Below are 72,089 nucleotides of genomic sequence, written 5' to 3'. Positions count from 1 at the left end.
AACTGTACCTGAACAAGGACAACACAAATTGGCATGGCAACATAAATGGGGAGAATATCACAATGTGGTACTTCTGGGTGAAGAGCTACAAGAAATTAACAACTATTAAGAGAAGAAACATCAGTCTTCTCCAGGAACAAAACTCCTGATAGGTTTTTCAATCCAAAAGAGTCAGATTTAAACATAGACATATAGGAGCAGCACTAACTAATGTAAGAGGTATAAAAAAGAATAAGAGAACATGAGTTTAAGAAGGAATTGGGGGGCCGGGCGGTGGTGGCACACGCCTTTAATCCCAGCACTCAGGAGGCAGAGCCAGGCGGATCTCTGTGAGTTCGAGGCCAGCCTGGGCTACCAAGTGAGTTCCAGGAAAGGCGCAAAGCTACACAGAGAAACCCTGTCTCGAAAAACCAAAAAAAAAAAAAAAAAAAAAAAAAAGACGGAATTGGGGGATATAGGAGAAGTGGGAGAGAAGAAAGGGGGAACAAAATGATGCAAATGGAGTGTTCAAAAATGAAATTGCAAAAAAAAAAAAGAAAATAAACAAGCAAAGAGGTATATGTTTCAGGTCAAAGTGTGACCAAGAAGTATGTCAGTGTGATACTGTTCTATCCATTATTGTCTCCTAAAATTATTATTGAACATTTCCATTTCTTTTGCCATTTAAACAAGAGAAAGCATAGATTTTCTTTTTCTACTTCACTCTCCCTGAGACTTCTGCCCATTCTGTCAGCCTGTTTCATGTGTCTGCATCTGTACCTGTTTGAAGGCTGTCTTGTCAATCTGATTCTGTCTGTGTGTTCTCAATGTGTTTGTATTTTGTGCATTACAAAGTATGTGTCTGAGTATCCCTAACAAGGAGCATTTACTTATCTCTGCTCTTGACTATGGATGTCGTTTGACTAGCTAATTGAATTTCTGTGATGTTTCAATAGGAATGGCCTCATATATTTGAATGTTTCGTCATTAGGGAGTGATGTCACTTGACAGGTATTAGGAGGTATGGCCTTGTTGAAGTAGGTATGGCCTTGTTGAATAAGTGTGTCACTGAGTGTGGGCTTTAGGGTTTACACTATTTATATAATGTAAATGGGCTATAGAACTAAAAAGAGAATTCTCAACAGAGGAAACCCAAATGGCTGAAAGACATTTAAGGGATTGCTCAACATCCCTAATCATCAGGGAAATGCAAATCAAAACAACTCTGAGATACCACTTTATGCCTGTCAGAGTGGCTAAGATCAAAAACACTGAAGACACTTTATGCTGGAGAGGTTGTGGAACTAGGGGAACTCTCCTCCACTGCTGGTGGGAATGCAAGCTTTTACAACCACTTTGGAAATCAATATGGTGCTTTCTTAAAAAATTGGGAATCAATCTCCCCCAAGATCCAGCTATACCACTTTTGGGCATATACCCAGGAAATGCTCAATCATACCACAAGAGCACTTGCTCAGCTATGTTCATATCAGCATTGTTTGTAATAGCCAAAACCTGGAAACAACCTAGATGCCCTTCAACTGAAGAATGGATAAATAAATTGTGGCACATATACACAATGGAATACTACTCAGCAGAGAAAAACAATGACATCATACGGTTTGCAGACAAATGGATCGATCTAGAAAAAATCATCCTGAGTGAGGTGACCCAGACTCAGAAAGACAAATATGGTATGTACTCACTCATAGGAAGATGCTAGATGTGGAACAAGGATGACTGGACTGCTACTCACATCACCAGTGAGACTACCTGGAAAATGAGACCCCAAAAAAGACACGGAGAAATGCAGGGTTAACATAGTAAAAATGGCAATCTTACCAAAAGCAATTTACAGATTCAATGCAATCCCCATCAAAATACCAACACAATTCTTCACAGACCTGGAAAGAATAATACTCAACTTCATATGGAAAAAACAAAAAACCCAGGATAGCTAAAAGAAACCTGTGTAATAAAACAACTTCTGGAGGCATCACAATCCCTGACTTCAAGCTCTACTATAGAGCTACAGTAATAAAAACAGCTTGGTATTGGCATAAAAACCGACATGTGGACCAATGGAATCGAATTGAAGACCCTGACATTAACCCATCCACCTATGGATCAGGCCCCCTGAATGGGTGAAACAGTCATTTGGCTTGATCTATTTGGGAGGCAGCTGTGTGTTGTTGCTGGGTCCTGGGCTAGTTGCATGAGTTGGCTGTTTGAATCCTGGGACCTATGCAGGGATGCTTGGCTCGGTCTGGGAGGGGGGGACTGGACCTGGCTGGACTGAGTTTACCAGATCTATCCCGGTCCTCGGGGGAGACCTTGATCTGGAGGAGGTGGGAATGGGGGGTGGAGTGGGGGGAGGGGGAGGGGGGCGAGAGTGGGAGAACAGGGGAATCTGTGGCTATTATGTTGAACTAAATGATGTTGTAAAATAAATTTACTTAAAAAAAATAAAAAAAGAAAAAAAAAGAAAATACAGAATTCATAGTCTCAGACCAGCAAATAAAAAGAGGGTAAACACATACACACACACACACACACACATCACCACCACCACCACCACAATAACAACTACAAAAATAATAACAGGAATCAAAAAACTGCTCTGTGGTATCTTTCAAAATCAATGTCCTCAATTCCTCAATAAAAAGAAACAGTTTAACAGAATGAATTTGAAAAAAAGAAAAGAATCATCCTTCTGCTTCATCTAAGAAACACACTTTAACATCAGGTATAGATATCACATCAAGGTAAAAGGATAGAAAAGATATTCCAAGCAAATGAACCTAAGGTGCAAACTGGCATAGAGAGTTTAATATTTGACAAAATAGAATGCACATCAAAGCAAATCAGAAGAGATAGGGAAGGACACTGCATATTCATCAAAGGAAAAATACATCATAATTCTTAATATCTATGCACCAAGCAAAAGGGCACAAAAAATATACACTTTAAGGACATGTTGACCCTCACACACTGATAATGAGAGAATTCAATACACTATTTTCACCAATAGACACGTTATCCAGACCAAAACTCCAGAGAAATGCTGGAGCTGAGGGACATCATACACCAAATGGACCTAACAAATGTTTAGAGAACATTTACCCCAAACACAAAAGAGCATACTTTTTTCTTAGCACCACATAGAACTCTCTCCAAAATTGACTCACATACTAAGGACACAAAACAAATATTTACAGAAACAAGAAAATTGAAATCCTATCTGACAACTGCAGATTAAAGTTGGATATCATCAACATCAGAAACAGGAGAAAGGTCACAAACTCATGGAAACTGAAAAACTCACCCCTCAATGAAAAAAAATGAGCCAAGACAGATATTATGAAGGAAATGAAAGATGTTCTATAATTGACCAAAATGTAAGCATGCATACCAAAATTTAGGGAACACAGCTAAGGTGGTTCTAAATGGCAAAGTTCATTTTACTAGGTGTCTATATTTAAAAAATTGAAAATATGTTAGTGACTTAACATCAAACCTGCAAGCTCTAGAACCAGAAGGAGAAATAACACCTAAAAGGAGTAGATGGCAAGAATAATCAAACTCAGATCTGAAATCAATAAAATAGAAACACATAAAATAACAACAACCATGAAAACAATGAGTTAGTTCTTTCAGAAAATAAGATTAACAAAACCTTTAGCAAATTAAATAAAAGGTGGATAGAGAATAACCAAATAAATAAAATTAGAAATGAAAAATAGAATATAATAATTAACACCGAGGAAACTCAGACAATCATAAGGACATACTTTAAAAAGTTTTACTGCAAAAGAATGGAAAATCAAAACATAGGACTTATCAAAGTAAAATCAAGATCAGGGAAGCAATATAACCAGACCTAAAACCCCCTAGGTAAATGGAAGTAATAATTAGAAAACTTCCAAACAAAAAACCCGGGGCCAGCTGGTCTTAGCACAGATTTTCACTTACCATATTTTCAAAGGAGGGTTAATGCCAACACTGCTCAAATTTGAAACATTATCTAATAAATTTTTAAATGTAAAGGCCACATTTATCCTGGTATCCAAACCCTATAAAAATCCAACCATGAAAAAAAATGGAAAACAATTTACTTTATAAACATAGATGCAAAATCACTTGCAAACCAAATCCATGAACACAACAAAAAGATCAAGTAGATTTCATCCCTGAAGTGCAAAATTGCTTCAACAAACATATAAGTCAATAAATGTAATCCACCATATAAACAAACTGAAAGACAAACATCACATGACCATCTCATTAAATGTAGAAAAGGACTATGACAAAACCTGAAACCCCTTCATGATAAACATCCTGTAGAGATTAGGGATATAAGGAACATACTTCAACATCATAAAGGGAGTGTACAGCAAACCCATAGCCAATGTCAACTTCGTGGAAAGTCAAAGCAATTCCACTAAAATCAAGAACAAGACAAGGTTGTCTACTCTCTCCATATGTAAACAGTATAGTGCTTGAAGTCTTAGCTACAACAATAAGCTAACTGTGGATAGATCAAGGGGATACAGCTTGTTAAGGAAGATGTGAAAGTACGTTTCCATTTTCAAATGATAGGTTAGTATACAGAAGAAACCCTAAACATCTCACCTGGAAACTTCTACAGCTCATAAACATTTTCAGCCAAGTAGCTGGATACAAAATTAACTCACAAAATTCAGTACCCCTCATATATTTATAAATCCCAATGGACTAATAAAAATTCAGGTAAACAACACCTTTCAAAATAGGCTCAAATAATATAAAATATCACATGGTAACTATAATCAAGCAAATAAAAGACCTGTCTAATAAAATCACTAAGGAATTGAAGAAAATTTTGAAGAAGATAGGCAGTGGTAGCACACGGCTTTAATCTTAGCATTCTGGAGGCAGAGATCCATCCGGATCTCTGTAAGTTCAAGGCCACATTAGAAACAGAGCCAGGTGTGGTGGCACACACCTTTAATCCCAGCACTTGAGATCTCATGTCTTTGTTTGGGAAAGACGTCTTTAATTCCAGAAAGTGATGGCAGGAAGCAGAAAGGTATATAAGGCACGAGGACCAGTAACTAGAGGCTTTTTAGGCATTTTAAGCTTTTAGGCTTTTAGCAGCAGTTCAGCTGAGATTGATTCGGGTGAGGACTCAAAGGATTTCAGTCTGAGAAAACAGGATTAGCTGAGAAGCAGGCAAGGTGAGGTTAGCTGTGGCTTGTTCTGCTTCTCTGACCTTTCAGAATTCACCCCAATTCCTGGCCCCGAGTTTTTTGTTAATAAGACCATTTAAGATTCGTGCTACAGGATGGGGTTGCTGAAACAGAAGAATAGATTGGGGAGAGCTGGGGGACAGGCAGAAGAGAGTGTATACAGCTAAAATATAGTGTCACTTGAGGTACAATATAGAACCCTAATACAGGAGAAGCTTCTTAAAATGTAAACCTATGTTTAGGCAATTTAAATGACAGAGCCTAATAATGGAGTGGAGCAGAGCCTCAGTGGTCCATCTCTTGTCACCAAATGAAGTTTCTAGTACCAGGATTGCAACTGAGTTGTTGGCCAAAGAGGTCCTATGGGAATCTGCAAACAATCCAGGATGTTGCCAAGACTCTAAGTTAATCTTCACAAACTGACAGCAATGTCCTACTACTGAAGACAACAACTATACAATGTATTGAATATGGAGAAGTTAAGCAGGTGCCTACATAGAGGCATCTGCCTTACATTCTAGCTTCTTTACTACAAGAAGTTACTCTGCAAGCTACCAAAAGAGAAACATAAACACCAACCCAGCCACAACCAGTTTTAAGTTGAGGCCCACTCTATGAGATTGAACCTATAAATGATACTGCTTTGGTGGCACATATCCTGAGACTAGTTAGCCCAACAACATAGGATAAAACCAATTATTGCTGTTCTAAAATAAAATGAATAGCAATAAAATGAATCCTAATGATATTCTGCCATACTCAAAGATTTCTCAGCCATCTGAGAAGCTTCCTCCTGAAGGGGATGGTATCAAATACAGAAATCCACAGGAAGACATTATGAAGAAATTGAGACACGCTTTCCAACATTCAGCTCTCAAAGTGATGTTTTCCTCAAATCTTTACCTCCAGCAGTCACAGAACTGGGAGGAGGCTGAACAGAAAGCATGTAAAAGCTGAAGTGGATGGAGGATGCCAAGAAAACAAGACCCTCTAAGTCAACAGGATTGAGGCACATATGGACTCAGAGACTGAGGCAGCACAAACAGGGCTTATATGGGTCTTCACAAGATGGGTATCTATAGAAAAAAGTAGTAGTCTAGTAGTCACATGCCCCAATCCCTAAGCCAGAAGCTATCTCTAATTCATAACCACTTGCAAATAAAAATTGTTTCCTCCAAGGCAGTTTCATTGGGAAAATGAACTACATCTTTTTAAAAATTTTAATTGATTTACTTATTTTGCATTCTAATCACAGTGTCCCTTCCCTCCTCACTTCCCCCTCCCTCCCCCTCCCACTACTGCCCACTCCTCCAATCCACCCTTCCTCCAGTATTCACTCAGAAAGGGGCAGGCTTTCCATTAGCATCAGCAAAGCATGGCATGTTAAGCTGCCCTAAAACCAAGCACCACCACTGTGTTCAGCCTGGACAAGGCAATCCAGCATGAGAAATAGGTTCCTAAGAGTCAGCCAAAGCACCAGGGACAGCCTTGCTCTCATTGCCAAGATTCCCACATATTGACCAAGCTGCACAACTATCACATATATGCAGAGGGCCCAGGTCAGTATTATGTAACTTCACTGGTTGTTGGTTCAGACTCTGATTTCCCATGATCCAGGCTAGCCATTTCTGTGGGTTTTCCTCAGATGTCCCTGAACCCCTGTTTCCTACAATCCCTTCTCGCTCTCCTAAACAGCAATTGATCTGGGCACAATGTTTGGCCATGGGTCTTGAAACTGGCCTCCATCAGTCACTGGATGAAGGCTCTCCTCTGACAACTGGGGTAGTCACCAGTCTGATCACAGGGGATGGCCAGTTCAGGCTATACGTTCACTGCTGCCAGGAGTCTTACCTGGGGCCATCCTTGTAGACTACTGGAAGTTTCCCTTGCATCAGGATCCTACTAGACTCCATAAAGCTCCTCTTTCCAGTCATCTTACTCAGCATTCTCTCCTTCTTTCCACTCTGAACCCAATCCCTCAAGTTCCCATGCCCATCTGGCCCAAGTCCAAGCAGGAGATTTCTTCTATTTCCCCTTCCCAGGGAGATCCATGCATCCTCCCTTGGGCACGCCTTGTTACCTAGTTTCTCTGAAGCTTGGAATTATAGCATGGTTATCTTATACTTTACAGCTAACATCCACTTATGAGTGAGTACATACCATGTTTATCTTTCTGGGTCTAGGTTTCCTCACTCAGGATTTTTTTTTATCTAGTTCCATCCAATTGCCTTCAAATTTCCTGATGTCATTGTTTTTATTAGATGAGTAATACTCCATTGAGTTAATATACCACATTTTCATTATCCATTCTTCAGTTGAGGGGCATCTAGGTTGTTTTTAGGTTGTAGATATTACAAATAAAGCTGCTATGAACATAGTTGAGTAGGTGTCCTTGTGGTATGATTCATCATTCTTTGGGTATATGCCCAACAGAGGTATTGCTGGGTCTTAAAGTAAATTCATACCCAGTATTCTAAGAAGCCACCATATTGATGTCCAAAACAGCTGTGCAACTTTGTATTCCCACCAACAATGGAGGAGAGTTCCCCTTGCTCCACATTCTTTGCAAACCTTGAAAGAACTTAACTTCATATGGAAAAACAAAACAAAAAAACCTGAGAATAGCTAAACAATCCTGTACAATAAAAGAACTGTCAGAGATATTACCACCCCTGATCTCAACATCTACTACAGAACTATAGTAATAAAAACCATATGGTAGCCGGGCAGTGGTAGCACACGCCTTTGAATCCCAGCACTCAGGAGGCAGAGACAGGCAGATCTCTGTGAGTTCGAGGGCAGACTGGTGGCCAAAGCAAGTTCTAGAAAAGGCGCAAGGCTACACAGAAAAACCCTGTCTCGAAAAACAACAACAACAAAAACAACAAACAAACAAACAAACCAAAAAAAAAAAAACCCACATGGTATTGGCATAAAAACAGACACATTGCTCAATGGAATCTAATTGAAGACCTAGACATAAATCCACTCAATGTTCTCTTGAATTTTTACAAAGACAAAACTATACAATGTAGAAAAGAAAGCATCTTCCACAAATGGCGCTGGCATAACTGGATGTCAGCATCTAGAAGAATGCAAATAGAACCATATTTATCACTCTGAAGCAAACTCAAGTCCAAGTGGATCGAAGACCTCAACATAAATTCAGGTATGCTGAACTTGATAGAAAAGAAATTGGGGAATAACCTTGAACATGTTGGCACAGGAGACAACTTCCTAAATATAACACCATTAACACAGACACTGAAATCGACAATTAATAAATGGGACCTCATGAAACTGAATCATCAATAAGACAAAACCACATCCTATACAATAGGGAAAGATCTTAGCCAACACTGTATCCAACAGAAGGCTGATCTCTAACACATATAAAGAACTCAAGAATCTAAACTTGAAAAAAACAAATAATCCAGTTACAAAATTGTTTACTCACCTAAACAGAGAATTCTAAACAAAAGAATCTTCAATGACAGAGAAATACTTAAAGAAATCCTTAGCCATCAGGGCAATGCAAATCAAAACAACTCTGAGATGCCATCTTACACCTGTCAGAATGGCTAAGCTCAAACACAAACTACTTCTTTGGGTAGGCTACATTCCCATCAGTCACTGGACAACAGAAAATGAACTAGAGGCATCCTTGGAGGTTCCTTCTCTCACAATATCATGTCAGGAAATCTTGATTTCTTAAAAAAAATCTTTCTTTTTTTTTAATTTTATATATATATGCATATATATATGCATATTCTCTCCTTTTTTACCATACTAGTCCTTTGTGTGTATATTATGGTTTCCACTTCAGTGTTTTTATGGCATTCCTGAGTATAAATAAATGAGTCTCCATTTCTTCTTCTTCTCTTGGGATGTTTTCTTTCTGTTTCTTTGTTTTGTGTTATGTGTTATTTTTTTGTTTTCTATTATTACATTTTCTATTATTTCATTTTACTATTACACTGTAGAGGCCCATTTGTTTTATAATGAGACAGAAAGTGGTAGGTCTGGATGGGAGGGAATGTAGGCAGGAGTTGAGAGAGTAAAGGAAATGAAAACTATAATCAGGACACATATGTAAGAAAAAAGTCTATTTTCAAAAAAGTAAAGTAATGGAAAAAACAAACACAACAATGTATTATGAATGATGGAGTGTGAATCACTGCTTTATAATGACTAAAGCATGAACTGAATCAGACAGTGTTATTTTTGTTGCACTGTGTAAAATCCAGAGTTAGCATTCAGAACTTCTCACCATACCACTCAACAGACATTAATTAGCAAAAAAAAAAAAAAGGTGTTTACAATTGATAGGTCTGGTAGTCACACATCACTAATGAAGTACACAAACATTATATAGCTTCTAATATGATGTGAGTGAAGTTCTTGTTGTAATATGTGCAGAACTACTGTTATGAATATTGAATATAAATCTACTGATGAATGAAAGCAAAACAGTTTTGGATTGTGTATCACTTTAGGAGAAAAATCCAGATTTTTCAAAAGCATCAATATGGTTCCCAATGCCATGAAACCCAAGTTCATCTCCCAAAATCTCACTCTAAAGCAAACAGAAAGATCCTACTATCTCCAACTATGTATCTCAGGGGTTCTTGGACGCCTCTGAGAACAAATTCAAGATTATAAAGGAGACTATAAAATATATAAATTTATTGAAGCCAACCCCCAAATGCTCTCTCCAGGGAGACCAGAAAAGAGCGATCCCAAAGACCACCAGCAGCATAAATATGTAGTTCATCATTACTAGTCTTGTTTCATTACAGCTTGTTTTTATTTAACTTAGAAAAGATTTCTGCTGGGCAGCGGTGACACACACCTTTAATCCCACCACTTGGAAGGCAGAGCCAGGCAGATCTCTGTGAGTTCAAGGCCAGAATGGTCTACAGAGTGAGATCCAGGACAGACACCAAAACCAAACAGAGAAACGTTGTCTCAAAAATACCAAAAAAAAAAAAGGAGAAAAGAAAAGAAAAAAGATTCCTATCCATACCCATACACTCAACCCTATTTAAACTCCAAGGGGCATACACACAGAAAAGCCATAAAGGAGGAGGGAGCTAGTTGGGAAGAAAACAGGTATTAATAGGAAAGGAGATGAGACACTGTAACAGTGGAAGGGGAAGGACTAACATCATTGTGCACATGTATGAAACTCACAAAGAATAAAACAAAATAAAAGCTAAAAAGAAAAAATTGTCTACCATGTTTAAAAATTGAACTAATTGAATTCAAATTGACCACAAAACAAAAACCTTAGAAGAAATATAATTGCAGATACACAGATAAACTGACATAAAACAAAATATACCAATATAAATAAATATACCATCAGAAAATGAACAGCATAATATAAAATTTTATCCTATGGACTCAGCATGCTATGAAGGAAGACACAAGTACATGATGATGTGATCAATAGGGTCAAGACTACAAGGATATACTAATGAAGATAAAATGAAAAATCCTATATACAGTTCTGTGTAAGTTGAAATTTAAATGTTTGAAAAAGTCAGGTGCTATCAAAAACTTAAAACATATTACCAGGAATTCTTTTGATTTATTTAACATCTATGTAAATATGTTACATATATTTATTACATTACACATATATGTATGAAGTCAGTACATATTTGTTATTCCTTGCTCTTCAGAACTTCAAATCATTCTTGACCATTCACTGCCTTCCCTGTGGCCTGAAGGAGCTGACACTCATGAAAGGCAGAGCCACATAAAGACATGTGAAGAGAAGGGCAGACAGGAAGGCACCACAATGTCCTTCCCCATTCTGTGCAATTATCTGTGAAAGAGCTGTGCCCATTCACCTTGATCCTTCCAAAACTGTACATTCCATAGTATATATGTTTTCTAATTCTGAAGTACTCTTGATATCTTGCTCAATTTTTAAGTTGTGCCAATATTGCCTACATACCTATAAATATTCTCTGTTGTATTAAAATCTAGAAACATACACATAGATATAAATACATAAATGTAGCATTTTCATAGAAACTAGTAAGAATTGGAGGACGATGTTAAAAGTGTTAAGTGCAGTGAAAATTTGGGGCCTGTGGAGATCACAAAGGTTAGTGTAGTACTTTTCCTCATGGCTTAGTTTGTGTAAGCTTTAAAATGCTAGTAAAGGGAAGGAAAGAAAGGGCATTACACTGAGATCATTATTTAAGAAAGAGATGAAGCAGTGATGCACAGAAGGCAAGGTTAATAATATATTGATCAATGCTGATATCACATTCAGAAAGTACTAACCAAACAGAAATTAAAATTAGACAAATAACTGTAAGTGCATTGGAATACCCACTTAACTCAGCGGGTATTGCCTGTCTTTTCCAAAGCACAAAATGGATGGATAAGCAGAGCCTCACTATGTAAAAGGGATGAGATTTGCTTGAATGCTAGACTTCTTTTCCTGCTCCTCTATGCAAGACTGTGTTTTCTAAACAACTACTGGCTATTTTATATTTATCTTCTCACTGTAGACAAAGAAAGCTTTTCCTTCTCTCATCAAAGTACTAAACTATAAAGAAGGAAAGGTAATGAATTTTGTCAATCTTCCAAGAACTTTTAAGATATCTTGTCAACCAATGCAAAACTCTTTGTTATCTCCTGTTCAGATGTACCACGAACTAAAATATTGGCAGTTTAGAAAGAAAACTGTTTATCGATGTGCAAAGAGGTCTGTGAATCAGTAGCTGTGTTGCTGAATTAAAAGAATCACTAATGAAAGCATAATGACCAAACATGTTTTTGATGTGAGAAATTGCCTTTACTGTGTCTTGATATCCTAAGCATGTTTTTTTAAAATTAATAACTCTGGAAAAATTCTGTTTGCTAAGAATCAAACCAGTGAGCTATACCTAGATCATTGCAATTCTATTACCTGTGAGCACAGGTAAAAACATGTTTTCTTCTGCTTCTATTAAACCATTTCAACTAAAACATATATAATATATTTTGAAAAAAATCTTAATAATCTAATTAATGGCCAAATAAATCTATGACCTCACTCACAAAATCTTCACATCTAAAGATATCCTACTATAAACAACCACTAGTCCGCATTTACTGAACAAACTAAATGAAAGTCAGTGTGTACTTGATTTGGCTGAGCATCATGTGTTGCTATTTGTAGCAGGATATGCCTTTCCCTTGCTGCTTCCACACTTCAGTTCTGTAAAATTCATAAGAGCTGGAGCCAAGCTCATAGCCAACTGCAGGGTGACTGCTGAAAAGAAAAACATATTTATAAAAGTTAAAACGTAACTTCCATGAGATATCTATAATAATTTCCACTGGAATATTGATGCATATTTATATTCAAAGCTACAAAGGTCTAAAAATTAAAGCAATGTCAATGTACTCTTTTGCAAATTCAATTTTGGTAAGGCAATGGAATGAAATTGCTTTCTTTAGATCCCTATGGTAGAAATAGAAGCTTGTCTTTTGTAGGAATAAAATTTGCTTCAGACCTAGAGATTCAAGTCTACATTTTCGCAAGTTAAAGGAAACAGTCTGAGATTCCTCTGCAACTTGAAAATTATACAGTTCAAACTAATATCAAGCTAAGTGATATTCAGGAGAGAGTAGGAGCCACTTCTCCACAACACAATATGCTTCTGTGGTTCTTGAATTAATATCAGACCAATAGGACACCAGCGAAAAAGGTATCAGTTCAAAAAAGACAATTTTAAAGTGTGTGTGTGTGATAGATAATAATAAAAATAATAAAATAAAATGTTAATCACTTAATTTTTAAATTGTTAAAATATTTGAATCATTGTATATAATATCAAGCAAAATATCCTTTAAAGGTGTATATGCTGACTAGACTGTGGTGGTAATCTAATTATACTGAAATATGATTTTGATTGTATGTTAATAAATAAAGTTGTCCGGGGGTCAGAGCTATTAGAGCCATAGCAAGAGTGTGGCGGTGGTGGCACACGCCTTTAATCCCAGAAAGCCAGCCTTTAATCCCAGGGAGTGGTGGTAGAAAGCAAAAAGATATATAAGGCGTGAGGACCAGAAACTAGAAGCATTTGGCTGGTTAAGCTTTCAGGCTTTGGAGCAACACAGTTCAGCTGAGAGCTATTGGGATGAGGACACAGAAGCTTCCAGTCTGAGGAAACAAGACCAGCTGAGGAACTGGTGAGGTGAGATAGCTGTGGCTTGTTCTGTCTCTTTAAATAGACTAACAGACAGGAAAAGGAGCCCTCATTCGGGAAGCTGGGACACCGCAGGCGGAAGGGTGAGATTTTGGCTCTGAGCTCTGACCTCTCGGCTTTCTCTTTTGCATTATTTCTGTGTTTCTTATTTAATAAAACAGTTGGTTACATCCATACTAGACTCTGACCAAGATATGAGTGTGCAAAGATTTTTCCTTCAATATGCACTTTAAGAAAAATTTAACAGTACTCATTCACAGGAAAGCAAGAAAGCATTCGGCAACTGTATAAATTTACCAGTTCATTGTAAACTTCCAGAAAAAAAAAAAAAAACTGTGAGGAGTGTGGTATATCAGAGAAAGGGCCATGCAGGATCTTTCTAAGACTGCTGGCTGCTAATAGCCCTTATTTGTTTTAGACGATTTAATGGAGGACTCAGGTGCTAGGGATTTGTTTTGGCATGGATACTATCAAGAAACAAATAATAATTTGGTTTAATCAGTGATTGGCAATGATGGAGAGATGAAGCTACTCCATTAGGAAGGACGGGGGAAATTTTTCTTTCTTTGTCTTGGACAATGTTTGACCTAATCTTTTTGGTAAGAAAGCAGCGTTCTCTGGAAAATTATTAATGTGAAAACAGAAAGGGAACAAGACAGGCCCAGTGGGTGTCAGGAGGGGTGCAAATGTAAGTATTAGGATTGATAATAAGGTAAAACGCATGGAAATATCATAAGACACACAAGAGAAAAGAGAAAGTGGATGGAGAAGGCAATTGGCATGGTGAGAGATTGACCACAAAGACATCAGAATCACTTCTACTTTCCCATCTTTCTGCTCCAGCAGCTATGGACTATGGGTCCGTTGTACATGCTTGGAAGATATTGGAAATAGAGTATGAAGCAAGGAAGCTCATGTTTCAAGATGCGTGTCATTCTTTGAATTCAGGAAGAGAAAGCATCCAGGCTGTGGAGGATTCCTAGGGTGTTTACACTGGAACAATTCACTCCTCCAAGGAACACACTGATGTTGTGTCAGACCCTAAGTGGGAAGCAGCAGTAGTTAAAGTCAACTGAGAACAGATGTTTATAAGTTTGTCTACCTCACCAAAGTAAAGAGCAGAGCATCTAATTCTAAAGAGACCACACAGCAGACATGAATGGGAGGGAATATAGTGGCAGCCTGAAGACAAATGTACCCTAAAAGAAGGATTGAATTTTTAAAGGTATAAAAATGAGGCCATATATAAGAGTTGCAGTTTAGAACACTAGTCACAGTAGTTACAACGAAGAGAGGTTTTTAATAAGCACACTGCTTGAAGTTTGAAGCATGTTTTGGGATCCTGAAGCAGCAAGTGTGATATCTGGTGACATCTTCTATACACTACAAACACCTTATCCAAGATTTGTGGGCTTTTCAGACCAGCTCTTTAACTGGTAATATGCATTGATTTTTCTTCCACATTTTAATCAGTGCTTAATATGTCATTTATTTTTAGACTCGAATAATATCCTCTAGTCCTGATAGATCATTTCTTCTTTCTAACAAGCCCTCCTCATGTAGTCCAGGATGGACTTGAACTTATGGTTTAGCTAAGGGTAGAATTAATTTTTTTTCTGCCTGCTTTCACTTGCCATGTGCTGGGGTTGCATGTGTATGCCACAATCTCTAGGTTGCTGTTTCATATTTTTATGATTGTTTAATATTGAATTTTAAAATTCTTTATACACTTTAGATAGCCTTCTATTTTAAGCTATATTTATTTTGTATGTTTTGGCCAATCTGTATATTCTCTTCTCATTGTTTTGAGAGTACCTGGTATTATACTTTAAATTTTCCTTACAGAGATTTTATTCTCATGGATCTCATTGTACATTCAGTAGGAGTATTCAAACTTTAGTTTAGATGACTGTCTCATAGAAACTTATTTGTGGTATCTCAGTGACGTTTTTCAGTTACCTTTGGATGCTATAACAAATTGCCATAATCTGCATGACTTAACAACATACGGTTATTTCTCACACTTCTTAAGGCTGGAACTCAAGAAGATTTTCACCAATTGATGAAGTAACTATAGATATGTATTTTATAACATGGACCATTATAGAATACTTCCCATTTTCAGATGGAATTTTGTGCTCTTAGAACTACAACCATCATGAGGCCATAATCCTCCTGTTTATTACTTTTTTTTTTTTTTGAGACAGGGTTTCTCTGTGTAACTTTGGTGCCTATCCTGGATTTTGTGCTGTAGACAAGGCCTCAATCTCATAGAGATCCAATTGGCTGAGTGCTGGGATTAAAGGAGTGCTCCACCACCGCCCAGCTTGTTCATTAATTTTATCTTCTGGACCCAGCACTATATCTGTTACAATGAATGAGAAAGGATCAGGATCAATGAAATGAGCAACTGTAAGTATGGCCAAAGGTATCTGTCATTTGCCAGAATTCTACTTGCATTCTGAAGTCTGCACTCAATCCTCCCAAAAATTGGCAAATTTTAGTGCTTCCCCGAGTCTCCTCATTCTACAGATATCCTCCAATCAGCAAGGTTAGGGAACCACAGCACCAGTCTCTCATTCACAGATCTGTTGCCCTCATCGTTTCTGATCCTACTATCCTGTATCCTTTCTGTTTGATTCCAATGGCAGGTACCTTTGCTGCTCTCTTCCCACATAAGTGCTGCTCATGTTGGCACAAGGTCTCATATAGCCTTCATCTTTATCCCTCTGGACCCCAGTCACACCTCATTCCACACAGTTGTGGCATATTTCAAACTACCAATGTATGACTTCTGCAGTACTTTCACTTTTTGAAAGTGGCAAATACATATGCTTTTATAGAAATCTGATAATCACCATCACTCTATCTGATCCTCTATTAAACTAACAAGAATATTATGATTAATCTTTTCAGAAAGACTCATTTACTATTATCAAAAGTATATTTGGACTGAGGACTTTTAAAAATTGGTTGTTATTAATTTAAATCAATTTTGAATAATTTGTTCCCTCAGGTCCAGATGGTTATCTGACCAACTGAAGAGCCATGTACTGAGAAAGAATCATATCTTTTCTTTTATGAACTACTGGAAATGTTCTCTGTATTCCTCTGGGTGGCATAACAATCCTACACTACATGTAGAAACTGTAATAACTGCAGTAATTCTATTACCTCATTCAAAGCCACAATCACAGCTGCTGGAGGTCAACAAAGGCTGGCCCTATAAAGATAACTCGACACAATTTCCTTAGAAATAACATGCTTATTGTTTTTAGACTTGAAAATTACATCTTAGTAAATCATTGCATTTGATGTTTTAATTTCTATCTTATGTTAATGATTTATAATCAAAGAATACAAACACAAATATTTGAATCAAAAGGAAATCTTCAAGTTTTGTATCTTAAAGAAACTAATAGTAAGGATTAAAAGAGACATGAAAGGAAATGAGAAAAAAAATCATGACAAAGGTAGGCTTAAATGAATCTTGCCTGTATTTGAATATGAAATCATGAAAATTTGATTTCACAGTTGGAAAAATGGGTACTTGGGAAATCAGAGAAATGAATCAAATTTTATAACTTTATGGAATTGAATTACTTGTCACTGTGAACTAGTACATTAATTAGAAACCTGGTCTCAGAAAGCTAAGAAGCTTCATCTTAGGAAGAAAAATTGTTTAGCGGACAGTTTGACATCAAGATAATCTAATAACAAACATGTAACTGGACCCTAGAAAGAATTAAGAAGAAATATGATTATGCCTTACTATCCTGACGTCTCTCCACATGTCCACTCTTTACTTCTTCCTGTAGGTAGAATAATGTTATCTGTCTCTCTGTATTCCTTACTCTAAATTCTTGGGTATTCAACACAATTTGTGATCACTACCTTTAGAGAAGATCTTTTTTAGTGTAAGAATCATGGACTCTACTAGCATTGCAACACAAACTACCATTTTAAGGGGTTATTTTCTGAATCTCTCTCTCTCTCTCTCTCTCTCTCTCTCTCTCTCTCTCTCTCTCTCTCTCTCTCTTCTCTCCTCTCTTCTCTCTTCTCTCTCCCTGTTACTTGTGTGCATATGAATGTGGTTTTTCTGTGTGTATTCATTGTTCAACCTTGGGTGTGGTTCCACAGGAACTATCTACTTGGTTTTTTGAGACACGGTTTATAATTGTTTGATAGTTCACTGGCTAGACTTGACAAGGACCCACATGTTTATTCCTCCTCAACACTAGGAATATAAATATGTGCCACCATAACTGTCTTTTATTATGTGAGTTTTGGGTGTTAAACTCTATTCTTCATGCTTACATGGTAAGTGCTTTATTAACTGAACTACCTCCCAAGCTGACTTGGTGCACACTATGCTTCAGTATCTGAATATTTGTTTCCTTATCCATTCTCATTAAACAATTTCCCATTCTTGCCACTATAGTCAAAGAAATAAGTCTTATAAAGAGTGTTTTGTCTGTGTGTTTAAGTGTGCAAATATAAGGTTGTAGTATACAGTACCTGAGTGGTATACAAGGCTGTTGAACAGAATAAATGTTTATTGGTAATGATCAGAAAAACACAAAGTTCCTTGTTCTTTATTATGTCAGATATTAATAGGTCACATTTTACATAATGTATTTTAAAAGCTTAATTTTTTTACATTACAGCATTCTCTTATTAAACAAGGAATATTTTATTATGTATATTGCATTTTGTCAGCAAGCTTCAAAGTATATACTTAGTAGATATTTCCTGTTTATGTAAAACTAGATTTCTTGTGTTATTCTCCCTCTTAGAATTGTGCCAAGAATTAATAGTGCATATGCCATATAAAAGACTTAGACTGAGACCTGTCCTTTCATTTTGAAGACTAGGGTCTACTTCAGATCTCTGATTTCTTTCTATCACCAAATTTTGCTGTTTCAACTGATCAAAACTGGAAATGATTCAATTTGCTGCTGATCTAAATCTTCAAAACTGTTTTGCAAGTCCCAACAATTCTTAATCATCAAATCATAAATACCAGAAAATAGCAGTTTAAAATAGAAATGCTGACAAGCCCTTAACTACCCTCATAGTGAATGATGTTGCCATAATGCACTAGATGAGATGTGCTCCTTAGAGCTGATCACCAGCAGTGAGTCCATAAACTCCTGAATTAAGCCTTCACTGATCACAGCTTACACTTTTAAATTAGATTTCCTGCTGCCTTCTCTCCTTAGAGAAATCTGAGCTGTGGCTGGCATACATAGCAAATAGAAACAGGGTAAGCTAAACTACCCATCTCAGTTCTGAAATATATTTCCATCATGCTGCTACTACAGAAGAATATGGTATGTTCAGCTTAGTAAGTATGTCTTTGGCACTTCTTATGAAATAGCTGAAGTCATTCCTAATATATAAAGGAAGAATGTCAGATGGCTGATGAACAGTATGCTCTTCAATAGAAACTAGATGATTTAGAAAGGAACTGTTTATTTTCAACTACTGTATTCAATATTTTAATGCATCCTGATTTCCACAGAATTTTATATATAAAATAATGAAGACAATTTTCAATATTGTATTTATATTAATTGTAATTTTCTTTTTTAAGATATGTAATTATTATTAATGTTTTTAATTTAGATTTACATTACCTTCTGCCTCCCTTTCCTTTCCCAGCTACTTACCCTCAAACCTCTCCCATGTATATGTATGTATGTATACATGTGTATTTATATATATGTATATATGTATATATATATATACATTTATGTAGATGTAACCAACTGTCTTATTAAACAAGAAACACAGAACCAATGTAAAAGAGAAAGCCAAGAGGTCAGAGCTCAGAGCTAAAATCTTATCCTTCCTCCTGCAGTGCTCCTACTTCTCAGAAAGAGACCTACTTCCTGTGTGTATGTCTTTACATAGTCTTTCTGTTCTGCCTTCTCATTGGTTGTAAACCCAAACACGTGACTGCCTCGTCACTGCCTGTATGTACAGCCCTCCAGATCTTAAATGTGTGTGTCTCCAATGCTGGCTGTATCCCTGAACACACAGAGATCTACCTAGCTCTTCTACCAAGTGCTGGGATTAAAGGCATGCACCACCACCTCCTCACTCTTGCTATGGCTCTAATAGCTCTGACCCCCGGGAAACTTTATTTATTAACATACAATTAAAATCACATTTCAGTACAAATAAAATACCACCATACATATATATACATACATACATACATACATACACATATACACACACTGGATCCACTTTTATTGGTGGTATGCTTATGGTTTCTAGACTGACAGTTGACAAATTGAATTAGACAAATAATAAGGGGGCCAACATCTTAGCATATACATATATATGTGTGTGTGTATATGTGTATTACATATGTATGTATGTATATATACATGTGTATATTTAATATATATTTATTTACATGTATAAATATATTTTTGTGCATATACATGTATACACACATATGTATATGTACATTTACACACACACACACACACATATATATATATATATATATATATATATATATATATATATGCTGGATCCATTTTCATTGATGATATATATGGTTTCCACATAGACAGTATGCAAACTGACATTGGACAAAGAATAAAGAGGCATATATCTGGGTGAGGCTAATTCTTTCTCCCAGAGGTCATTAGGTGTCTGTTGTTCTTTGCATTGTGTTTAGACATGCAATATTTTTCCTCTTCCATGTCAATAAATTCATTGGTTTGCCATTGTTCCTCTTCTTGTTTATGTATCCATTTCTAGGAGAGATAGTTTCATAGTAGCCTTCCTGGTATTCTTCATGTTCTTACAGTCTTCTAACCAATCTTCCATGATGTTCCCTGAGTTAAAGCTATAGGGGCTGTGTTGTAGATTTGTCTACCTGGGCTGGGGTCCCCAAAAAATCTGTTGATTTCAGTATCATGTCCAGTTTTGGTTTTCTGTGATAGTCCCTATGTGATGTGTGTGTGTGTGTGTGTGTGTGTGTGTGTGTGTGTGTGAGAGAGAGAGAGAGAGAGAGAGAGAGAGAGAGAGACATAGATGCTTTTTTGAAGAGGAGTGATAGCTACAGTTACCTGTGGGTACAAGGATAAGATTTAGAATGGAGTAAAGAATTATGTTAGTTCAGCAAAATGGTGTTAGTAGACTGTTTTCTAAAGTCATCGACCTCACAGTGACCTAGCTAGATTCCCATGATCAGAAAGGTAACAGTCCTGTTGAGTGAGACTTAAATCCAGCTAGACAGCTGTTGTTTGGTACCAACTTGTGTGTGACAGCAATTTTCTATAAGTGCATCAGAATCAATTCAGTCTTAGAAATGATACAATATTTTAAAAGAGAGAATCACTGGAAGAATGTGACTTCCTTTTCTTTTGGCACAATGTGTTTCTAGGCATGCTTTGTTAAATGAAGATTGTTAATTCACAATATTTTTCAGAGATTCAGAATACAAAAATCAGAGTGTATAAGCATTTTCAATGAACAATCTTTATAGACTCATCATAAGACTTATTGAGTTTTCCACCCCATCAGGATTCAGAGAACACTGCAGAAAAGGGGGCAGAAAGAATCTAAGAGCCAGAGGCTATGTAGGACACCAAGAAAACAAATGCTTCTAAATTAACATGATCTATGCAAACATGAACTCATAGAGACCAAGACAGCATGCACAAGGCCTCGACAGTTCTATACCAGATGGGGTCCTAGAGCTGAAAGGGCATAACTTAGAAGTTATCTCCAACTAATAACCACTTGAAAATGAAAAATTAGTTTACTCCAAGGGAGTCTCCTAGGCTAGGGATTTCCTAGGAATCCACAGGACAATTCCAGATTACACTACTAACAGTAGTGGAGAGGGTGCCTGAGCTGGCCTACCCGGGTAATCACATTGGTGAATACCCTAACTGTCATCATAGAGCATTCATCAGGTAACTGATGGAAGCAGATGGCAGAGATCCACAGCCAATCACCAGGCCAAACTTCAGAGGGAATCTACCAGCAAGGGGCATCAAGATCATGATGGAGAGCCGGGCGGTGGTGGTGCACGCCTTTAATCCCAGCACTCGGGAGCCAGAGGCAGGCAGATCTCTGTGAGTTCGAGGCCAGCTTGGGCTACCAAGTGAGTCCCAGGAAAGGCGCAAAGCTACACAGAGAAACCTGTCTCAAAAAACAAAACAAACAAACAAAACAAAACAAACAAACAAACAAAAAAAGATCATGATGGAGAAATCTACAGAGATAACTGAACCAAGCTAGTGGAAATTCACATAGTTTAGACCAATGACTGTGGAGCGTGCATAGGACTGGACTAGGTCCTCTGCATAAGTGAGACAGTTCTGTAGCTTGTTCTGTTTAAGGGGCCCCTGGCAGTGGGATCATGATCTATCCCTAGTGTATGAACTGGCTTTTTGGAGCCCATTGCCTATGGTGGGACACTTTGCACAGCCTTGATGCAGTGGGGAGGGGCTTGGACTTGCCTCAACTGAATATACTAGGCTTTGCTGACTTCCCATAGGAGGCCTTACCTTTTTGGAGAAGGAAATAGGGGTAGGTTTCAGAGGAAGCCCTGGGGAGAGCGGCAGAAGGGATGAGAGGGGGATCTGTGGTTGGTATGCAAAACGAATAAATAATTTCTTAATAAAGAAAAAATAAATAAATTATGAAACAAACAAACAAAAAAGAATTAAAGACAGCAACCATAAAATTCATTCTTGTGTTTTGTAAAGTCCATGCAAGATGAGTTTCAAGTTGAAATTCTGGCTGAAGTTACAACACGTGGATTTTCCTTCTTTTCTGTCTGTTTGTTTTGTAGACAGGGTCTTATTATTATGGAGCCCTGTCTGTCTTAGAACTCACTACGTGGACCAGACTGACCCCAAAATGACAGAGATCCAACTCTGTCTGCCTACCAAATTCTGGGATTAAAGGTATGTGCCACTATACCTGTCTAGGTAGCATTTTCTAATTAAAGGACACTCATTCCTCATCTACCTAACATCTAGAGTCCAATTCCTATTGAAATATTTCAGTTCAGAGTCAATTTGCAAGGTGAAATGATTAATACATCTTGAGAGACAGTACAGCCTAGTTCAGTGGCTCTCCAGATGCTTTCTTTCAGTCACTTCATTTACTACAGCAGCACACTCTTATTTTAGCTATAATTTTTAGATGTTCAAAACAAAGTGGTATAAAGACCTGTTTAAACAATTTTCATCAATAGGCTAGAGGATTAATCAAGACAATCCCTCATCTTTCAGTGTTTTGTTGTCCCATATGATTACTACTCAACAACCACTTTCAATCTGAGTTTTTAGTTTATTTAGAAATGGGCTTTAGAAAATGGCTTCATGTGTAATTGGCTGTTGTTCAATCTTAGCCTCACCTTATCTAAAAATCACTGGATAATGATTGGGTGAGTAGTTGAAGAAAGTTTCTCTTTGGGCAGCATTCCTAATAACATTGTTCACTTGAGTTAGGGGAATGGTTACACAGATGTCACTATTTGAATATGAAATTAAGTAAGTCAGCATTGCTATTCTTAGGAATTGGTTTCATTTGTACAACTGAATGAATCCTTTAGGACAGTTTTATTTGGAGCTTAGCTATGAATAAATAAAAATTAGGTTTATTAATCACCAACTCCTCCAAACTTCAAATCAATTTTGTGATAAAACACATTCAGTTCTTTTTTAAAACCTTTGTAATGGTATTGTTCTTTATTATACTTTCAGCTGAAGCACAGATATCTTGAAGCTTATCCAACAAGAAAACGATACATTTAACCGGAATCAATAGAGGAAAAACTTAAAATGAGAAAAAGAAGTCACCCATATTGTTTTATAATTATTCTATGGATTTTCCTTTCAATAAATTACTCTATGATCACATCAAGCAAAAATATAAATTATCCATAAAGGATTTTACAGATGATCAGTGATGGCATTAATGTATAACTCAGCTGAAATGTATTATGCTAAAACACGAGCCCAGTTCCCAAAGGGTAGAAATCTAATCAATAACTTGCTGAAAGAAAATTTATTAGAGTGGATCTGTGGTGATTTTATGGAGAAATAAAACAGGCAAATATTAAACAAGACAGCTAAAATTAATATTTGATTTCTGCTCCATGAAAGCATTAAACGGGTATTAGTAAAATTCTATACCAGTTCCTGAATGCTTGCTTTTGTTTTCCAAATGAAGCCAACCCAGAGTATGACCATCACATTGCTTAGAGGATTATCTGATATATAAAAATTATGTATATTATAAATAGGAAGATTCATCCCACAAAACAGGCATTAAACAGTTTCTGCTTTGCTCTACTCAAAGCACCATAAAATGACTCAATAGGAAAATGTGAGGACTAAATATAAAGGTTTGACCAGGCTCAGTTTATTCTCTGATTATCAGACAACAATTCTCATTTGAATTCACAGATCAGCATTTTTAGAATTAGGTCCTTATCAATGAATAAAGTGTAAATTCAATGAAAAAAACATGGGTCCTAGTTTAATTTCTATTTCTGTGATAAAACAACCTGTTGAAAATAAACTTGGGAAGGAAAGGGTTTAATCGAATGACTTGTCCTGACCATAGTCCATTATGAAGTAAGACCAGGAACTCACAAATGTCTGGGAATCAATCTACCTCAAGACCCAGCTATACCATTCTTGGGCATATACCCAAGGAATGCTCAATCATACCACAAAGACTCATGCTCAACTATGTTCATAGTAGCATCATTCCTAATATCCAGAAACTGGAAACAACCTGGATGTCCCTCAGCCAAAGAATGGATTAAGAAAATGTGGTACACAATGGAGTACTACTCAGCAGAAAAAAAAATGACATCTTGAAATTTGCAGGCAAATAGATGGAACTAGAAAATATCATCCTGAGTGAGATAACCCAGGCTCAGAAGGACAAACATGGTATATACTCACTCATAAGTGGATACTAGATGTAAAACAAAAGGATAACCAGACTATAACCTACAGCTCTAGATAAGCTAGCTAACAAGGAGGACCCAAAGAGGGATGAATGGATCACCCTAGAAAGGGGAAATAGATGAGATCTCCAAGAGTAAACTGGGGGTGAAGGAGGGCAATGGAGGGTAGGGGATGGGGGTGAGAACATAAGGGAATGCGATGGTCGAGCTGGAACAAAGATGAAGTGGGAAAGCAATAAAAGAGATACTATGATAGAGGGATACATCATGGAGATAGGAAGAAACCGGGTGCTGGGAAGTTCCCAGGAATCCATAATGATGACCCCAGACTTAGACTATTAGCAATAGTGGAGAGGGTGCCTGAACTGGCTTACCCCAGTAATCAGATCAGTGAATACATAGAACCTTTCTCCAGTAACTGATAGAAGCAGATGCAGATATCCACAGCAAAACACCAGCAGAGCTCCAGGAGTCCAGTTGAAGAGAGAGAAGAGGGATTCCAAGAAGAGAGCAAGGGGCATCAAGATCATGATGGGGAAACCTACAGAGACAACCAAACCAAACTAGTGGGAACTCATGAAATTTAGATCAACAGCTGTGGAGCCTGCAGGGGACTAGGCTAGGCCTTCTACATAGCAAGACAATTGTGCAGCATGATCTGCTTAAGGAGCCCCCTGGCAGTAGGATCAGAATCCATCTCTGGTGCATGAGCAAGTCTTTTGGAGCCCACTTCTATGATAGGACTCCTTGCAAAGCCTTGAGGCATGGTGAGGGGCTTGGACTTGCCTCTACTAAATGTACCTCCCTATGGGAGGTCTTACCTTCTTGTATGAGGGAATTGGGGGAGGGTGGCTGGGAAAGGGAAGCTGGAGGGGCAAGAGGAGGGGAGGGGGATCTTGGTATTTAAAATGAATAAAAATATTTTTCTTAATTAAAAAAAAGTAAGGAACTAGAGCAGAGGCCATGGAGGAATGCTGCTTTCTGGTTTCCTCTCCAAGGCTTACTCAGTCTGCTTTCTTATATACCCAGGACTACCTACCCAGGGTTGCTACCATGTACCTTGGGCTGGGCCCTTCTACATCAGTCATTAAGTAGATTCCCTCAATTGAGGTTCCCTCTCTCCTGAGAACCCTAGCTTATGTCAAATTGATGAAAAGCTAACCAGCACACCAAGTGAATGTGATTACCATCTGTCCTCTCACATTTTAAGCATCTGAGGGTAGGTGTAGAATTAGGAAACTTCATGTTGTCTATATTCTGACATGCCTTAAAATATTTGGTGTTCAGATCTATGGTATGTAACATAAATAAAATACACCATATCACAATTTATTTTTCCAGTTATGTATTTACTCAAAAGATTAAAAAAAACCTTCTTGGTAATGCTTCTGTATTAATTCTTACAGTAAGTATAGTTATTAATGTTCTCTAAGAGAGAACTCCATTTATAAAAGAAAAGTCAAATTACAGTTGTTAAATATTTAGTGTTTTCCAGCACACTCTAATTCACAGAAATTTATGATTTTATATTCTGATAACAAGCTGCTTCTATTGCCCAGAATACGACACTTTTATAAGCTCCATTTCCTTGACTTTAGAGAAAGGGATGTGTTTGCTTTTATAACATTCTGCTTAATATAGACACAGGAAGTGTTGGATTTCTGGTCTCACTTTTGTGTCTCACAGGTTTATGCTACACTTGCCTCACTGATGAGAAAAATAAAACAAATGAAATGCAGGCCCCATCACAGCTGGAGCTCGGGTACTCATTTTCAGTTAAGAACTGATAATTAGGTTGCATCCAGTCAAGCACATAACTAAAGGTATGATGCCTCTGCCACAGACAAAACTGTTCGGAAGCAATTTTGTTTCTAATTATGGTTCTGATAGAATATGGTTGTACCTAGTCTATGGGTGGAATGTATTCTTCTGGGAAATAAAGGAACTAAGATATTAAAGTCACTTATTCTTAAAATTAAGTTAGGGATAACTCCCATTTGAAAAAAAAAAGGTTTATACATATGAAAAGATTATTTTCAGAAAGATAAAAATCTAATCCTCCAGGATCCTGGATAAGAGAGGAGCACAGTATATAATAATAGGTATGTACTTGTGGACAGTGTAGAGGTATGCATTACAGTGGTGGAAAGAATTGTAGACTGTATTCAAAGACGCCTGAAATATAAGTAAAATCATGTTTCCCTTCCTATATAGAGTCATCCATTTTCAAAAAAAAATCTTTCTGCCAATGGTAGATTACTTCTCTTTAAGATGTTGGTCAGTGAAATCCCACAGAGCACCAATTTAAATAATACACTATTTCCATTTAATTTGATCATTCTTTAGAACTAGAGGGCAAGGCCCTACTGATAAACACAACAGAAATCTGAATCTTAGGACAGGGAGACACCAAGACACTAAGCAGTTACTTCCTTGGAAGCTTCATCCCTAATGGCTAGTTTTCATAGTGCTTGAAGGTCCTATTAAGGAAAAAATGATCAGCAGTATTACCCAGCTGAGAGTTATTTGAGTTACCACACAATTAGCCTATCCAGATATGCCCATCATTGCAATAAGGGAAGGAATGTTTTGGGGGTAGCCAACTGATTTCTGATTGAATGGTAGGACTGCTCCACAAAATGGACATAGTACTAGCCTCGTCCAAATGCACAGAGTCAAGAGACTAGGGACTTCCCAGCCCTCACTGGGGTATCTGTACAATGTTCCTTCCTTACAAGGCTCATAAATCAAGTAAGGAAAACTATATAAGCCAAAGGTGACTGCTGAGAAACGGATGTAACTGAGCATTGCAGGGGCATCGCACAAATGGCCTCTCAAAAAATGTGAGTGCACACAGATAACAATTACTACTTAATTAAAACAATGTATATTCTGTAGCCTCACACACAAGTCTACAACCTGAGACCTATGATTGATATGGACTTAGTAAACGCTTAAAAAGTTGTATGTTAAAATGTGGGTACACATACTTCTCTAGGGTTTGAAATAAATCACCTGGTGTTAGAGCCCAGGATAAAAGCATCCTTCATCTAATAATGCTAAAAGACTTTCCAAATTAGATAAAAATTTAAATATATAAATGCATATAGTGATTATGAATGAAAAAATTGAGGTACTTAGTCATGTTTATGTTTCGAACTGAAAATATTACAAACAGAAAACCAAGTACTGAGCAACAAGGCAGCCACCACATCCCCCCTTGTAGCCTCTATATCAACCTTGTCTTCATGTTTCAAACTAACCTTGACATTGTCATTGAACTACTACTGTTTCCATGCTGTGCCTAATTCTCTTCCACACTATTGCATCAAATAATGCACTATGTTTACTATTAAAATTTGCAAAAGGCCTTTCCCCAAAAATTGAAATTAGGAGACTGATTGTCAGCTTTCTATAAGAAAAGGTAGCTCAGTAAGAAACAAGACCATGTTCAATGTTAACTTAGTTGCTATAGAAATTAATAAAAATTAGGCTGTGGAAATAGCTTAGTGGGCACTGTGCTCATAGTATAAGCATGAGCGCTTAACTGTGGAGCTCCAGAATTCAGGTAAGAGTCAGACTTTGCAATGCAGTTCTGAAACCCAGGTGATAGGAGGCTGCAGACAAGTGGATCCTTCTGGCCAGCCAGGTTAGGTAAAGTGGTGCGCATCAGGTTCAGCAAGATAACCTGTCTCTGAAAATAAGGAAAAGTGATTTACAAAGATACCTCTGGCCTCCACACACGCCTTCAGAGAAGCACACCCCAGATACAGGTGCACACAAACACACACAAAAGCAATTTAGAAAAAGAAAATTTTGTCGAAAGTGTAAGGTAAAAATATAAAAATGCACTATGCATTCTATCCTTAAATAATTCTCCTGGAAGAGTGTGAAAAGGTTTAGCTGTTTCTTCTTTTCTCCTTTTCCAAGTTGACAGCAACATTCGTGGCTTATTACCATGTCTCCATTTTCGTTGTTGAGACTGTGAATGGGGAAAGGCCACTCAAGAGAATCACAACAATTTCACAGCTCTCAGTATGTGGTGTTCTACTACTTCATATGAAGAAAAGACAAGTTCCTTGTCAGTTCCAAATGACATGATCAACAGATCCATTTAGTTATTTATTACTTATTTTAAAATTCCCCATTCTTTTCTTCATAGTCAGAAAATATCCAAGTCTCTGTGTAGTATAGGAGTTAGTTAGTTCTTGTTGGCTTGAAATAAACTGCCCCTTATTTTTGCAAATACAATGCCACATTTTTGAAACTTTACAAACTTAATAAGGAAGATGATTTAAAACCTTAACATAATTAAAATTTTTAGACTATAGCCTTAGGTACAAATTAAAAATATAGTTTGTATAGTTCTCAATAATGATGAGACTAGAATGATACAATATGAAAAAGATCAATAGTAAATTATCTTTCTCATATACAGTATCCCAAGTAATTAAGAACTCCATAAACTTGGCTTATCTACACATGAATACATACACAAAGACACTAACTAGAGCTTGCTTTTTATTTAACCCAATGCCAGAAATATAAACACTGAAACCCCCAACAGTGACTTTCTTTTTTTTTTGTTTTGTTTTTGTTTTTGTTTTTTTTTTCGAGACAGGGTTTCTCTGTGTAGCTTTGCGCCTTTCCTGGAACTCACTTGGTAGCCCAGGCTGGCCTCGAACTCACAGAGATCCGCCTGGCTCTGCCTCCCGAGTGCTGGGATTAAAGGCGTGCACCACCAACGCCCGGCCTTGACTTTCTGGATTAAGTAGCTACTTGTTAGTAATGCAATAACAAATTGCAGTTGGTACTCAGTTTCATTACTGAAAAATCAATGCACAACAGATGGAACTTCAGTTCTTTCCCATCTACTTCCCAAGCAGATTTAAACATTCACAATATGCTATATAAAAGACAGCATCAGTGCTTTTCATGCAGTCATTAGAAGAACCTCTTACGGTGCTGAGCCTGATCACAGTAAAGTTCAGTTGGACTTCAGGAGTAAGTGTGATCAGTCTGTATTGTAGCAAACCTGAAAGTTTCTACACAGCAAAACCAAATAAAATGTTTCTATGAAAGGATAGCCTAAACAATGGGACATAATGTCAGCATCTTACACATCTTACAAGGAATTAATGTCCAGAGTGTGGAAATAAACTTACAAAGTACAATAATAAAATTAAATAATTCAAAACAGTTATCAAGCAAGAATTTCAGGTACAATATTTAGTCTATGTGTGTTTGGCAACTGTGTTAAAATTAAAATCTTCCTTTTTGATTAGACAGAAAAGGGGAAACGATGTGAGATAACTTTCTGTATGCTTTGAATGTGTGTTGCCCTCATTAGTTCATAAATAAAGCTGTCTTGGACAATAGCCAGGCAGAATAAGTTTAGGCAGTACAATCAAACTGGAGATGAAGAAGGGCAGAGTTAGGACAGATGCCAGCAGCTTCTGAAGGAGCAAGATGCTAGAGCACTGGTAAGCCATGGACTGTGTGGCAATGCAAAGATTAATAAAAATGAGTTAACATAAATGTAAGAGCTAGTTAGTAATAAGCCTGAGTTATCAACCAAACATTTATAATTAATATAAACCCCTGAATGATTATTTGGAAATAATGGCTACAGGACAGGGCAGGACAGAGAAAAGCCTCCATTTAAACCTTGATTTAATAGTATATACCTGGTCTTATTATAGTAGCATATTATGCTCTGTTTGGTTGATGTTTCTGTGAGGTCTGTTATTTTCTGAGCAGAGGTGGATTTGGGGAAGAGGGGAGACTTGCAGGAGAGGTAAATTACAGTTGGAGTATGATATATGAGAGAATATAAAAAAGAGTATGCTATTTAAATAACAGAAGTCTAGAAACCACTGAGGTTCTCAATATGTGTTCTCTTTAGTAATAATACATACATAATTCATAATTCATCTATAATATAATTTAATGCTCATTCATTTAAAAGTTATACATCAAAAATTAAAATCATAAAGTTGAATAATTTTTTTGTTTCCGGAATGCAAAAGCAAGGCTTAATTCTGGATATCCAAAAGCAATACAAGCCTAGGCAGGGACTTCGTCCAATACATCCAACGCAGTGGAGGCTGGAGGAAGTGCCCACCTGTCTGCAAGCTCAGTTTTTAAAGGGAAAAGTCACAAGGTTACATCATTTAGGGCTGCTAGTATGGATACAATTCTGATTGGCTCGCTTCTAGGGACTTCTAGAAAGTACTTCTAAGGGAGTGGTTGCCCGCCACCATTTCTCATTGGCTGCCCTCAGATGGGGGCATTTCTGTGGTTAGTTACCCTGGAAACCAGGGAGAGGACATTCCATAGTCTGGCAGGCATTACCTCGTGACTATCTTGTGATTCTGTACTTTTACACTTCCTGGTTTCTGGAATCTGAACTGACTGGTTCCAGTAACTAATGGCCTATTCCCAAAAGGAGAAATCTTAGACCTTAATTTTAGGGTGAAAGCATTTTGGTCTTATTTCTAAGATGGCTCATTTTGGTATCACATTTCCCCCTTCTCATGTGCCTAATGGAACCCAATCATGGGTTTTGGACAGTTAGCTTCTAAGTATCCCTCTCTAATAATGGCCATGTATAGTTAGCCATCTTGTCTCTATGCCAGGGAGTTTCATTTTGTCCCAGCATTTCAACCTTTTCTGAACAGGGTACATGGGTGACGTATTCTCTTCTGGAACTGCTTCAAGCTGGCATTGGGGCGCCGTTGTCAAGGGGCCCCAAAAGGCTGAAAAGCTAGTCAAAGACTGGGCAAGGGGGCATTTGTCAGAAGCATGTAGCTGCCTGACTCCATTGGGACAGGGAAGAACCATTATTAGCTGAGCTGGTCCATGTCAACTTTTAGCAAGTCTGGAGCTCACAGTCGTCTGGAGCAGTGGAGTCAGCGGCTGAAACTTGGAGGTGACTGCCAGCCAAGTGGAAATCTATTGAGACAAATTTAAACTAGGAACAGAAGTTTAAATTTATGAACTTATTTGGAATTCTTAGGTCCATACCCTTAGTAATGGGAAAAGCAGTAGTCCCAAGACCAGGAGAGAGGAATCTTTAGGAATACTTATCTGGGGTCCTTTTGACCTCTGTGAAGTGGGTCTAGGTTTTTATGACTCTTTTGATCCTTTGAGGCCTACTTACAAAATGACATAAAAGTTTTAGATACATTAGTATTACCAATCTGTACTGAAATCCATATTGTAGACAAAGCAGATAATGGGTATCTTGTAAAACAGCAGAAGTGGACTCATACCTTTGTGTCCCAAGAAGAACTACAGATTTGGGTTAAAAGCTTGTGCATTTTCCTTCTGTCCAGAAAGCCAGGTATAAGTTGGACAGAGATTTTTGACCTGATGAGAAGCACTTTTAGGCTTACATTTATACATATTTAGATGACATCTAAAACAAATCCAAAATATTGAGCTTGTGACTGAACAGTAAGTAGTCATTGCTCTACCAGCTCATCAGGGCTCCTAAATATTATGCTCTGAACCATAGAACAGGAGAGTAATCTGAAACATATCTCATTTTAGACTCATATCTGAACTTTTATGACTTACTTAAACTTTTATATCTTAGAACATTTTCCTAAAAGTGAGCTAAAGAGCTAGCTATAGCCTTGCAGAAGGATCTGGTTGATGCTGCCATGCTGACAAAGTTAGAGCTAGCCCAGCCATCAGTACTGTCAGAAATCTGAGAAGGATAAACTATATCTGAGTGCAGACCAAGAAGCTTCCCATCCTATAAATTACAGGGACCAAACCCTACCCAGGTCTCCATAGTGTTGGAGGCAGCAGTCAGAACAGCATCAATCTTCTTCCGCCATCAGGTCCATAAGGCAGAGTATTTTTTTTCTGTGGAATAGGGACATGGAAGACTGACCTTGATCAGGCAAAAGGGTGCAATCAATTCCAGTGTCCTACTGCTCGTCCACAGTCTGGGCTGGGTCCTGGTGGCAGGCGTTGCATTGGGGCATCTTGCCCTGTGGTCAGCGTTGTCATATTTCAGGCAGAGACGTTGTGGTGCCTCATACATAATCTTCTTTGGAGACCTTGGGTCACTGCTAGGATCTGGAAGCCTGTCTGATATAGTAAGCTTTTAGATCAACATTTAAATGCCATATTCTACAGATCTCTGAAGTATGAGGGCTGTCCAGGTATATCTGAATAGACAAACTTTGTTTCTAATTACTTGTTTCAAGCTCAACCCTAAAAACATATGCAAGAGACTGAGTAAATGAGTAAACTTACATCAGTACTTACTTACCCTGACTACAATTAAAAAACTTGATTATTTATGACTGACTATTTATGTTCTCTAACAGTCTACAAAAGTAGCCTAAAAACAATGCTTTTAAGTTGAAGCTCTTCTAGCATCAAATACAGGTTCAGTAAAGAAACCAAAACAAAATATCAATATAAGGAGAAACATTTTTTTAAGCCATTGGTTTTTAACTATAAAAACTGTTCTTAAAAGACTGAGATCTCTCAAATGTCTTCCACCACTGCAACTAGACTCTTTTTGGAACTCTAGTACTGCCATACATTTGCAAACCTCAGCTGTTTCCTGTGATTCCTTTATGTTGCAAAGTTTGGCTGCCAGAGCAAGGTATATTCCTGTGAATAAAAGCATTGATGTGCAGTTTTAATATTAATCAAATAAACATATGTTGCCATCTATTTAAATTCTCTAGAAACTTGCTGTTGAACACTTGGTAAAGACATAAGTATTAGGTGTTAACCCGAGTAGATCTTTATAACCTTAGTAAAAGATGGCTACCAGCCACATGGCTGCCCATGAGGTCACCAGCCAAGATGGAGGGAGCCACGTGGTTGCTGTTTAAAGCTCGTTTTTCTAAACAATAATTACTTGCACAGTTGGATCCAAGTTACACACATACATACATACATACATACATACAGTTAAAGCTTGCTTACATTTTCAAGTCACATACCTGTATACATGCACACATAAGCAGTTTGCAGAATCATTAGCCATTCTTAAGATGAAAACCAACCAGAATCAACTTTTAAATTCAGTATTTGCAGGTATAAGAAACCATAACAAACAGTTTACATCACATCCCCTCTGACCTTCTACAACCTTCCATGTACCTTCAGTCCGTTCCTTTGATCCCTCAGACATTTACTCCAGACAAATTCCGCTTTTTCTTTTCCTTTAAAACAGAAACTCTTACCAAAGTCTTACTTGTGATTTCCCTCAGTACTCTAGAATATATTGTAAAGTTACAATATTTTAAACAAGAACAGAAATACATGCACATACCATAACAAGAATAACTCAATTTGCATCAGCACTGTACCACAGACAAACTATTGGTGACATTCCATTCTTGGAGCCAGACCTTGACCAAGTTTTAGCCCCAGGGCAGGTCTTGGGAGCCCCACCCAACAGCAAGGAAAAGGAGGATGAGGAAAGCGGGGAAAGCATGCACCATGGAGACAAAAGATTGCTGTTAACTTCAGATTTTCAAGAATACTAGAATGACAGACTGAAAGTGACTCCATGCCCTGGCTGGGCCCACAGACCTGTAGGCTACTCCTCAACTGTGACCCTGGAGGGGCAGTTAGTTCTCCACCAGCCCCCACACTGAGCTCCTCAAGGCTCCTGCTGGCTCCTGCCGGCTCTGCTCCATGTCCACACAGGAGCCCAGCCAGAACCTGCCCACCATATCTGAGCCCCACAGTGTTCACAGCCTGCCCTAGCACAAAGCCATGCCTAGTTCTCATGCAGCCAAGCCTCTACTCCACAGCTTTTTGAGTGAGCTGGGGCCCCGAACCCGCTGCATCTAGGCCCGTGATGCTCACGGGCCGCCTAGCCCTCTCAGCAGCGCCCTGCGTCCCTCGAAGTAGCAGCTGTGCAGCCGCTGCCTGCCAGACTCATTGCAAGCTTTCTGCTGCCTGCTGCCTGTGCTCTGGTCAGAGAGAGCAAGGAAGCAATTTTAGGTTGGTCTGTGCCAGTTCAACCACCGAAGGGATCTCCATTCCTTCGGCTGGCAATCCGGCCCAGAAGTCCCAATGCATACACAAGCTCAGGCATAAAACACTCACACATGTGGCCACAGTTCTCACACATTTATACATTTATGAAGGTATAACAAATAACACTGACGAACAAGATAGGCAGACAAAAAGGAAGAACAAGGGCCCTACAGATGGTCCAGGCAGACGAGAGTCAGGAGAGGGAGCCTCGATAATGCCAAAGACCTACGGATAGGACAGGGACAATTCAACAGAGTCTCCTAATCCCCAGACTGACCCCTCACGGGTGTCCAAACAGACGGACCCCTCATGGGCATCCTAACAGACGGACCCCTCTCGGGCGTCCTATGACGGGGGGGGGGGGGGGTGGGGGGAGGACCTGTGAAGACCCCCGCGTCCTGATGAGGGGTTGGAACGTCTTCCAACTCCTCCAGGGTCACCTTACAGGCGCGTCCGCCAAGGTGAGCCTGTCAGATTCAACCGCCGGCTTCGATCCCGGACGAGCCCACAAATGCTGTGCCCAGATCGTGACCCCCAGAGAGACCACCAAAGACGAGCATGCCGGAATGCAAAAGCAAGGTTTAATTCTGGATATCCAAAAGCAATATAAGCCTAGGCAGGGACTTCGTCCAATACATCCAACGCAGTGGAGGCTGGAGGAAGTCAAGTTGAATAATTTAAAAGCCAAAAGAGAGGTACTTGTAATACACATCTTACCTGAGGCACAAAATTACTATAGTAATGATGTCATAACATTTCTCCTCTGGAAGTGGGAGCTCTAGTTCCTCTCTGCAGGTAAAGCAGTTCACCTTATAAGTGCATTCTCCAGTCAGTCTCAGAGGGAAATGAGCTAAGTCTGTAGTTCTCAGAGACTTATCAACTAAGAAGAATAACTAAATATAAAAAGAAGTAATGCTTAATAACTTGCTTTATACACCATTAGAAAGTTGTTTTCAGACATTAAGAAAAACAGATTAATAATAATTATAAAAATTAATAAGCAAGACAAAATTCAGCGGGGACTTGGGAGTACTCATTTTAGAAAGTCCTAAAATATAGAGTCATTTTTCATCATCTGCCCAAGTAGTTCAAATTACAGGCCAGTAGTAACAAGTGCAGCCAGTACCATTCTTTGAAGGAAGAGAAAGAAATGCCAGATGCATGGAAACTTGAAGCCAGTGCTCAGGGATAGCATGTACAGAAGTGACTAAATAAAACAAGTTTCTAATTTGTTTATCTATTATTAGTTGGATTTTGTTACAACCAAAAGCATAACTAATAGCCACAACTGCTTAGAAATGTAATACTCCTGAAATTTAGAACCTAATACATTTATAGTTTGATAACAGTTGTGGAAATGATCATTACTAAAATAAATAAAAAATTAGCCATATTTTCCACAACCACGAATACAAAGTGAAAATATATCTTCTATTAAAAAAAAAAACTCTGGCCGGGCGGTGGTGGCGCACGCCTTTAGTCCCAGCACTCGGGAGGCAGAGGCAGGCGGATCTCTGTGAGTTCGAGGCCAGCCTGGGCTACCAAGTGAGTCCCAGGAAAGGCGCAAAGCTACACAGAGAAACCCTGTCTCAAAAAACCAAAAAAAAAAAAAAAAAAAAAAACAAAAAACAAAAAAAAAAAACTCTTCCATTTCTGTAATGAGGACCAATTAGTAAAGGTTTTTTCTTTATACACAAGACTCTAATTGTTTTGATTTCAACAGATATAAATATATCCTTGGTTTTCCTTCATTGATGATTCAAACATATAAAATTCAGTCAAAGAAATCAGTTAAAACAAGGTTCTAAGTTTGGTAAGTGTTATTTTTTAGACCTATAACCATATTGTTGTTTGTGAGTGGGGGTGGGGAAGAGTTGAGGCATTAAGTGTAACAATTTAACAAATTAGACATTTTGAATTAGTCCTTGTGAATTAACTTCTAAGAGAGTTAGGAGGTTCTGTGATCAAAGAGGTTGAACAATTTCTGTTGTATGATATTTTGTTCGTGTTTGGACAAATGAAGCTTGCCTGGCGATCAGAGGGTGGAGCTAGCCACTAGTTAAGCACAGAAACTGAGCAGTGGCGTCTCCGGCCTTTAATCCCAGCACATAGGATGTGGTTACAAGAAGTGATAAGGCAGGGTGGAAGACAGGATCTCAGCCATTTTGGTCAGAGCATCCAGAGAGGCAAGAAGGCACTGGTGGCTGCTGCTCTGCTTCTCTGATCTTTCAGGTTGTTACCCCAATATATGACTCCTGGTTTTTATTGATAAGATTAATTAGATTCAAGCTTCAAATTTCCTGTCTTAGACTTCTCCTGCTTTAGTCGTTATAATCTGTATGATGAATCAGGGGTGGGAAATGCAAGCTCTTTCACCTAAACTTTCCTACGTGCAGAACATTAGCATTCCATGTTCATTTGGGTGCTCGGTCAACCTGGCGACTTTGTCTTGGTTTTCTCATAGACCAGACTGAATTTGTCTTCCATTCTTGCAAATTTGGAGTTGGCTCTGGGTAGAGTAGTCTTTAGCTCTTTTTCCTGGCCTTTCACTTTGGATTGTCTTCTAGTTAAACTCATTTCATAGGTTTTTTAAAAGTTTATTCAAAGGGGGCATAATGGTCACAATTAAAAGTAAAATATGTACAAACACTCATGAATTTGCCAGTTATTTTGAGAATACAGTAGTTTTATATGAGATAGCCTAAGATGATTTTAGTATAGTAAATTCGATATTGTTTTTCTTCATCTGTAAGTGACCATTTAGTACTGACTGACCATAAGCTGACTCATTCCTCTCTTTTATAAGTTGGTTTCACACTTACACAGCAACTTAAAGTGTGTTTCATTTTTAGGAAAATATTTCAGATTTTAAATTTACAAGTCTACCTCTCATGTAGCTAATTAAGGCTTAAAGTACTTATACCTTTATGGTTACTAAAATGGTGTGCGTTTCCCTGGTTAAGCACCAAAGAGAGAAGAGGAGAAGGGAAAATAAAACAGAGCTCTGCCTTCTAAAATCAGCTCTGTTTGTTAGTGGCATGGATCGCAGACTGTGTAGGATATAAGGACACAAGGACACAAGTTCATCTTTTTATAATGGTGAGCTTATGGGATACATCAACAGAAAAGTAACAGCAGAGCAGAGAACCCTGCATCTGGGAGCAGCCTTGCAATGAGGGATTGAGGCATTACAGATATACAGAGCAATCACAACCACAGGCAATTCTCTCACCTGGTGCTACAGGCAGAAGATGGCTTGATAATGTTAGAGGAAGTCATCAAATCTACCAAGGCAACTAAATTATCTGCTAAGTGCCTGGACATTGCCTAAAACAGTGATATGAGAAGGAAATGAATTTCAAATTCCCTTGCAGCAGTTTTAAATACACTTTTTTCCTACAGTTCCCTTGGGTTTTCAACCTCACAGTTTTAAGTAAACTGTTCTTCAGATCCTAAGGCTGGAATCTCACATTTCTGGATTCTATGCTCTGTTTCTTGCTTTGGTACATAAATTCATTTCCAAAAATGTTGCTCTTTTCCCAATTTATATATTAAAACAAATATTGTGAACTGAGTCATATTAAATTTAAATTTAGTGATTTAATAGTGTGATGACCTTGTTTATTTGTCTGGAAACAATGATTATGCTATTATATAAGTGTACCTTGCTATAGGTAGCTTTTGTGTTTATCGAAGAAGAAATAGGATCCTGATAAGTTGAGTTACAGAGCACCAACTCCAAAGCACAGTCTTGAAAAGTGTTCACAGTAGAAGATAGTTGATGATGTGAAAAAGATAAAGATTTTCTAAATGACAGTCAGCATGGTTAGCATGCAATATACTATTTTGTGTATATATGATCCTCTATCACTAAAACTGTATTTCTGAACCAGTTCATAGTTTCCTCAACCAATTAAGAAGAGTTAAAATTACATTTATTCAGTTGATTTCTAAGCCATGATATGAGTTCCCAATATTTTACTGAGCTAGTATTTTTAGCATTTAATGAAATATCGGGTGCTTGGTCACAACAGAACCCTGTCATCTTTCTCTTGAAAATATTTCATTAGTACCTTATTATATAATTGGCAAGATACTAATACCACTTACCATTCTGAACTTTAAATTCTTTATATCTCCCTGTGGATATATCTTTTCCTTATGAGTATTTGTAATGCTTTAGCTAAATTCAGCACTTCACCTTTCATAACACTCCTTTTTCCCTTTTTTATTTAGTTTATTTATTATTTTATTTCTAATTTTCCCCTAAATTGAAATACTTCTGAATATGTTACTATTAAACTATCATGCAGTTTTCTGGGGCTGGGTTCACTTCCCGGTACCTATATGGTAGCTCAAAAACATTTGTAAATCTAAGTCTAGGGACTCAGTTGGCCTCTTCTGGCCTCTACAGACACCAGGAATGCAGTATTGTAGCTTGCAAACACTTAATACATATAAAGTAAATAAATCTTTTACAAATCAAAACTGAGAAATCCCTTTTCTTGATGGTGCTTATGAAGGTATCTCTGGATCTCCCCGTGACTGTGCTCATTCTTAGGAAACTTCTTCCATGTGGAAAAGGAAGAGCTGCTCAGTTACACTGCAATACATAACTTGCTGGGATTCAAAGGCCATTGATGCCCAAGGAAGAAGCAGCTTCTCAAATGCTCACACATTCCCTTCCCAGCTGTCTCTTTCCCAATCATTCTCAATTTTTTTATTTTGTTTTTTCTTTTATTATTTTTTTCATACAATATACTTTGCTCATATTCTTTTCCCTCTCCAGTTCCTCCAAGATCATCCTTAACTCCCTAATTACTCAACTCCATGATCTCTCTCTCTCCTTCTCTTTCTCTCATATGTGTTTGTTTCAGAAAATCATAAAACAAAACACACACAGTAAACAATAAGACAAAAAAAAAACGTACACATACACACACACACAAAAAAAAACATAAAACACACCCAAAAAATCTGCAGTCTTCTTCTGTTGGCCAACTTCTGCTTGTTGTGGGCCTGTTCTGGGGTCTGGCTGATATACCATGGCATAACACATTGGCATAGGAAAGGACATTTTCACCATGACACTGATAGCACAGGCATGAAGACCAACAATAACTAAAATTACTATGGGTAACCTCACAGGAAAAGACAAAAGACTATTCCCCATTTTTCCTGTATGCATGTATATGTGTAGCAACAATTGGTGATAAAAACCAGACCATTAGTTATAAAGAAACAAAGAGGGAAATAAAAGAGGATTTGGAGGGAAGAAAGGGAAAGGAAGGGAAATTATATTAATTTAAAGAATTTAAAAATAAAATCTTATGAAATGAAAGACTGCAGAATGGGGGTAATCATAACCAATTTTATATCTAGATTATACAAAGAACCCAAAAGACTGCACATAAAGAAAAAAACTCAATTTAAAATGGGGTATAGAACTAAAACTCTCAAAAAAAGAAATACAAATAGCTGAGAAACATTTTTAAAATATTTAATATCATTAACGGTCAGGAAAATGCAAATCAAAACTACTTTGAGATTTCATCATATTGCAGTGTGAATGGTAAAGATTATTAAAACAAACAATAGCACATGACGTTGAAAATGAGATGTGAGAAAAGGGGAACTCTTATCTATTGCTGATGGGAGTGAGAACTGGTACAGCCACTATGGAACTCAGAAAGATAAAACCTGATCACCCAATAAGTTTTATTAACAGAAGGAATTCCTGGGCCTTCAGATTCCCCCTGGTGTTTAGAGGTGTCTCATTTAATTTTGCAATACATAAGACATATACTTACTTGATTTTGAAGACTTGATATACAAACTGCTTTCCAAGATTATTTGATACAGTTTCAATAAACATTTTGGCTTCAATTAGGAAAATATCTTATCTAGATATATTCAAAATTTTTAAATACCTATATTTGCATAACTATCATTTCTATGATATTTTAAATGTATTTCATCTTTGCTTATTCTATATCCACACTTAATTCAGTTGGGTTTGCCTCTCACACTTGTAGTGGTATTGTGTTTCCCAAAATATTGTGCACGCTAATAAACTTATCTGGGGTCAGATACAGAAGAGCCACAATATTAAACATGAGGATAGGCAGTGGTAGCACACGCCTTTAATCCTAGCATTCCAGAGGCAGAAATCCATGTGTTCAAGGATACATCCAAGCATGGTGACTCGTGCCTTTAATTCCAGAAAGTGAGCCTTTAATCCCAGGGAGTGATGGTAGAAAGCAGAAAGGTATATAAGGCGTGAGGACCAGAAACTAGAAGCCTTTGGCCTGGTTAAGCATTTGGCTGGTTAAGCATTTGGCTAGTTAAGTTTTCAGGCTTTCGAGAAGCACAGTTCAGCTGAGAGCCATTCGGATATGAGGACACAGAGGCTTCCAGTCTGAGGAAACAAGATCAGCTGAGAAGTTGGCCAGGTGAGGTTAGCTATGGCTTGTTCTGTCTCTCTGATCTTCCAGTTCACCCCAACACCTGGCTTCAGGTTTGATTTTATATATAAGAACCTTTTAAGATTAATGCTACACACATTGGCCATTATTCTAGCCATGACCTTTCTTGCTGTATTTCACAAGAAACTGATCATTCTCTTTTTAATGCTGGAACTCTCACAGCTACAGTGAAACACTGCAGATAAGAATATAACTCACATTACCCATGCTTATCTTCACTTTGATCTACCACATTTCCTGAACCCTTTCCCAATGCCTTCTCTCCTTCTATCTGATCTCTGCTACAGCCACTCCACCCAAGAAACAGCTATGTCAGAGGCCAAGCATTTGCAGTCCCTTTCTCAGGCACCAGCCCTGACAGAGATGTGGGTACTTGACTGGGAGAAAGGGCAGGCACAACATAACACCAAGGAGAAATGTCCTCCAGGCTAAACAAGACCAGAAGGGCTGGGAAGTGTGGGTGAGGGAACTAAGATAAAGGATTTTGGAAGAGACTGTTTGCTCAAGCTTTGCTTGAAATGCTGTATTTATTAGCTAGCTAAAAACATATCAAGATCACTGGAAAAGATAAAATCGTCTCTGTCTACCGTTCCCTTCCTTTCTAGATCTCCATGTTGTTCATCATGTGCTGGTCACTCACGGCCCAATCTTTAGGGGTGACATCTTCTTATGTAATGAACAGACAGTCAGGTCACCATTTTCGTTTCTCCAAAGGCACCAATTGTTAGCAAATCATCACTTTTATTCTTCATCCTTAAGAACAGTGACATGAGAGCTTGTGTTTAAATCTTACTAATGTGGTCTTCATCAAGGATATAATGTCTCTTTCAGAAGATGATTGTAGGGATTAAAATGACAGGTGTTTCTAAATGACTCAGAACATTGCTTAAGTAATAATAAGCACTACAGTGTTCTCAGATTTCAGTGCTCAAGTCTTTAATTCCCATGATACACAATTATTTCCACAGTTGATAAAACCAGCCCAAATTGAGTTTCCCATTCTTGCTTACAAAATATTCAAGCTCATGTGCATAGGTAATCTCTGTCAATTTTTATGCTATTCTATTTACATAGACATATAAAAATGCGTTTTGCTGAAAATTGCAGGGGATATTTAATTATTCCATAAATTTCATTATCCAAAGCCATGGTGTTCTTGACAGTAAGAGAATATTTCAAACTGAAAAATGCACAAATTTATGAGAAATGCATGCCTATGCTATAAAAGACTATAATAACTATTATAATAAAAATGTAAATGCTTACTTAGCTAATGATTCAGCAAGAGATGTGTGTTTAATCGTGGCCAATATATAACTCATATACCAGCCTTTCCCAATAAATCTTCAGTGTAATATAACAGTAAGAGATGTTTGTATAAATAGTTTATTTATCACAGTTTCTTCTTCTCTAAAATTTTAAAGATAGCTTGATCCTTTAAGATGAACAAAGTTCTCCCAAATACATTAAAATATTTTTCCTGTACTGGATTGTTCTGTTGTGGAACTATGGTTGAAATATGTTAATATACCAAATTGAAACATACATTTGAGTCAGTAAAGGGAGGTGGTAAAAGTCAGATATGTGTGCCTAGGAGGGATACACTAGAAAATATTTTAAATGTCATAAAACTCATGGTTCTTCATCAATCAAATGGCATAAATTGAAATGATAGTAAGAATTATAACCATTACCACATTTGTTTAGTTGTTGATCTATTGCAGACACTGAAAATTTTCATGAATTATTTCCTTCAATAATTTAGTTATTACAATAAAACTAAAATGATAAGAAAAGCATAACTGTTCATACTAAACAAGGAAGTACCTCTTCAAAGAGGAAGAGTACAGCTTGTAGTCTGGTTTTGAATAAATAAACAATGCAAAATGCTAATGACCGGTAGATATCAAGATGTTATGTCTTAATTAGGACTAATTTGGAATTGAATTGCAATTATATCCGAGGCAAAGAGGTTAAGAACAAGGCAAATATACAATGAAAAACAAGGCCATTCTATTAGATGAAGACAAAGGCAAGTATGTGTTAGACAAAACATTACTAAAATAAACTCCTGCTGGAAAGCAGGGTACAGGGCAAAAATATACTTATATATTGCAAGAACTTTAGAAAGGAGAATGGGAGTGCACTAATCTAGAGAGACATGAACAAACATCTACTCATACTGATTAGGAAAACAACAAGACTAATGTTCTGATACCAACAATTCTAACTTGGTGAATCAGCGAATTTTATTGGAATGGGTAAGGAGTTACTTAAGGGAAAAGAAATTACTCAAAGAAAATTATATCACCAAATCCCACCCCAGTGTGGGTGACTGTTCATAAAAGCTGGAACTCTGAAGCACATTTAACAGCCAGTGGGCAGCTCAACTGGGTGGAGGAGTGTCCTTTCCAGGTAGTTCAGCTACTTGGAGCCTCTTCTAGGAAGGTTTGCTGGCCTCTACTTCTTTCAGGAAGGTATCCTGGCCTTTGCTCCTTACAGGTTTCTACCAAGAAGCTCAACTTGTCTTAGACTTTCTTAGGCAGCTTCTCTTGTCTGAGAGTGATTCTCAGCAGTCCTTACTGCTTATTACTCTTGGGAAGAAAGAGGGCCATTGAATCTAATTCAGAGACTTCCTGAAGTTGATTTTGAGTTTAGCAATTCCTGAGCTTAATGAGCTTCCCTACAGGATGGGCTTTAAAAAAAAAAAACAAAAACAAAACAACAACAACAAAAAAAAACCTCCTTGTAGAACAGCTTGTTTCAACACCCACCTGTAAGTCATCCTGTGTCTAGAAGAACTTCATTTCATGATGGAAGGTTTTCCTGCTCACATTTCTAATCTCTTGTAACAGGACCATGTCTAAAAAAAGTAGTGACAAATGTTCTTTGGTTTGATGATAAATGAAGAAAATGAATATGGATTCAGTTGATTTAGAAAATTAAACAAGTGAAACTGTAAGAGACCATATCTCTTTTGAAAATAACTTTTCAAAGAATATAAATTAATTTTACTTGAACATCCTCACATGAGGAATGGTGTACCCAATGCACATCAAAATGATACTGTGTAGCATGTGAATTTCACTAGTCCATATATGATAGGAAGTCCTAATTTCCTACTTTTCTGGATAGTTGGTTGTCTACTATGCAACACTATATGACAAACCTACTATCTCAGAACAAGAAAATAAATGAATGAGAAAGATAATTAAATTCACAGCTATATTTAAGAGTTGTAGGAACATGATGAATGAAGAATTGATTGTGAAGAGCATGCTTAAAAGCCACAATTCTATCTACACAGTTGTAATTATTAAAAGCAAAGTGACTTAGCAATCTACTGCAAAGTATTTCTGAAATCTCAGGAGATTTATGGTGACTATATAAATGAATATATAGAAATATTTAAATTTCGAACAATGATTTAGATAGTAACCTTCATATTCACTAAATTATCATAATCTTTATTACCTCGTATTAATATTTGTGTAAAATAATTTGTGATTAAATCAGCTCTAATGCAATCTAAGTCATCTTTACTGTTTAGGTTCAGTACCAGCTGCTTTCATATCAATCAAGGCAATGTATATTCAAATATTGATATGAATTTGTGATTAATATTCATCACCATCCTGAATTTACAATGATAGAAATTAAATTGTTACACTATTTGAGGAGCGCTCATCACTGTGAAGTTACTTTTTGATACCTTAGAAATGCTTTGTGAAATAAACTACCCAAAGTACTGTAATCAAAAACATAGTCAAGGTGTATATTTCAGTACTTCTTCAAAAACATCTCCACCTGGGAGAGCATGGCTGGAAGATCAAGAGTTCAAGGTCCTCTTCAGCTTCATGGTGAATTCAGAGCCAAATTGAGCTACATGAGACCTGCTACAAAGTAAAATACAAACAAAACCAAACACATCTCTTAAAACCATGAATAGATATTTGTTCATATTACATGTGAGAAAAACATTTGTATAAAGTTTGCTAAGGACACTCTTGCAAAAATTAATCACTTCTCTGGGCTCAGGATTTGGTGTTGCTGTCAAGAATACTTACTGCTCTTGCAGAGGACCAGTGTCCAATTCCCAGTACTCACACTGAGCAGGTTATACCTACCTGTAACTTCAGCTACAGGGGTTGTCTAATGATTCAGGTATTCACATGTATATAACTCCCCACCCTCCCCAAAAAAACCCACACACATGCAGACACAGCAAATTAAAAATAATAAAATAAAAAATGCTTATCAAAGAGCAGTAGTTCTTAATATCTCCACAATGAGGCAGCACCCTCCAAGAAATTCAAATTCAAATTCTGAATAGCAAATAGTAACACTTTCATTACAATGTGCATGGGGTAGTGATATGGATTAAAAAAAAACCAAACAAACTAGAAATAACTGATTTATAGTATAATGGTTAAACTACCACAATGTCTACTAAATTGGACTCCATGAAATCCCAGATGGTTAGCAAGGTAGTTCAGCTGGAAAGGTCACGTGACACCAAGGCTGAAGTCAGTCCTCACCAATTATCCACACTGTGGGCACAAAGAACCAGTTACCACAAGTTGACCTCTGACCTAAGCACATACATACTAACACAGGAACACATTTTGACCTTTCTTTCCTCTGACACTGTTTCAATGTTTAAAATGCATGTCAGCATGAAACTTGGCATTGCTAAGGTATATAAGAGGCTTGAAACATGCCTCAGTGGTTAAGGATACTTTCAGATGACCCAAATTTGGATACCAGCACCCACAACTGGGAGGCTCACAACTGCCTGTAATATTATTAGTATTTATTATTAAGTTTTATAGCTGTTAGTGTCAAAGTCCTAATAAATCTACTGAAAAACTATTAAAAAACAAAGATTGAAAATATTTTAACCTACAATATCATTAAATTTATCATTTTTTAAATTTTCTTTTTTTGGGACAGGGTTTCTCCATACAGCCCTGGCTGTCCTGGGACTCACTATGTAAACCAGGCTGACCTTGAAATCTAGAGGCCCACCTGCCTCAGCCTCCCAAATGCTAGGATTAAAGTCGTGTGCCACCATGGCCAGCTAATACTTCTCAAACTTGTTTCTAGTCATAAATTAGCACTAATGTACATTTTATAACAGGAGTGACTATAGGACTCTCACTATTATAAAATTTTATTATTTGTTAGAGATAAGCAAATATACTAACATTTAAAATTAATATGTTTTGTTTATCTTGAATTCAAATTGTGGAGACCCATAAAGATTCCCTAGTGAGATCTGAGCTTGCTTTACCCAGCAGGGCTGCATTTAGAGGATTGCTTGACCATGTACATAGTTACTAGGTGATTGGAAGGGTCTACACTTGGCTCAGCAAGGGGGAGGTCTTTTGTTCCACCCCTTAGCATTCCTATGAAATGTCCTTTAGAAGAGGCAGGAGGGGCTGATGGATAATAATCAATGATCCAGGCCCTCCCGAAGCTATCCTGTGTTTCTGTTTCTCTTCCCTCTATCCTTCTATCTAATATCTCTTATTCCTCTCTCCTCAAGAGTACCCTGTCATAAAATGTGGGAGCCGATTTCCTAACTGGGCTCCCACATTAAATATAAGTAAAATTAAACATAAAACATGGCACATGTGTTTTTGAATGCCCAACATTTATTAATTAATATTGCCAAACTATGTTTTACTTAAGCATTATTATAAATTTGTGAAATGAAAATGACAGGAAAATATATACTGGATTAAATTGGGAGTTTTACTAAAGACATTTGGAATAAATTGGGAGTTTTACTAAGGACCTTTGGAATAAATTGGGAGTTTTACTAAAGATATTTATATTATCAAAGAATGTAATGAAGCCAACTGCAGTGGCACACGCCATTAAACCCAACACTCGGGAGGCAGAGGCAGTCAGATTATTGTGAGTTCGAGGCTAGCCTGGTATAAAAAGTGAGTTCCAGGACTATACAGTGAAATCCTGTGTCGACAAACAAACAAACAAAAAGGAAGTAATGACATGGCTGTTGCACGCGTCTCCATAAAATAGGCACAAGATCTCTGCTGGAAGTCTTGCCTGGTCATGGATGATGGCCAATTCAGGCTACATATCCTCTATCGCTAGGAATTTAGCTGGGGTCATCCTTGTAGATTCCTTGAAATTTCCCTTGCACCAGGTTTCTACCCGGCCAGAAAATGCCCTGTCTTTACAATTTTCTCTTTCATTGCTGGTTCTCCTCCATCCCCCAAACCTAACCCTTCATGTTCCCTTCCCCATCCACACTAGCCCCAGTCCACCCACGAAATCCTTTCTATTTCCCCTTCCCAAGGACATTTGAGTATCTCTCCTTGAGCCACTCTGGGTCTGTGGGTTGTAGCATGCTACATAGCCTTTGACCAACAGTCTGTCCTGCCTATGGGATATGCTGGGGTAAGAGATTGAGGGAGGAGCCAACGAATGACTAGTCCAGGCTGAGACCCACACCACAAAAGTAAACCCTCCCCTGACATTGCCTGGAGCACTAGGACCCAGAGACTGGATGGTCCAGAGACCTAGAATAGAACCGCACATGACTGGAGGAAAAGAGAAACGTCAGTGTAATGATAGCTAACAACATTCTCCTATACTCATAAATTGGTGCCTAGCCTAATTGTCATCTGAGAGGCTTCAGGCAGCCACTGATGAAACAGATGCAGAGACCCACAGCCAAATATTAGGCAGAGCTAGGGAATCCTGCCAAAGCGAAGAAGGAAGGATTGTATGAGTTAGAGGAGTCAAAGACATCACAAGATAATCCACAGAAACCTGGACTCAGGAGCTCACAAGATCTGAACGACAACCAGACCTAGGCCCTCTGCGTATGTAAGACAGTCCTATAGCTTGGTGTTCTTGCGGGACTTCTAACAGTGGGAGCAGGGGCTGTGTCTAAATCTTTTGCTGGCTTTTGGAACCCTATTCCTCATATTATGTTGCCTTTGCTAAGCCTTAATACAAGTAGGTGCTTAGTTTTACTGATATGCCATGTTTTTTATATCCATGGGAGGTCTGCCCTTTTCTAAACAGAAACGGGCAGGAATGGATTGGGGTGAGGGCAGAGGGAGGGTTAGGGGAGGGATCTGGAAGGGAGGAGGGAGGGTAAACTGCAGTCAGGATGTAAAATAAATTAAAAAAAAAATCTTTCTGGAAGGCCTGCTATTTTCTGAAGGGAATGGAGAAGCCGTGGAGCCCGGAGAGGGGGAGAGAGGGGTGGGCATGGACTTGGTGGAGGGAAGGGAGGGGATGCTGTGGTCAGGACACATACTGGATGAGAGAAGAATAAATTAAAGAAACAAACAAAGGGGTCATAGCTCTGCCCCAGGCTGCTTGCCTAGGCGGGCAGAAATCAACCACAAGCCTGCTTGGGGGCGCCAGACAGTAGGGCACCATGATGGTGAGTGAGAACAGGGTGGAAAAATGTGAGAGACAGAGACAGAGACAGACAGACAGACAGACAGACAGACAGACAGACAGACAGAGACAAAGAGACAGAGGCAGAGAGACAGAGACACAGAGAGAAAGAGGGACAGAGACAGAGGCAGAAAGATTAATGTGCTGGGGAGAAAGGCAGACCTCAAGAGGCGAAGGTGGTGAGGAATGGACCGCTTGCCCGAGGGCCGTGGTGTCCTCTAGGCCTGGGCTGCTGCCAAGGGCCATGTCGGCCTCAGTGGCCCTGCCACAGCTATAGTCTGTGTTAATGTCCACCCCAAAAGCAGTGAGGATAGCAGTGCACAGACTAGTCCCCACCCCACACAGGCTGTAGCACTAGGAAGAGCTGGCCCTGCCCCTCACCAGTTATAGCACTCAGGGGAGTGGGGCCTGCACCTCCCCTCCCCTGGGCAGCAGAGTAGAGCTAACCCTGTTAACTGGGCACAAGGGATCTGGCCTGTGGACGTGCACGAGAGATTTGGCCCCACCCCTCACCTGCCATATGGTGGAATGGGCAAGGGAGAGATGACCTCCCCTCTCCCCAAACCCCCCTCCCCTGTGCCCCTTGCTGCCAGAGGCCAGTGGGAGAGCTGGATCTGAGGTCACGAGATTGGGAGAATTGGCACTGCCCCTCAGCAGCAGCAGCAGCACTTGGGAGAGAAGCAGTCCTGCACCTCACCTGGGCAGCACACGAGAGCTGCCCCTGTGGGTGGGGACGCAGGTGAGCAGCTCCTGTGGGTGTGAGAACAGGAGAGCTGCCCCCACCACCTCCCTTATATGCCATAGCCTAGCAAGGGTGGGGGAAGTCTTCCCTCTCCACTACCCCTTGCCACCTGCTGTAGGCAGGAAGTCGGCTTGGCGAGGGGAGGCATGGGAAGAGAGGAGCTGGCCCTGCCTCTCACCGAGTGCAGGTGCTCTGGAAAGCAGGCTCTCACTTGGACAAAACAGTAGAGCTGGCCCTGGTGGGGTGAGTGTGGATGAGCCAGACCCAAGTGTGTGAGAGCAGGAGAAACTGCCCCCTCTCCTTGTTTCCTCCCTCAGTGTTTGAGCTAGCTGGGTTGGTGCTGGAGAGATCGCTAAGGTGCTGAGGATGAGAGAAAGCGGGTAAGCTGACCAGCCTAGCTACCTACCACCCAGGCCTGGAACCTGGGCTGAGTTAGCCCACCTCCACATCCACCTCATCTATGAACTGCTGGAGCATGTGATGAGCCTAACATGCAGATGCAAAGCTGCAGGATCTCCAGGACACAAGGCAGCAAAAGGATATCCAACAAGAGTTACTTATTAAATGAATGGATTGAACTTCTATTGCATGGATTGCCATTTACTCTGCTCAGTCTGAGATTGCAGTTTCTGCTGCATGTGAATCCAAGGGAGAACACTAGCACATGGTGAACAAAGAACAGTTGAACTCAACAGACAGCAAAGGCAGTTGAATTGAAAGACTGGAAGTATGCTCACTACCCTAGGCTCAGGACAGCTTCCCAGATAAAGTAGTTTAGTTTGTGTGTGCTCCAAAATCTTTTCATTTTGACGTGTCCTCCATCACAGATTTTTATTTAGATTTATCTCAGAATGTAGGGTAAAGATAAAGTGCCAGTAAAATTATTTACTGGCCATAATAATGTCTTTTATGATATTTAGAAAAACTATACATTTCCTTCATACAATGTATATAGAATGACTTTCAAGCTTTCTAGAAATCATACATAATAAAATGTCATGGTGAATACTTATAAATCTTTTGAAGAACTTTCTCTTTGAAAGATCTATCATTTTTCTTTTAGTACTACAATTTTAAAAACTAAATATAACCACATATCATCCTGAGGTATTAATTAAATTAAAAGTCTCAACATTCTGCAGTCAATAAGCACTTAATTAATCAAGTAAATGTCTGTGCTCAGCAGCACTGTGCTCACTATACACTTAGAAAAACAAATGTAATCATATGTCATGATGTCAGATGTTTTGAAAGTAATAATCCAGTGTTTTATTGTAGGAGTTATCAGGTAAAATTCTGATAAGAAAGAACAAGAACACACAAAATGCAAATTCTGATAAACATTTAATGAAGAGTCTAATTAGAAAGAATTTAGGGGCTTTAATTAAACATCAAAAGTAAATGAACCAAAAAGAAAAAAAATAATGCAGAATGACAAGGCAAAGAACTCTCAGTGTAGCAGGGAGGGAGACAATTTAATATTATAATTGATCTTTCCTGGAAATTCTAAAATAAAATAGTTTCAGTGAAACTTTGTGTCAAAAATTTCAGGATTAGAAAGGGAAAGATAAATTTCAATACAAGCCAGTCATGCTTTGTATGTTTGATACTCCAGAACTTGGGAGACTGAGGCACGAGGAAAAAAAAGTTCAACGTTATCCAGGTCTACACAAAAAGATCCACTCATAAAAAAACTTCAGCATAAAAATACTGTTAATGTGAATACATAAAATAAAACCCTATGGTGAAGTTTATACCTGCATCTGGTTTTCATCACTTTTCAATTTCTTGCTGTAGCCTGTCTTCGGCCAAACCTTTCAGTGCTTGGAGACAGTGACTCTTGGTTCTGACTTTTTCAGGCTCCGGCAATAGCAGGATAAAGAATATTGAGAAACTTGGTTTAGAATGGCAAACCAAAGTCATCGACCCCATATGCCAGTTCAGACAATGGATGTCCAAAGTACAAAGTAGAGGCTTCAGTCGGAATTTTTCTAGTAACACCTCGTACAGCCCCAGGGCAAATGTTTAATCTCCTAGTATCTAGTTACTATGCTCATAAAAGTAGGAACCATTAACTATTATTATTAATTATTAATTATCTTATGAATAGTATGAGAAAACATAGACACATAATATCTACATGTATATCACTCATCAGAATTTAATTAGTGCCACTGTTTAAACAATGATGTGGCATCACTAATGAAAATCCCAGGAATAGGTACCCAAAATACTAATCATCCCATTTATAACTTCTATAAGCCTATCTAACAAACTATCTTTGTTATTACTTCTACAGTACCTATTAGCTGCTTAGTTCTAATATAGTTAAATTCACTGACTAAAGTATGCTTTCATATACAAATTTAAACCTGTTCTTAGGAATGGTTAAACAACACCCATGTAAAACATTTATTCAAATTATTGATATATGGGTTGGGGATTTAGCTCAGTGGTAGAGCGCTTGTCTAGCAAGCACAAGGCCCTGGGTTTGGTCTTCAGCTCCAGAAAAAATAAAAAAATAAAAATAAAAAAGTATTGATATATGCATTCAAAATATTTTTTTTTAATTTATACCAAAGGAAAAAAATCACACCAATTAGAAATTCCATGTGGAAATCATCTAAGGAATAAAAAATTGTAAGTATTTTTTATTTAGGTATATGTATATATGTGTACGAGTGTATGCCATCTGATTATGAGTATCTCATGTAATCAGAAGAAAGTATCAGATCTCTTTATAGATGGAGTTACAATTAGCTATAAGCTTTGGAATGGGTCCTGGAAACCCAAATTGTATCCTCTGGAAAAACAAGTACTCCTAAGCTCTGAGCCATGCTTCCAGGCCCAAAGAACAAATTTTATTTCATATTTCATATATATATGAACACAGAAAGTGTGTTCTATTTAAGACTCTCTATGCATACATTACTACATCCATTTATTCATTTCCTAAATATATATTGAGTGTCCACTATAAAGAAAACTGTTGGTAGCTTCAATGAAAAAGTATCTATGATCATGAAAATAAATATGTACAAACAAAATGTAAAGGCGATTGTGAAAATATATTAACCACACAATAGTCTATTTGCACATATGACACACTTGCCTGTGGTGAGAAATTCTCCATAGAAGAGATAGGAGTAAAACTTCATGAAGAATGGATGACTTTTAAAGTGGTAAGTTCCTCTGAGGTTAGGAAACACAGTTTTTATATAAAATGTTCTTTGTCTAGAGATGCTACTCAGTAATTCAGAATTTTCATAGCATTTGCAAGGCCCACACTCAATCACCAACACTGTCAAGAAAGGAAGAAAGACAGAAAGACAAAAAGAAAGAAAGAAGAAAGAAAGAAAGAAAGAAAGAAAGAAAGAAAGAAAGAGAGAAAGAGAGAAAGAGAGAAAGAGAGAAAGAGAGAAAGAGAGAAAGAGAGAAAGAGAGAGAGAGAGAGAGAAAGAGAGAAAGAGAGAAAGAGAGGAAGAAAGAAAGAAAGAAAGAAAGAAAGAAAGAAGGAAGGAAGGAAGGAAGGAAGGAAGGAAGGAAGAAAGAAAGAAAGAAAGAAAGAAAGAAAGAAAGAAAGAAAGAAAGAAAGAAAGAAAGAAAGAAAGAAGAGAGAAAGAAATCCATTGCTTAATATTCATGTATTAAATTTAATAATATTTGATCTCAAGTTCATAGGGAAAATGATCAAATTGTGAAACAAGATAAAGCTTTGAAATAATATGTATGGGCTCTGTTAAAATTTTCTTCTATCATCAATATATATCCATTTCCTCATTTAAATGTAAAATATTATAATTTCTATTTAAATTTAAGAACAAAAACTTACATATGAATAACTAAGATATAAACTATTGAAATGAATCAAATACAGGGTTTAGAGACTAAGAACATGATGTAACTCCTACTGATACCATGTCAACAACTGCATGTCCAGTTATTTACCAAGTCTCACCCTGACTTGGGTATTATTAACTTGCCTTTCAAAATTAAATAAATGATAAACAAGGAGAGGTGTCTTGCTGCTGGTAAGGATCAAGGAGTTGGAGTGCAAACCCACTGGTTCAAGAAGTTCGGCTATTGCACACCATACTCTGCCTTCCCACAGCAAAATTGAATATATTTACATTTAAGTCAAAACTTTCAATGAATGTAATGGGCTTAGTGAAGGTCATTAGACCAAGAATATGCAGCTTAATATGTGAACATCAGGCTTCAAGATCAAAGCCTGCATCTAATTTTCTCACCGAGGATTCATTTTTCAATTTTATTCTTGTGCTTTGGACAACTATGTTTGTATCATGACTAAAGATAGAAACAGATTGGAAACATGCAAATAAATGTCTTGCACTGCGGCATTTACTTGAGTTTGTTTTCTTGCCCAGTTCTGTTTTTATCCTTGAGTTGCTTTGAGGTTCTCTTGACAGCCCCTGTTGATATCTCCTCTAAAGTGATGCAATGGACACATTCTTTCCCTCATTTCAACCTTTAGCATCACTGTGCGGAAACCTCAGGCCTGGATGTTTATGTCTACCCATTCATTTTCCTGGAAGTTTGTTGATTTTCTTCAACTGAAAATACTACCAAAGGTTGTGTGCTGTCAAATAAATTTTTTCCTGAAACATCAATCATGCCAAATTAATAATACGCAAATTAATTTCTATCTTTGCATCATGGATGTTTTTGACTGACAAAACATGGTAACTTGAATGGCTTCCAATCCCCTGCTTAAAATCACCTCTACTCATCTGTGACTCTGTTCCTTCACAATCATCTCTCTTTCCTTAAAAACAGATTTCTCTCAGTACCCAATGCCCTGATTTCATCCCCTGATCACCCACTTTCCTTTCTATTTAAGTGGTACTTGCTCAAGGACATGATGACACACAAATCTCAATAAGATTAAATTTCACTATTAATTCTTTGCACAGCATCTTGTCTTTGGCACTCATATAACACATCCCAGTCATAACGATTTAGTATTATATGCTTGATTTATTTCCCTGTAGCCTGTAAGATTAAGGAAGACGGGTGCTGCATCTGTGTTGTGCATGCAGAACACATAACATTTACTATCATATAAATTTTTATTAATTAGATGGGTGGATTTATGAATAATTATACCTAGTAAATTTGATAAATTATAAAACACTTCCAATTATAGAAGACTAAAAGTCACTTTAATGTTTCCATTGCCTGGTTTACTTCTTTTTATTCTGTTACTAAGAAATTGTTATTTCTAGCTTACAAACATAACTAAATAAGTACTGTAGTCTATTAAAAAAAATCTATCAAGCCCCTGTCCTATGGAACAAACATTTAATGAAGCCAGTCCCTCTATTCATTTGTGACCAGGTCTTCATCCTATGCCTTAGTCTAGCTAATGCAAATTCAGTTGTACTCATTCTAGACCTCACACTGATTCCAGCCTGTTTGGTTATCTCACTAACTACAACCATGCTTCCCAACCTCACAACCTTAAGGAATTACTCAAAACACACAGATAAAACTGTTACCTTCATGTTCCAGGGATTCTTTTCAATTAGACAGTTCTATAACTTCTATTTTCTTTTGTTATGGAGTATAAATTTCTTTCCTTTTTATAGTTACTTTTTTAATGAAAAAGGAGTGCTGTATAATAAGAACACAGTCCTTTAACAAATTCCTGGGTGATTTTCATTCACACAGTTTGAGTCATTTCTATTATATGTCTGGATATGACATCAACACAATGCACAACTGTCATGACAAGAAAAGTGGAGAATTGTATATATTTGCATTCCAATTAAAATAATTTTGAAAAGTTAGGAGATTATTTTTGTAAAAACATCAGTTTAGAACAATATTTTTATAATGCAGATAGATAAAGAATTATATACCACATAAAATTATATATTACAAATGCATACTTTCTGGAAGAATGCTTGCAATTAGACAATTTTCTTTAGTAGTTGTTTTCATTATAAACCACAGGATGCCAACTGAATAACAATTGCATCAACATTATGTGAGATATTCAATTTAAAATATTTAATTACATTTATATATAAGCCCAAACAACATATGATTATTATCTCCCTAATTACTTTTTAACATGATTCTCCTGCAGACATCAAGGTCTTCATGCTTCCATCTCATTAGCCTGATGGCCCTTGACTACACTACAAATTGAAGACCAGAGTTCTTGATTGTTGTAAACTTCTGATACAAACTTTTAAATGGCTTGAAAAACTGACAGCTATAATTTCATAAACTACAACAATCAAGATCACGTATTATGCCAAACATAAGATACAATCATACATAGTATAGTTTAATATAATCATTTTGCATACCATAATTGCAAGTGCAGGCTCTGTAGTTAAAGACAACTGACTCTACATCTGACTTCATTTTGGTAGGTACTTGCTCATAGGAAACTATCAGTTACTTTATCTGTACTCCTGGAAAATGGAAATAGCAACACAACCCCATGGTTTCTAGGAAAGATTAAGAATGGGGTTAAGTAAGACTGCTACTTAATGAAAGATGCCTGCTTGCTTGTTTGGATCCATTCACAGTGTTGTCCTGAAGTAGTCCAATTCACCCTGGGAATAATCAAAATATATGAACTTTCTACATTCCATCTCATTTTCTAGTTACTTTTTTAGGATAAAAATAATTCAGAAAAAAAAGGAAGGAAGGGAGGGAGGGAGGGAGGGAGGGAGGGAGGGAGGGAGGGAGGGAGGGAGGGAGGGAGGAAGGGAGGATAAAAAAATTAATTAATCTGACACATTTTTTGACTCTACTCTCCTTAAAAAAAATAAGGGAAAAGAAAGAAAGAAAATAGAATGAACTGTAACAAAGGGAAATATGAGATATTTTACCATATTCTCACAATTTATTTTAACAGCACAAAAGTTTTTTTAATCTAGAACGAAGTTAGTGGAGCATTTATATTTACTCTTGGTGTAAGACATTTTCATATGATCTGACATTCTAACGTTGATGTAGAAATGTAAAATTTGTAGGGAACCTTCACATTTAAAAGTTCATGAATACATGAATTACTATAGATTAATTTAAATAAGACATGTTTCCATTATAAAATAAGAATTACTTCAATCAAAGCTAGGATGATAATGAATCCATAGCCAAGAAATCAAGTTGAGCCAGTAAATTTGAAGTGTAAATAATAACATCTTGAACAATAGAATATTGATAGCTGGCATTATGGTATGTACCTGTAATTCCACCAAATGAGAGACAGATGCTAGAGGGTTGTTTCGAGTTCAACGCCAGCCTGGATTACTCAATGAGTTCCATGCCAGCCAAAGCTATATAGTGAGATCTTTTCTCATAACCATAGCAAAATATTGAAACCTCTAGTTTTTACACAGCTTGTAAAATTTAATTTAAAAATAATTGCTTAAAGACTCTGGTTCCTATGAAGGATGAAGGGAGGGAGAAAGAGGAGAGAGAGAGAGAGAGAGAGAGAGAGAGAGAGAGAGAGAGAGAGAGAGAGAGAGAGAGAGAGCCTCCATAGGTTTGCCTATAGCCTGACCTTATGGAGACAATTTCTTAGTTAAGATTCCTTCCTCTCTAGCTTGTGTCAAGTTGACATAAAACCAGCCAGTACAACTGACCCCTTGTCAACTTGACACAATAACACATCACTTTTCAATTAGAACCTTTCCATTCTCATTTATCCCCAAAGATGGTATGTCAATATTGATATCATAGTATAAAACATAAATAATTTGAAAACTCTCACATCTTTACAAATTCAAACACATTAAAACTTTAATCTCTTAACCAATATCCAATCTCTTTTAACATCCAAAATCTCTTCTAAATTTCTTTCAGCTGTAGACTCCTGTAAAAATCAAAATTAACTAAAATATTTTCTTTAGGAGGGAAGAACCAGGGTGCAGTCACAATATTAACAAAGCAAAATCCAACTCCTACAGTGTAAATAACTCAGTGTTCAATTGTCTAGGATTCACCCATGATCTTCTGGGCCCTTCCAAGGGCTTGGATCACTTATCTAGCTCATTCTCTTTTCAACACACACTCTGGTTCCTATGAGGGAGAGAGAGGGAGAGAGAGGGAGAGGGAGGGGAGAGAGAGAGAGAGGGAGGGAGGGAGGGAGAGGGAGGAAGGAAGAGGGAAGGAGGGAGGGAGGGAGGAAGAGAGAGAGAGAGAGAGAGAGAGAGAGAATGAGAGAGAGAAAAACCTCTGTTGTATAATGTATTCAAGAAAGAGCAATACTAAAAGCTAAATCTAGAGGCCAGAAACTGGTATTTCATGAATGGAGACAAGTGCTTTTGAGACCCTTTTCCTCCTACTGTATTGCTTCATCCAACCTTAATAGGAGGGGAGGAGTCTAGTCTTATTGCAACTTGATATGCCATGTTTGGTTGATGTCCCTGAGAGGCCTGACCTTTTCAGAAGGGAAACTGAGGAGGAGTGGATGGGGAGTGGGGAGAGGGAAGGGACTACAGAGAGAGAAGGGAGGGCAACTGCGGTCTGGATGTTATATAGGAGAGAATATATTTAAAAAATTTGAAAGAAGGCAATAATGGAAATGATCATTCCAGTTCTGTAGACTATAGAGCCATCAGCTTGTGGCATTCTCCCAGCAGCTGTGTGGAAGAGCATACAAGCCCAAGCAGTTCATCATAGGGATTGCTGCCAGAGCCATCCCACTAGCTGTGTTTGATGGATCAAAAGCAGCAAGCCAGAAATATAACAGAAAGCTGTGAAAACCAATAGCATAAATTAGAATATGCTTTGCCACCCATCGGCTCTTCCCCATAATGATATTCTGGCATCATTGTAAGTGTGCTATGATCTAACATCGGTGTGTTTAGTGTTCAGTAAAATACAGTGGAAGCAGTCCAGAATTTAGAGTCAGAGTAATCTAGGCTTAATTCTCTTACAATTTATGTGCTACTAAAAAGTCTGTGTATGCATACTTGAGAAAGTTGCTTAACCTTTAATAGACTTGCTTCTTAACTGTAAAATGGAATGAGCTACATGCCACTTATATGGGAATTTAATTGAGGATTTCTTTCAAAGAAAATATACACTTCCAAAATTATGAAGTATTTTTCTGTAACACAGACTGAGATAGTCCACATATAAGCAAATGTGTGAGCAGCGGTTACTATTTGATACCTTACAACAATCCCCCAATTTAAACCATAACTTTCTGGAGCTTAGATTAGAGAAAAAGAACATTTACAAAATCACAATCTGTTCTCCATATTGGTTTAAAATACCCCAAGGACAAAGATCAATGAGTTAACAATCCAAACCAATTAGTTACCTTATGTTTCATGATCACAATTGTCACCTTCTCTAATTTCCGTTAAAAAGAAAGCTAGAAAACAATGTTGGATCAGCATAAACACTAGGAGAAAATTATGGTGGTATGCTTCTCTAAATAGAATGAGACAGACTGCACAAGAAGATACTGGAAACAAAAAGCACCTAAATACCATTGCTGATTGTGCCAAAAGGAAGTTCAAACGTTTTTAAAAGTACTTGTTATCTATAATGCAAAGAAGTTCATACATATACATATGTATACTCCTGGGAGTGATAATACTTCCTCCAAGAGCCATGTGCAATCTAACAGAAGTCCCAGTAACATGTCTGAGAAAATTTCGTTCAAGCTGCTGATCAGGAATATCCAAGAGATTCCCAAACCAATATAGGTTACTGTTATACAGAGTTGAATGGAAGTCTATATTGCTGAAGACACCACCTACTTTTGATATATGCTTTAGAGAATTTGAGTTGGAACTGACCCAAAACTCTCCTCTGATGTCTAAGTTTCATAGTACCATAATGTGATATGCAAGCTACCAAAGGAGGAAAGCAATTGATAATCCCACCCAGCTGTGAAGCCTATGAACCACAGAAATAACTAACCGTTAATGCAAAATATCTGTAAAGATGTAATAGTGGCACTTATCTTGGAAGTAAGCAATAGCCATCAAGTTGGACTCAGGGACCACTTGACTGGTACTATAAAACTAGCCAACTACATGTGGCTAGTGAGGTCATGGATTTTTAGAAAAGAATCTACTACTACCATTTTCCTAAACCAGTTTAATTCCCCAACTGCATTCTAAATGTTCATTATTGTACTCACAGACAATCATGTCCCCTATTCTTCATCAAAGAAGCTTGTCTTTGCAGCAGATGGGAATCATTAGAGAAAGCCACAACTGATAAAAAAAATAAAACCCCAACTGATATGTCTAAAACACAACCTCCATACCTAAGGCTTAAGGAACATAGTCATTGTACAAGAGGATGTAGGAATATTATAAGAGCCAGGGTATCATAAACTCTGCTGTGAGACTGTGTCTTCTAGTCATGACAGGGATGCAATAGTCACAAAATCTCAAAAATATGGCTACCTAAAGAATACCTGAAAATGACAACACGAATAGACATACTAACATGAAAGGAAACGTCTCACAGGACCCTACCCTATATGGAAGAGCTACAAGTAAATAAGGTCTGCTGAAAGTGGGGGAGATGTTCTCCCGACACATAAACCCTGACTGATTATCCAGTGCCAAGTGGTCAATTCTAGAAGTAAGCACATGTGGAGTGAATAAAGTTCTGAGGGAATGTGTTTTATTGACATGGCCACAGCCATGTTAAGGACCTTAATATCACAGATCCATGGGAATTGGCAAAGAATTCCCTGGGCCAGATAAAGAATACCTGCCTAGCATTCAAAAGACCCTGGGGACAAAAGCAAAAACAATAGCAATAATTCATCTCTTTAGTTTTTAAAATATATAATCAGCAAAAGCTCCATGTCTATCCTGCATGAGTCTTCTCTAGTAATAATCATAATTGTTGAGTTGACATATGTAGTTTCAGTAGACTTACATTGTATTATACATGTAGGTTTCTAGGCAGTTTGTATGTGCAATAGTTTATTATTCAGTACAGGTAATTCTCCATATATTTTGCAATTTAGTCACTGTCATATTTAAAAATTCAGAAAAGTTAACTCTGTATAAGATACATTCTGTGAATAAACTCCAATTTAGTCATGTATTTCTCTATTTTTTTTTTTTTTTTGATTTTCGAGACAGGGTTTCTCTGCGTAGCTTTGCGCCTTTCCTGGAGCTCACTTGGTAGCCCAGGCTGGCCTCGAACTCACAGAGATCCGCCTGGCTCTGCCTCCCGAGTGCTGGGATTAAAGGCGTGCGCCACCAACGCCCGGCCTCTCTATTTTGTTTTTATTAATTGTCTTACAATTAACATCCTCACACACAAATTGCCACAGCTCCTCAGAAATAAGAGAATGAATTAGTCTTCAATTTTATCTGCACATACACAATTTCATACTCAAAATGTTTACACCACTTTATACACTAACTCTAATCAAACAAAATCCTGTTGATACTTAATTTTAGTAGCGTTTGATGTCCTTTATTGTCCATTTTGAAGTATATTTAGTGTTCTCTAGAAGTTTCTTCTGTGTATGTGCTAAATTATATACAACATAAAAATTTGCTATTGTTATTTGTACAATCTAGTGTAAGTGCATTCATGATGATGTGCAATCACCACCATAATCTATATCCAACTTTTTCATCTTCCAGCAGCAAGAGTGTAAACATCAAACAGTAACTCTTAATGCCCTACTACCTCTGTGTATTGGTTACTGTCATCTTAATTCCCATCTCTATGAATTTGACTTGTATTCATCATTTAGGTGAATAGCATAATAGTTGCCCTTTGTGTCTTACCTCTCTTTGAAAAATAACTTCAATTGTTACAGCATACATCAGGATTAACTTAAGGCTATTATTTTCTTAAGGCTATTATTTTCTTACATACATAGATCATATTTCTGCATATACTCATTGGCCAATGGTCAAATGGGTTTTCAGTTTAAGAAGTGTTGCCATCTTTAGTCATTAAGAGTATTTGGATCCTTGTTTACTTCTTTCAAAATTATGTACTGACATAATGTTTTGAGATGGTATGGCAATGCCTTATTCAATTGTTAAGGAGCTGCCCATAGTTATCTATAGTAGCTGTATTATTTTACATTCCCATGATGCTTCTGTTCAAATCTCTTCACATCACTGGTGGCTGGTTTAACATCAACTTGACATAAACTACAGTCATCAAAGAAAGGCAGCCTTGACGAAGATAATTTCTCCATAAAAACAGGCTGTAGGCAAGCCTGTAGGACATTTCTTATTTAGTAATTCATGGGGGAGAGCCACAACCTACTATGGGTGAAACCACCCCTGTAGAGGTAGTCCTGAGTTCTATAAGCAAACAAACTGAACAAGCCATGAGAAGCAATCCAGAAATCAGAACTCCTCCATGTCCTCTGCATCAACTCCTGCCTCCAGGTTCCTGCCCTGTGTGAGTTCCTGCCCTCACTGCTTTTGATGGCAAACTGCAAGTGAAATGAATTCTTTCTTCCCCAAGCTACTTCTTGGTCACAGTGTTTTATCCACAGCAATAAAAACCCTAAGACAAGTTGGTACCGGGAGAGTGGGGTATTCCTGTAACAGAATCGATCATGTTGCTTTTGGGGGAGGATTGTAGAAAGACTTTGAAACTTTGGGTTAGAAAAGTCACTGAGTATTGAGAGCTCATTAATCTGTTCTGTGGGAGCTGGGAAAATAAGAATGTTGAGAACAGAGCCGGGCGTTGGTGGCGCACGCCTTTAATCCCAGCACTCGGGAGGCAGAGCCAGGAGAATCTCTGTGAGTTCGAGGCCAGCCTGGGCTACCAAGTGAGCTCCAGGAAAGGCGCAAAGCTACACAGAGAAACCCTGTCTTGAAAAAACAAAAAAAAAAAAAAATGTTGAGAACAGTGCAGATGATTGAGTCGGGCTTGTCAACTTTCACATCGAAACAAGAACTCATCAAGTCTTTTGCGTAAAAAAGTTGTGGTATCTGGTTAGCTGGAGCAGAAATTTTCATTGTGCTTAACAAGACCAGAACCACTAAATTAAAATATTTAGTTCGCTGGGACAATGGATGGTGGTGAGCTGTGTTTGAAGAGTAAGTTACGATTAATAAGGAACTGGTATCATTGAGGCTAAATCTTCTGTGGAGTGTTTCCTCAAGGTCACGACACAGAAACCGTGTTCCAGAAGTAGCCAAGACTGTACCTTATGCTGTCAGCCAAAGTTAGTACTGTAAAAGTCACGTAGGAAGTACTGGTTTTGAAGTCATGAAGGGTTCATGAAGAGCAGAAGAGACTGAGGCTAGGCACTGTGTTGTAAGAGTGAGGTCCCTGAAAACAGGCCTGAAGAGACTATTGGTCCGAGTGCAGCCCAGTTGTAGCAGTTTGGGAAATTGCCAAACCATGGAATGACCACTAAGAACAGAAGCAGGGGAGGAGGTGGAGTCAGCCAAAGCCTAAAAGACAAGCTGTGTATGCTGAAGAAAGCAAAGCCAGATAAGTGACCCAAGCCCTTTGGGAGAGCCCAGAATATCATGGGTGAATCCTAGACAATTATACACTGGGTTATTTACACTGTAGGAGTTGGATTTTGCTTTGTTCATATTGTGACTGCACCCTGGTTCTTCCCTCCTAAAGAAAATATTTAAGTTAATTTTGTTTTTTACAGGAGTCCACAGCTGAAAGAATTTTAAAAGACATTTTGGATTTTTAAAGAGATTGGATATTGTTTAAGAGATTGAAGTTTTAACTTGTAAAAATGTGAGACTTTTGAATTTTTTTATGTTTTATACTATGATTTCAATATTAACATACCACCTTGGGGGATAAATGAGAATGAAAAGGTTCTAATTGAGAAGTGATGTGTTTTTGTGTCGAGTTGACAATCGGTCAGTTGTACTGGCTAGTTTTATGTCAACTTGAAACAAGCTAGAGAGGAAGGAACCTCAACTAAGACTTTGTCTCCAGTAAGACCAGGAATAGGAAGCATTTCTCTCTCTCTCTCTCTCTCTCTCTCTCTCTCTCTCTCTCTCTCTCTCTCTCTCTCTCTCTCTCTCTCTCTCTCTCTCATTTTGGGTAATTTATTCACAGTTCCAGTGTAGTCACTGGATTTAATAAGACACAGGGGTAAAATAACTATCTGGCTCAGAAAAGTAGACATTCATTTAAAGGAATACAAAGTCAAAAGAGAGCAATGATTATTATAATCCCATCTCCAGTCCCACAAAGTATAATATAAACAAATATCAAAATGTTATTAATGGAAAAACACATCAACCAAAGAACTTTCCAAAAGTTAACAGGATTATATCTACACCTGCTCTGGAAACTAGCACAGAAAACAAGAAAATGTGAGAATATCCTATGATATACTCATCAGCTTTGTATTATGGGATTTTTTTTGTAACACATTGCAATCAAACTAGTGTGGACTTACAATTCTTACAGCAACACTTATCAGTCTTGCTTAGCTATGGACATTTCTATTTGAAGCTGATGTCTGTTTTATTTATAAGTGAACTTAGGAATTGGGAAAAGTCCAAACCATTGTGGGTAGGGCCAACTCTATGCTGGTGGTTCTGAGTTGTATTTTTTTTTATTTTTTCTATGTAGTATGTTTTAATGAATGTTTAACCTTCCTAGTATACACCAATATTTTGAAATGAATTGGGATCTTATAGGAATTTTATACATAGTTCAAAGTATTTTCATTCAAAAGAGCTTCTTTTGCAGCTCAGCCGATTTTTACTTCCAGCACAATCTATTCTATATTTAACCACAATAGAAGGTGTTTTATGATTTTATATAGTTTTAATAATGAATGTATAATTATTATAATTACATGTTAGGCACATGCTCATAAAGGCATTAGCATTAGGATCATGTTTTCATAGTTTGAAGTTATAAAAAGTTATAACCAAGTACCATGTGACAAATTCCCATGAATAACAACTTGAAGCCAATAGTGCCATTTATTACACCTCTAAATTTTGTTGACTGAATTCCAGACAACTCTAGTAATCAAAGCAACAAAAATACCAACAGTGAAAATATAAACAATGAAATAGTCTTTCACTAAAAAAAAAAATCACTGACAACATTAAAGTATTACAAATAATAGCACCAGCAGAATTACATAAAAATGGCAAAATGCCAGTTATAGACATAGCTGAGTTCTTTAAGATAACAAGCTGTGCAAGCCATGAGAAACAAGCAAGCAAGCATCAGTCCTCTGGTCACTGCATCAGCTCCTGCCTCCAGGATCCTGCCCTGCATGAGTTCCTGCCCTCACTGCTTTTGATGATGGACTACTATATGAAACTGTGAGTGAAATAAATCTTTTCCTCTCCAAGTTGCTTGTAGTCATGATGTTTCACTGCAGCAATAGTCACCCAAAACTAAGAGAATAGCTGACCCAACACTTGATAATTTGCTTGGTTTTGTTTCAAATAGCTAAACTGATGTACATTTCAGTTTTGTAAAACGTTTTCTAATAATTAATGATATTCAGTAGTTTTTGTGTGCTTACATATTCATTTGTAATTATTTTTTAAAGAAATTATTTTTTATAATTTCTACCCATTTTTAATTGGCTTTTATTATTATGGCTCTACAGAAATTAGTGTATTGTGATCTTTTGTCTGGTTATTGGTGATGTTGGAATGTTAGAATTCTTCCTGCATATTTACTAGATTGTCAGTGGATTGTATCATATGACATTTTGAACTGGATTACTCAAGTACTTCTATGCTATTTTGCATTATAACTGAAAATTTTAGGTCTTCAAGGCCATGATTTAGTTTTGATAATTTATTATGAAAATTTAAATTCTAATATAATCAATATTATCATCCTATTTTGCAGAGTCAGTGCTTTAGGTATCTTATATCTTACAGGTAATGCACAATATAGTATCATAGTATTTAGTTTCTACAAATGTTTACAATGTTCAGTTTGTATATTCAAATATATTTAACATTATTTTCTGCATCAGGTGAGCTATAATACAATTCTATGTGAATAACAAACCAGTTTTATTCTTTTTAAAGAATTACTTATAGGATTACTTTATAATTACTTTATAATTGTTTTATATGTTAAATTTCTACATAAAGTAGTCTACTGTTGGTATATTTATTTAAATCCATTGTTTTGTTTTCAGTCATATGCAACTGTGAATAATAAAATGACTGCCATCATTTCATAAATTATAACAGCTTTCAGGGTAATTTATTAGTTGTTCAATTTTTTCAGTGTGACTTTGATATTTCATAAGTATATTTTTGTTTTTGTGGACAAATGCCATTTTCTATCATTGATAGAGTCTGGCTTCATATCAGTCTCATTAAGATATATAGAGTAGTACAAAAGAGATGATCACCACAAAGTCTGCAAGATGGTAGGTCTGTGTGGAAAAAATAAAATGATTACCATTCCAAATTTTACGAAGTTTTTACAAGTTACTTCTGAGTATCATATTATTATTAGGAATTTATTTTTTTCTTATTCTTACACATTTTCAAATCCAAACAATACAATTAACTTTTAGTTATGAATATTATATTCTCTAAAACTTTTTAGATTCTTTATTGGGTAATTAACTGTAACAGTGTCCCCTTTTTATTGCTTGCCTAGATATTTAGCGATAGATAGATAGATAGATAGATAGATAGATAGATAGATAGATAGATAGATAGAGATATCTGTTCTAATATAATAATGGTATTTATGATTTCTTCAGAATTATCCTTCTATGTGTAATGTAATACAAAACAGTGGTATTAGGAATTTTTGATATGTTACAAAATAACAAAAATGTTTCCAGCATTTATCCATTAAATCTGAGATAGGTAGAGAGAAACAAAGAGAATAAACAGAAAGATGAGATTTAGCCAACAACCTAAGGAGGTTAAGCACTGATCATGGTTTACAAAATGCTTTGCTCTAGATTTTCTCAGTAATCAATGAGTTTGAAATTCTCAACTGTGTTTCCACAATGATGTAATGTTTTCATCTAAGTTTTTTCTTGATACAGGGGGGAGGTAGACTTAGTAGAAACACCTTGTGTGTATGCATAACAATTTCAAATAACAGTAAAAATATTTAAGAAAGTATTTGCATTAATGAACGTTTGTTTTAAAGTAAATCTAATGTTTTTAATTTTCTGACTCATCCCTGAGGGTTAAACAAATGTACAATTTTTTTGCATTGTATACAGATTAGTATTCTTGAAATTTTCCTTCTCATATTTTGTTCATCTAAAGTGTTTTAGTACATTTAGTAAGGGCACTTTATTATCTAGAGAGCTTACAAAAGGCTAAGGTTCATAAGTTCCTGAATATGAACTTTTCTATAAAAACAAAATTTGAAATTTTGCAAAGGAAAACTTTAAGCACCTCGGAAATAAATTTGTCCACTCTAATTGGGTTAAAGTGTTTTTTAGATTTAGCTTAGATTTTTTTCCAATTTGAACAAATTGTATTTAAGAATAAATCAACATTTTTTCTTTTATTGAAAACAGATTTCTTTTCTCAAGTGATATATCCTGATTATGGTTTTCCTTCCATCTACTTCTTCCAGTTCCTCTCCACTCACTTTCCATCTGGATTCATGCCCTTTCTCTGTCTCATCAGAAAACAAACAGTCTTCTATGAAACAAAATTAAATAATATAATTAAATGAACAAAACTAACATATCAGGATTGGACAAAACAAACAGAAGGAAAGGAGTCCAAGAGAAGGCACTAGAAACAGAGACCCGCTCATTCACACATTTAGGAATCCCATCAAACTATCAAATTGGAAATCATATTATACATGCAAAAGACCTGTAGAGTAAAAAGAGAGAAGAAAAAATTAAATAAAATAAAAATTAAAGATATTAAGATTAAAATAATCCTTTTTTTAAAAATGGAGAACCCTTTTTAAAAGGGTTTTTAAACCCTGTTTCATAGAAGACTGTTTGTTTTCTGATGAGACAGAGAAAGGGCATGAATCCAGATGAAGAACCTTCAAGGATGCTGTTGAGTTCATTTTTCTGTTGGATTTGTACTTCTAGGCATGCAGTCTACCCTTAAGAGTAGTGTGTTTCCCCAGTGAGATTCCACTGGAGGAAACTAAATTTTCATTTGCAAGTGGTTATCAATTAGAGATAAGTTATTGGTAGGGAATGAGGAATATCTCTACTTCTTTCAGCTCTAGAACCTCAACTGCTACAAATAGATTCAGGTCTTTCATCCTGCCTCAGCCTCTGTGACTTCATTTGGTGAATAGATCATGTTGATTTAGAGGTCCTGGTTCTCTTGATGTCCTCCATACTTTCTGGCTCTTCAAATCTTTCTGGCTCCTCTTCTACTGATTTCCTGAACCCCAAGGAAGATGATGGAAATATCCCCTTTAGGGCTGAGTGTTCCAGGGTCTCTTACACTCTGCATACTGTCTGGCTGTGGGTTTTGTGCTTGTTCCCATCTGCTGCAAGAGGAAGCTTCTCTGATGATGGCTGAGCAAGGCACTGAGTAGCTTATAATTTTAAGAACTAATAATTTTCTTTAAGCTTTGAGATTTAATGACACCTTTAATCCTACAATGTTCTCATTAATTTTGGTTTTATTTTGCAGTTTATTTCCTTTTTAACCAGTTATTTTCTGAAGACTTTTCTTTTGTCTTAATTTGTACTCAGTTAAATTTGTTTATATCATTCATCATTTAAGGAACTAAATTTTGGATTTAATAACCTTACCCAATTGATGTGGTTTTATTTTGTTATATTTATTTTTTACTATCATCTTTTTTCCTGAGGATGCTTATTTGTCAAAGATCCTTCTAGCCTCTTGAATTTAGTCCTTTTAAAATTCATTTTTTATTTTATTTTTCATTGTTTTTAATTATGTTTATGCATGTGTGCCTGTGTATGTACATACGCATGATTACAACTGCTGAAGAGGGCAAAAGAACTGAGCGCCCAGAACCTGGAGTGATGGGGTTTCTTAGCTACCCAATATGAAAGCTGGGAGCTGAAGAAGAGTCCTCGACAAGAGCAGTACTCATTCTTATCTGCTGATTCATCTCTCCAGCCTCAGTTTACGCTTTTTATAAAAGAAGAACGAAATACATAGAAAAAAAGAAAACATGACGTTATCTTCATTATGGAAGGAGCATCACTGGTTGGAAAAGCTGCAGCAAAGCATTTTTCCTGCAGCTGCCAGTGCACAGAAACTCATTTGTAGGTTTCAGCTCTTGAGGTTAAATGTACTGTGCATTTTCTCATTTGGAGTTTTGTGACGTGTGAGATTAAATGCACTGAGCAGTCTATTAACTACATTTTCATCATATTTTACAAACTTAAAATATAATTCTAACACTTTTTGGTGTTTCCATTAATGCAGAAAACATAACTGCACATCCTCCTAGCCATAGTCTTCATACTTAATTTTTCTGTAGACCTGGATATTAAGTTTTCAATGGCACCTCGAATAAACATGTAGTATCTTCATTGATAAAGCTTTATTTAAATAAAAAAGTATGCTGCTGAATTTCTACCATAACTTTATGTGAGTAATTTTTAAGCCTTCCAGAACAAAAATGATCTATGAAACACCACAAAATAATTTGTGGTAGAACACAATTTTTTTTTTTTTTTTTTTTTTTTTTTTTTTTTTTTTTGGTTTTTCGAGACAGGGTTTCTCTGTGTAGCTTTGCGCCTTTCCTGGAACTCACTTTGGAGACCAGGCTGGCCTCGAACTCACAGAGATCCGCCTGGCTCTGCCTCCCGAGTGCTGGGATTAAAGGCGTGCGCCACCACCGCCCGGCTGGTAGAACACAATTTAATACATAATTTATTTTAAGATGTTACCAAAATACATGATTCCTGATATACTATCAAATTTCTGAGAAATCAAATAGTAGGAAAAACAAAAGAAGTCACACACTGTTCTTTATTTCCCTAAAAAAATAGGTTTTACTTTAACAAAACAAACAAACAAAATACTAAATAGAACATAGTTTAAGAAACACTGGCTTAATCAGTGTTCCATGTTCTTTCTTGAACCCAGTATTTCTGTGATAGATAAAATCACCAAATATGGAACTTCTGATATTTTTACTGTTTGAATAAATGAAGAAATAAGACAAAGGCACAAATTGAGTGAGTTCTGGACTCAATCAACAATATTTATCAATTAAAGGAAACTGGATTAGGGCTGATCCCTGACATACAAGGTAACTGACTTTGGGTTGTAAATGCAGGCTGCTTTTTCGATTTGTTACACTATTTGCCTGTTTGAATGGCACTGTTAAAGTTAGTCAATCTGTCTATCCACTATCACGCTGTATAAAGGAGTACTTAATGTAGTTTTTCTGTAATAATTCAATTAAGAAATGTATTTGACCCATAACTAATTTGTGATAATTTTTTCAAATGATCTCTTTCAAGGGAAACTCAATGTAAATATTGACTTTTTTCATAAAATTTAACACAATTTTCTAAATTTATACTTTCATATAAAATTCATCAAATGCCATACATACAAGCTTAAGCACTGTAATATATATATGTATATGTATATACCTACACACACACACACACACATATATATATATATGTATATATATATATATATATATATATAGAGAGAGAGAGAGAGAGAGAGAGAGAGTAATGCCAAGAGTCTCTTAGCATGCAGAAGTTTTTGAGTGACTGAAAAATACATATAACTTCTCAAAATCATATTTTCTCTTAGACATTTTTTTCAAGAGAATACTGAATAATAGGGGAGATATTAGAAGATGCATCCTGTAAATAAACAAAACACTTTCTTTGTTTAAATATTATTTAGTATCCTAGTACATAAAAACCTCCAGTTTCATTTTATAATTATAAGGATAGAAAATTCCTGGAGCTCGGCCTGGTGCTTGGCTGTGGATCTATGCATCTGCTTCTATCAGTTACTGGATGAAGGATCTATGATGACAGTGAGGGTATTCACTAATCTGATTACTGAGGTAAGCCAGTTCAGGTACCCTCTCCACTGTTGCTAGCAGTCTAAGTTGGGGTCATCCTTGCGGATTCTTGGGAACTTCCCTAGCACCCAGTTTCTTCCTACCCCCTTGGTGTCTCCCTCTATCATGGTATCTCTTTCACTGATCTCCCATTCTGTCCCTGTTCCAACTCACTATCCTGTTCCCTTGTGTTCTCATCCCCCACCCCCTACCCTATATTGCCCCACCTCATGTCCAGTTTACTCATGGATATCTCATCTATTTCCCCTTTTCTGGGCAATCCACAAATTCCTCTTAGGGTCCTCTTTGTTAGCTAGCTTCTCTGGAGTTGTGGGTTGTAGTTTTGTTATCCTTTGCTTTACATTTAGTATCCATTATGAGCTCCATGAGTCTAGTTAAAGGGAGAGAAGAGGGATTCTATAAGTAAGGGGCATAAAGATCATAATGGGGAAACCTACAGAGACAACCAAACCAAACTAGTGGGAACTCATAAACTTTAGATCAACACCAGTGGAGCCTCCATAGGCCTGGACTAGGCCCTCTGCATAAGCAAGATGATTGTGTAGCTTGATCTGCTTAAGGGGCCCCTTGGCAGTAGGATCAGGATCCATCTATGGTTCATGAGCTGGCTTTTTGGAGCCCACTACCTATGGTGAGACACCTTGTACAGCCTTGAGGCAGGAGGAGGCACTTGGACCTGTCTCACCTGAATGTACCAGTCTCTGATGACTCCCCATGGGTCGCCTTACCTTGTTAAAGAAGGGACTGGGGGTGGATTGGGAGAGGAGGCTGGGGGGAGGGAGGAGGGAAGAGAAGGGATCTGTGGTTGGTATGTAAAAGGAATAAAAAGTTTCTTAATTAAAAAAGACAGAAAATTCACCTCCTTGATATGTGGCCAGGTCCTAGGATGCTATTTTTTTTTCAGACAAATTTAGGCTCAGAAATTTTGAGCTGGATGTGACTTGAAAGCCTTCTCCTTGAGGTCTGGCTTTCATAAGATTTGAAGGAGCTCTATATGCTGTGAAGGAAGGGAAGAATTCAAAACAACCTTCCCAGCCATGCTGACTATGAATCACAACAATGACAGTACTGGCTAGTTTCTTGTGTCAACTTGACACAATATTGAGTTATCAGAGGAAGGAGCCTCAACTGAGAAAATACCTCCTTGTGATCCACCTATAAGGCATTTTCTCATTTAGTGATCACTGGGGGAGGGCACAACCCTGATGGGTGGTGCCATCCCTGGCCTGCTGGTCCCAGTTCTACAAAGAAGGTAGGCTGAGCAAACTATAGTAAGCAAGGCAGTAAGCAACTCTCCTCCATGGCCTGTGCACCAGCTACTGTCCTGTTTGAGTTCCTATCCTGACTTCCTTCAATAATGAACAATAATGTTGAAATGTAAGCCAATTAAACCCTTTCCTCCCCAATTTGCTTTTTGGTCATGATGTTTCATCACAAGCAGTAGAAACTCCTAACTAAGACAATGACCATCAAAATATCTCTTAAGATGCAATAGGGGCACTCATATCTTGGCAATAACTAGCAGCTATCTATATGGACTTATGGCCAATTAAATAGAAGAGAAACCATGTCTGCTACAGTAAACCTAACCAACTATCTGGAACTAGTTGGAATTGTAGAGGAGAATTGTACTAGTTAGACTAGTAGAGAAGAACCTACTACTGCCTCTTTAATGGACTAGCATAATTCCTGTGTTCTGAAACTTATCTTTATATCCACAAATAAGTTTAGCTCTTATCCTTCATCAAATAAAACTTCTCCTCAGCAATGCTGGAGATCATCATTAGAAAACCACTTGTCTAAATGGAGAGCTCAATTGATCTTGAGTGCTGAGATCCATTCAATATATCCTCAACACAATTCCTACAGCTAAGATTCAGGGCGATTCACAGAAGAGGGATAAGAAGGACTGTAAGAACCAGAGAACCAGGAAGAGAATATATCTTCTAGAAATGACAAAGAAGCAAAGTATGATATCTCAACAATATGTCTGACTAAAAAACACCAGAAAAAATGACAACACAAATAGACATACTAACA

At 37.3% G+C, this 72,089-nt stretch overlaps 1 long non-coding RNA gene across 1 annotated transcript; it reads left to right on the top strand.

Annotated features, from left to right (window-relative positions):
- The first annotated feature begins 15,681 nt into the window (after nt 1-15,681).
- Nucleotides 15,682-23,699, top strand: LOC143271641 (uncharacterized). The gene is made up of 3 exons (XR_013048846.1): nt 15,682-15,851; nt 22,251-22,365; nt 23,170-23,699. It is a non-coding gene; the product is annotated as an uncharacterized LOC143271641 (long non-coding RNA).
- The last annotated feature ends 48,390 nt before the right edge of the window (nt 23,700-72,089 follow it).

The sequence above is a fragment of the Peromyscus maniculatus genome, chromosome 2 (genome assembly GCF_049852395.1).
Source record: "Peromyscus maniculatus bairdii isolate BWxNUB_F1_BW_parent chromosome 2, HU_Pman_BW_mat_3.1, whole genome shotgun sequence".
NCBI classification, from domain to species: domain Eukaryota; kingdom Metazoa; phylum Chordata; class Mammalia; order Rodentia; family Cricetidae; genus Peromyscus; species Peromyscus maniculatus.
The sequence above is the reverse complement of the archived record's forward strand: the minus strand, read 5'-3'. Positions and strand labels throughout refer to the sequence as shown.